The sequence below is a fragment of the Felis catus genome, chromosome D1 (assembly GCF_018350175.1).
Source record: "Felis catus isolate Fca126 chromosome D1, F.catus_Fca126_mat1.0, whole genome shotgun sequence".
Taxonomy (NCBI): domain Eukaryota; kingdom Metazoa; phylum Chordata; class Mammalia; order Carnivora; family Felidae; genus Felis; species Felis catus.
This window is the reverse complement of record NC_058377.1, coordinates 81,736,488-81,808,576: the sequence shown is the minus strand read 5'-3', so window position 1 is coordinate 81,808,576 and position 72,089 is coordinate 81,736,488. Positions and strand designations below refer to the sequence as shown.

The following is a 72,089-nucleotide window of genomic DNA, read 5'->3' as shown; positions in this document are numbered from 1 at the left end:
AACATAAGAGAATCTTAAATATGGAGAACAAACAGAGGGTTACCAGAGGGGTTCTGGGAGGGGGGATGGGCTAAATGGGTAAGGGACATTAAGGACTCTACTCCTGAAATCATTGTTGCACTATATGCTAACTAACTTGGATGTAAATTAAGAAAAAAAAAAAAGATTTGTAGATCTAGCCCACTGGAACCAAATGGAAGTATATCAGGAGTCAGCATTTTAATTAAACAAGGTTCCAGATTGTTTCCCACCCGCACTCCATAATTTGAGAGCTCTTATACCGATTTAGATTCTCATGTTTATTAAATCCTCAAATGACCTTTGTGTCTTTTCACTTTTGTTTCTGAATCAATTCTAGGATAACTTCCCTTGAAGTGTAAAGTAAAGCCATTGGTCAAACATTTGGAAATAGCAAGTAGCCAACCTAATTCCGCTTGAAATTGAAATATTCATAGCATAGAAAAGTGGGAAGAAAACTGAACTAGAAACCCAAACTTGTGTTTGACTTCTGGCTCTGTCACTCACTATATATGGTCATGGAAAGTAATTTCTCTTCTCCATTCTGTTTGCTTGTTCATAAAATGATCAGCATTTTCCAAACTTTGGTCAATGGAGTATCACCTTAAAAACAGTATCACCTACACTATTAGGAATATTTTTCTCTTAGGTTAAGGTTTATTTTTTAAAAAGTTTTATACCATTACCATAAATGGAAAACCAATCATCACTTATTATAATTAGAAAGTTCTGGGGCGCCTGGGTGGCGCAGTCAGTTAAGCGTCCGACTTCAGCCAGGTTACGATCTCGCAGTCCGTGAGTTCGAGCTCCGCGTCAGGCTCTGGGCTGATGGCTCAGAGCCTGGAGCCTGTTTCCGATTCTGTGTCTCCCTCTCTCTCTGCCCCTCCCCCGTCATGCTCTGTCTCTCTCTGTCCCAAAAATAAATAAACGTTGAAAAAAAAATTAAAAAAAAAAAAGTCCTAACTATAAAACATATAACAATTAAAAAATTTAAAAGTCTATTCCTGAAGCTCCAAAATAATTGCGCCCACTATTAATGGTATTGTCATGATCCTTTGGGAAACAGTTAATTAAATACTATTTAAGACCATTTTCTCTGGGTGCCTGGGTGGCTCAGTGGGTTAAGTGTCCAACTCTTGATTTTGGCTCTGGTCATAATCCCAGCATCTGACTCTTGATTTTGGCTCAGGTCACGATCTCACACTTTTGTGGGTTCGAGCCCTGCATCAGGCTCTGCGCTGAACATGGAATCTGCTTAAGATTCTCTCTCTCTCCTTCTGCCCCTCTCCCTTGCTCGCAAGCTCTCTCTCTCTCTCTTTCTCTTTCCTTCTCTCTCTCTCTCTCTCAAACTCAATAAATAAAAGACTTCTCTGTCTTATAAATCGAAGTGTTTATTGTAATATCATGCAAATGGTTATTTTCATTATTTCTGGGAGAAAAAAAGTTCAAACTTATAAAGCAATTTCTGAAAAATCAACCATCAGTGATTATCAGGCAAAAATTCTATAATAAAAGCTAGGGAAAAAAATGATCCTTTTTCCTCAAAAGAAATGACATTTAATGTTACTCAAATATTTAATTAAATGCTTGCAACAAGCACATAGAATTTAAGCAAGAAATATCTTCCTTAATAACATCTTCTAACTCCATCTGTTTTTTTTTCAAATAATTAAAACTAGAACGGAATTAGAAAAAAATATGACAGTTTTAACAGAAATGAAATTCCAAATCTGTTCACAGTATACTTATTGTACATTGTTTTTTCTCAGCTTTATTGAGATATAATTGACATATACTATTGTATAAATTTAAGATATACAGTATTTTGATTTGATGGATTTATGTATTGCAAGATGATTACTATCATAGTGTTAACTAACACTTTTATTATGTCACATAATTACCATTTCTTTTTGTGGTAAGAATATTTAAGATAGGATCTCCCAGTAAATTGCAAGTACATCATACAATATTGTTATGTATAGTCATAGTATAGTCATGAGATCCCCAGAACTTATTCATCTTCTACCTGGAAGTTTGTACCCTTTGACCAATGTCTCCCCATTTCCTCCATCCTCTGGCCCCTGGTAACCACTTTCTATTTCTATGAATTTGGTCTTTTTAGATTCCACATATAAATGAGATCACACAGTATTTGTCTTTCTTTTCTGACTTATTTCAAGTCATGGCCCTCAAGATCCATTCATGCTATCACAAGTGGCAGGATTTCCTTCTTTCTCATGGCTACATAATATTGTGTTGTGCATATAATATATATATATATATATATATATATATATATATATACACACACACACACACACATGTTTATACATACTATATAAATGCAACAGAATATTATACATTATAGCTTTTAAAACAATTTTTTAATATTTATTTTTGAAAGAAAGAGAGTGTGAGTGGGGAAAGGGCAGAGAAAGAGGGAGACACAGAATCTGAAGCAGGCTCCAGGCTCTGAGCTGTCAGCACAGAGCCCAACACTGGGCTTAGACTCAGGAATGGTGAGATCATGACCTGAGCTGAAGTCGGATGCTCAACTGACTGAGCCATCCAGGTGCCCCATATACAGTATAGGTTAAAAAAAATTTTTTTAAGCTTATTTATTTATTTTGAGAGAGAAAGGCAGAGTGCCAGTAGGGGAGGGGCAGAGAGAGGGGGAGAATCTCTGAGTTGTCAGCTCAGAGCCCTACATGGGGCTCAAACCCATGAAACTGTGAGATCATGACATGAGCCAAAATCAAGAGTCAGACACTCAGCTGACTGAGCCACTCAGACACCCCTGTATGATAGTTTTTATACATTATTATATATTATGATATATGTGGATATATATGATATATGTGGATCATCCTTATCTGTTCATCCATTCATGGACTCTTATGTTGTTTCCATACTTTGGCTATTGTAAATAGTGCTGCAGTGACCATGGGAGTGCAGATGTCTTTGATATACTGTTTTTATTTTCTTTGCATAGATACCCAGAAGTGGAATTATTGAATCCTATGGTAGTTCTATTTTTAAATTTTGAGGAACATTGACACTGTTTTCTATAGTGATGGTGCCAATTTACATTCCCACTTAAAAATAAAAGAATAGTTGTTTTCTTTTTAGGGGATACATATTACTTATGAAAATCTGTTGGGATTCTGACACTTTGACTCAGGAAAATGTGCACACACATATCACACACACACACAAATACGCATGTACTTTTACATATAATTTCAGGGTGTTTATGAAATCCCTAAAGTCCAAACCCTTGACCTAGGAGCCCATGAAAGAGAGCAGAAGACCCCTTGCATTTATAATGACTGGCATATGATATCAGCAGGTTAATACTGAAAAACATGGGAAAAAAAACCATGAAAAACAGTGCTACCTACTTGTATTACATTCAAGTTCTAGCTGTCTCATGGTCCTTAGGTATTCTGTTCTATTTTTTTTTCAGTCTTTTTTCTCTTTGCTTTTCATTTTTGGAAATTTCTATTTTCATATTCTCAAGGTCAGATAGTCTTTCCTCAGGTGTATCCACTCTACTTATAAGCCCATCAATGACATTCTTCATTTCTGTTACGGCTGTTTTTGATCTCTAGCATTTCTTTTTGATTCTTGCTTAGAATTTCCCCCTTCCTTCTTATATTATCCATTTGTTGTTGCATGCTATCTACTTTTCTATTAAAGATCTTAGCATGTTAATCATAGTTCTTTAGAATTCCTGGTCTGATAATTCCAACACACCTGCCATCTCTGACTCTAGTTCTGAGACTTGTTCAGTCTCTTCAAACTCTGTCTTTCTTTCTTTCTTTCTTTCTTTCTTTCTTTCTTTCTTTCTTTTAGTAAGTCTTGTAATTTTTTGTTGAAAGGTGAACATGATTTATGAGGTAAAAAGAACTGTGGTAAATTGGCCTTTAATAAGGTAGTGATAAAGTATAAGCAGGAGGGTAAGTGATCTATAATCCCATGATTAGGTCTCAGTTGTTTGGTGAGCTTGTGCCCATGGACTGTGAACTTCACTGCTTCCCAATTTGTTCTCCTCTTTAGGTGGTCCAGGATGACTGAGAAGGTCTAGAGTAGTATATTTATATCTTCCAAGTAGGTTTAGGCTTTCACATAGTCCCAGCAGATTAAGCACTGGTAAAATAATTTATCTAGAAGGTGGTTCTTTTTCAGAAGAACAGAATACATTGGCACATTTCAGTACAGTTCACTTTCCTTCACCCTGTGGGGACAACAGGAATTTATTTATTTTTTCTGGTGTTCACTCTGTGGACCAGGCAGGGCTCCTGGAGGTAAAACTCACAAAAGTAACAGGTCATTCCTATGACTGGGTGTCCCTGGTGGTTTTATCTCTTAGGCTTGTCCATCTTGAGCCTTCAGCAGTTTGCCAGTTATAGTTCAGGTCTTCCTATCTTGGTACTGGTTCCTGTGGAAGTTTCTACTCTGGCAAGTTGTGATTCTCTGTATTTGTCTTCTGTCTGTACATTTTTCAGGGAGGTGGTTTCCTCTATGACATCACTTGTCTGATGGATCTAAAAAGAGGTGTTGAGTTTTCAGTTTATTTACCTTTTTTACTTGCTGTGAGGATGGAGCAAGGACTTCGAAGTTTCCAGTCCATGTTGGACTAGAAACTGGAAGTTCCCTGTCAGAGTATTTTAAATGGTGAACAGACTGATTCTGGTAGAGGCTGGGAAAGCTTTTGAGGCTAAAATTTGGTATGTACCTAGATAAAATGTGTTACACAGTAGAGGAGGGGAAAGCAATGAGGTCCTGCCTCACACAAAAAATTGAGACTTTTTTGGGTGACTGAGATCTTGAGGATGTGACCTGATTTCATCGAGGATGTGAAGAAGAGTACTCAAAGAAGCAACTACCATAGTTCCCCTCATTTATTCCACAAACATTTAGGCACTGGGGAGACACAAATGAAAATGTCTCTGCTTAAAGAGTTTACAATATATTGGACACTGTTGGTTGGCTACCTAGCTTCTAGACTCATGGCTCTTTATTTCTTCAAGGGCACCATGCTGCCTTCCATGTGAGAGTTCTTACTCTATTTGCTCTGAGAGGCATACTCTCCCTTACCCCTTCACCTAGACAAGTCTCTACTCTCTACTGTAGACACTGGTGGTTGCCCACACACCATTTAACCTTCATCTCCATTCCGAGGTTTTAGTTATTCACTCCTTCTCTACGCAGCCATGTGCACCAGTGATAGAAACCACTTCTCCAGCCCAAGGGAAGGTCCATTGTCATGGATATACCATTTTCTTTTGCCAATAGTTAGTTTAGGAGAGTGTATTTGACCTAATTCTGGTTGAGAAGGCATGAGGAGAAGCCTGTCAGAGGGGTTCTAGGAAAGGTTTCTATTCTTCCAAGAAAGACGTAAGAAAAGTCATGTCTGAACACAAGGCCTGGAACTTCCGTAGTCATTCCACCAGCTTTCCCAGTGGATGAAGCACACATATGAAGGAAGACAGAGCCAAGATAACTACACAGAGGTGGGACTAGAGGTATAAAATGTGAGAGGGCTTCTGGACTTCATGTTTTGTGAGATAAAAAATGTCCTTATTGCTGGATTTAGAGTTTCTGTTAATTGAGGCCAAAGTACCATCATTGCATATCATTTTTCATCAAACAGCTCAAAAGCTGCTTCCTCAGTGAAGCCTTCCCTGAGTCCCACTTTCTTCATATTAGCCCTGTTCTTTTATTTTATGCTCCTGTAGCTTCTTGGACTTCCCCCCTCTAGCATTTGCTATAATTCAAAATTATTTATTTCTGTGATTATTTGATCAATGCCTGATATTCCCACTAGACCATTAACTCTAAGAGAGCCCTTATGTCCATCTTGCTCACCCCTGTCTTACCAGTGCACTGACTAGTGTCTGGTGCATAATCATGCTCATGAATATCACTAGAATGAGTGGGTAAATATACAAACCTGTATGTAAGCCTCAGTGGGAGCCAGGAGGAAAAGGGTGCTTAAGCAGGAAATCAGGAAAGATTTCACAAGGAAGGTGAAATTTAACCTGAATTTTGAAGGAGGAGGAGGAATTTTCTAGACTTAAAAGGCAGTGGGGAAGAGTATTCCAGGCAGCTGTAGAGATAGAGAGGTATGCTCCAAGCCATTCAGTCCAACCAAATCACATTTTCATTGCAAGAGATTTCAGCTCAAATGTGTCCTCAAAATAATATTTATCATAAAGGGATATTTTTTTGCCTATAAAATATCTATTATTTCTTAGTTTAAATTCTTGAACAGTGAAATTACCCTCAGCGTCCATCAGTTTCTCCATAGAACACCTTCTTTTGCATAAATTCCCTGTACCAATATTCTCTTGCTCACCTTTTAGTGGTTGGCTAGAGGGAGCAATAAGAGACCAGTGAAGATACTTTGTGACCTGTCATTCTAGTGATCTGTGAACTTATTCCGATTAACCAGCCAAGCAGCTAATATTCTCCAAGTCAAATCAGAGCAATGGAACAGAAAGTAAGAATCCCCACTGCCAAATACGTGTAAATTCCAATCCAAGTTACCTCAGATCTATTATGAGTTTGGGGGAAAGTCAAATCTTTAGACTATTATATCCAGGAAACCCAATCATCCTTAGTCGGCACCAGCTGCCGTAGCCCATAATATGTCATGTCCTATATAACACTTCAGAAATTGTTGCAACCGCATCCAATCCTTCTGTCCTTCCTTTCCAGGGCAGAAATGATTTTTGACAGAGAAGGAAACATCTAGGCCATGGGGTGCTGCCTTGGAATGCTGTCTTCTAGCAACAAAATATGATATGTAAGAGGTCTAGCTGAGTTTGAATATAAGCCACTGCAGATTCTTTATGTTTGGAGTGTAACTGATTCCACAAACTAGGCCAGTATCATTAGCTTATCATTCTACCATGAGGCTTGTGACCTTGGTCACAATCGCTAAATGTCTCCGGGAAAACAAGTGATGATTTCATCCACCATCTATATACTTTCCAAGTGGAGCGCTCCAATCCCAGGGTCTATCCTGAGCTGTGTGTGTATATATACATTCAGCTGCCAAGTGGACTAACTCAGGGGCAATTCAAATTCAGTCCGTTCAAAACTGGATTTGTTTTCTTGCCCACAAGCTTGCTTCTGCTGTTGTGGTTTTTCTCTCCTTGTACTTGGAATCACTGTTAATGTATCTCTCCCAAGTAGCAACCCAGGAGACATCCTAGACATCTCCCTCCTTGATGCATCCCACGGCACATAAAGTTCCTCAGTCTTCTAGATTTGGCTTCTTAATATCTCTCCTCTCCTTGTCCCTCTTCCAAGAATTCTCATTCAATCCTTTCTAATTTCTCATCCGGCTTCTTGCAGTAAGTAGATTTACAACCTCATAAGTGGATTTATGGCCTCTAGTCTTGCTCATTTACAATTCCCTCCACAATGTAGCCAAATGGATCTTTAACTAATCAATATTTGATAAAGGCACTTTATTGCTTAAAAACCTTTAAATGGCTCCTCACTGGTTTCAAGATAAAATATCAGATCTTTATTGCAACATACACTTCAACATTTCATGACTTGGTCCTGTCCCTGCATCCAGCTTCATATATCTCTTCTTACCCTAACCTATGCTCTTCTTCTACAGCCTCTGTTATTTTAACTAATAATAGTTACCATCTGTTGAATACTTACTTTCAGTTAGAAACTATGCTAAATGCTTTACATCAGTATTTCTCAAACTTCTCTGATGAGGCATATCACCCGGGATCCTTGATAAAACTAACAGTTCCTGGGCCTTATCCAAGACCCGCTGAATTATGATATTTAAGGAATGAGTCTAGGAAGTTATATTAAAACACACACACACACATTCACAGAACTAGAACAAACAACTCTAAAATTTGTATGGAATCACTAAAGGCCAAAGGGCCAAAGCAACCCTGAAAAAGAAAAACAAAGCTGGAGGCATCGCAATTCCAGACTGCAAGTTATATTACAAGGCTGTAGTGATCAAGACAGTATGGTACTGGCACAAAAATAGACACATAGATAAATGGAACAGAATAGAAGACCCAGAAATAATCCCACAACTATATGGTCAATTAATCTTTGACAAAGCAGGAAAGACTATGCAATGGGAAAAAGACAGTCTCTTCAACAATGGTGTTGGAAAAACTGGATAGCAACATGCAAAAGAAATAAACTGGATAATTTTTGTACACCATACACAAAAATAAATTAAAAATGAATTAAAGGGCTAAATGTGAGACCTGAAACCATAAAAATCCTAACAGAAGACATAGATAGTAACTCCTTTGACATCAGCCATAGCAACTTCTTTCTAGATATGTTCCCTGAGGCAAAAGAAACAAAAGCAAAAATAAACTATTGGGCCTACACCAAAATAAAAAGCTTTTTCATAGAGAAGGAAACAATTAGCAAAACTAAAAGGCAACCTACTGGATGGGAAAAAGTATTTACAAATGACATATCTGATAAAGGGCTAGTATTCAAAATATATGAAGAACTCAAAACTCAACACCCAAAAGCCAAATAATGCAATTTTTAAAAAAAGGCAAAAGACACGAACAGACATTTCTCCAAAGAAGACATACAGATGGCTAACAGACACATGAAAAGATGCTCAACATCACTTACCATCAGGGAAATGCAAATCAAAACCTCAATGAGATATCACCTCACATCTGCCAGAATGGCTAAAATCAAAAACACAAGAAATAGCAGGTGTCAGCAAGGTTGTGGAGGAAAAGGAACCCTTGTGCACTGTTGGTGGGAATGTAAACTAATACAGCCACTGCAGAAAACAGTATGGGGGGGTCCTCAAAAAGTTAAAAATAGAACCACTCTATGATCCACCAATCGCACTATTGGGTATTTACCTAAATAATACAAGAATACTAATTCAGAGGGATATGTGCACCTCTATGTTTATAATGGCATTATTTACAATAGCCAAGGTATGGAAGCAGCCTAAGTATACAAAGTAGTGTAAGTATACAAAGAAGATGTGATATATATATATACATATGTACATATATATGTGTATATATATGTGTATATATGTATATATGTACATATATATGTGTATATATATGTGTATATATGTATATATGTACATATATATGTATATATATGTATATATATGTATATATGTGTGTGTGTATATATATATGTACATATATATATATTCAGCCCCTCCTCATATATATATAATATATAACATATATATTATATATATTATATATATTATATATATGTACATATATATATATTCAGCCATAAAAAAGAGTGAAATCTTGCCAGTTGCAATGACATGGATAGAGCTAGAGAGTATAATGCTAAGCAAAATACATCAGTCAGAGAAAGACAAACACCATATCATTTCATTCATATGTGGAATTTAAGAAATAAAACAAATGATCAAAGGAAAAAAGAGAGAGACACAAATCAAGAAACAGACCCTTAACCATAGAGAACAAACTATACCATAGGGGAAGTGGGCAGGCGGATGGGTTGAATAGGTGATGGGGATTAAAGAGGGTACTTGTTGTGATGAGCAGTGAGTGATGTATTGAAGTGCTGAATCACTGTATTGTACACCTGAAACTAATATAACTAATATGTTAACTGAAATTACAATAAAAACTTAAAAAGCCAGAGAAGATGTGGTAAACACACACACACACACACACACACACACACACACACACACAAACACACACACACATCATGCTGACTTATCATTTGAGAAGTTTGGGAAAATACTTTACATGAATTTTTATTTAATCCTCATAAAAAGTTAATGGGACAAGAACCGTTACTAGTGTCATTTGTAGATAGAAAAACTGGGGTTTAAGGGAAGATATTATTTGTTCACATACACATAGTTAACTGATTGTCATCATTATAGTTTGAATTTTAGGCATCCAATCCCAGAATTTACACCACTGCTATTCCATGATTTTTCACTTTTAGTCAATACATGCGCTCTGTTCACTCTCAGTTCTTTGTGCCTCTTCTGCCCTTTGACTTGGAGAGTTATGCTCCCTTTTTTGCCTGAAAAACTATGATTAATACCCATTTAACTCAGACTGAAGCTTTGATTAATCAACCCAGTCTGGCTCTGTCGCCTTCCTATGAACCATTTTGTTAATATAGCACTTCATCATCTATATCCTTATCTGTTTCCCTACCAGACTATAAACAGTCACATCTCAAGTCCTTCTGTGTCCTAACTCTAGCAGAGTGCATGATATATAGCAGGTATGTGATAAATATCAGCTGAATGAATTAAAGTATAATAAGTCATGTTAGGGGCTCCTGGGTGGCTCAGTAGGTTAAACGTCTGACTCTTGATTTCCGCTCAGGTCATGATCTCACAGTTCGTGAGATAAAGCCCTGCGTCTGGTTCTGCACTGACAGCATGGAGTCTGTTTGGGATTCTCTCTCTCCCTTCTCTCTTTCTCTCTCAAAATAAATAAACAAGCAAGCAAACAAACAAACATTTAAAAAAATCACATTAGCCTGGCAGTACCTGGGGTTTAGATGCTGTAAATGAATGAAGCCAGGGTCACTCCAGAAAATTATTTTTAGAATAATTTAGAATTATTCATAGAATCAGGCCATGGCTCTATTGAGCTCGACTGTTTTCATTCTAGGAGTGTCTTAAGAGAGATGGGATTGAAAACCCAACCCATTTCTTTTGAAGTTCAAAGACATTAATCATATGTGATATATTACTGTAGTCCTGATCAAGACCACATGATAGGAAAGGACAATGAAGGCCCCAGAAAAAGGCAGTGTTGTCAGGGAAAGCAGAGTCTAGGCTGTTGATGTGGACTCAAAACCAGAGTTTGGAGAACCAGTGGGGAGTTGTGACAAGGGCTCACAGCACCTGTGATCTAGCCTCCCAGTGCCGTGGACACCCTGTGAGTGTGAAATAGAAGAAACACATGGATGGAAGTAGTACTTTCACTTGTTCTTTTTTTTTTTCTAATGTTTATTCATTTTGGAGAGACGGGGGGGGGGGAGAGTATGTGCATGTGAGTGGAGGAGGGGCAGAGAGAGAGAGAGAGAGAGGGAGACGGAGGATCTGAAGCAGGCTCTCACTGACAGCAATGAGCCCGATGTGGGGCTCAAACTCATGAACCGTGAGATCATGACCTGATCTGAAGTCCAATGCTCAACCAACTGAGCTACCCAGGTATCCTCTTTCACTTGGTCTTAATGCAACAGATGGAGTTCCATGGTGTTGACAGTCATTAACACTTTCCAAATAGGAAGGCTGGTTAGGTCCCCAACAATATAGACTAAAAATCTATGTATTACCAGGATTTCAGCAAATGGTAGTGCTGAGGCTCCCCTTTCAGCAGCAGTAGGGAAAGGACTGGTCTCAACATAAGTGGCATTTCCATGGCTAGCCATGACATCTGTGTTCCACCACTGGGGACAAGGAGTGACCATACAGGAAGGCAAGACCATCAGGGGAAGCTGTCCCGAGATTAGCAGACACTGTATCTGTGTATGAGTGTTGCATGCACTTTAGTCAGACCTTTCCTAGTTATTAGTTGAAGGCAAGGAATGAGAACTGATTCACAGACAGGTGTAAGCTATACTGGCAATCCTTAGGAGTGCTGACTCAGGGCAAGAGAAACATAGGCAGACTAGATTTCCCCTTCATTTGACATGTTTGGGTTTGGTGTCATAATTTAGTTGTTAAAGAAAATGTTTGGATCAGAGGTTGTTGAGGTCTGAAAACCTGGATAACAGAAATCTATAATAAAAGTGAATAAAACAGATCTTCAAAAATATGAAGCCTTACCCCAATCATGCTAAGGACAGTCACATGCAGTCATGAAAATTGAGACTGTACAGAAAACAGAGCAGGAACATGTTTTATTTGAGACAAGTTTTATTTGAAACACAAGCTTTATTTGAAACAAAAGCTTTATTTAAAAAGGGATTTATTTGAAAATGTTTTATTTGATACAAAACTATTTGTAGGCATTCTGGAGCCTCTCATATACAAGCAAAAGAAATTAGATCATATATGCAATAGAGCAGAAGAAATGCTTTATTTGGAAAGGAAAAAACACTGCTAAAACATCTAAAATGTTGGCATTGTATATGATTATGAGAAAAGGAAAACCCTTCTGATAAAGAGGGCATGTTCATGAAAGAAATTAATATGTAAATGACATAGATCATAGTCTGTGAAGACAACCTTGCCATATCTTACAAAATACACTCATTGGAATCTTACTGAAATTGTAGACAGGAGATTCAGTTTGTGTTCTGGATACACTGCCTTAAGATACGAAGCCTTGACATTACTACATCCCAGTCGGCATAAGCTCCTTCCAGATGGCGGGATATCTCAGTTCCTGCTTCATAGCTACGTCGGCCATGAAGTAAGCGCCAGTTATCAAAAGTAATCACATCACCTAGACAAAACATTTTTTCAATATGAATAATCATGTGTTTCAATGATTTGCAGAGCTAGAAAATATAAAATGCAAAATAACATGGATACTTTGTTCACATCAAGAAATAGTCTGTTTCTTTTTTTCCTGTTGTTTTTGATGTTTGTTTTATTTGTTTCAAGTTTTTATTTAAATAAAAATGAAAAAGTTAACATATATTATAATATTGGTTTCAGGAATAGAATTTAGTGATTCATCACTTCCATATAATACCTGGTGCTCATCACAAGTGCCCTCCTTAATCCGCATCACCTACTTAACCTGGCGCCCCACCCACCTCCCCTCCAGCAACACTCATTTTGTGCTCTCTAGTTGAGAGTCTGCTTCTCTCTTTCCCCCTATGCTCTTCTGTTTTGTCTCTTCAATTCCACATACAAGTGAAATCATATGGTATTTGTCTTTCTCTGACTGAAAATTGTACATTCATTTTTTCACACAATCAGATCATTGAATGCAAACTGCTTTAGACATTTTGACATTTATAGTCCAGGCTTCTGTAGACACTTTTATAATTTTTACCTAAAATATTATCTTTAAAAAATGTTTATTTATTTATTTTGAGAGAGAGAGAGTGCACACGCACATGCACACATGAGCGGGGGAGGGGCAGAGACAAAGAATCCCAAGCAGGGTCTGCACTGTCAGCACAGAGCCAGATGAGGGGCTCCATCAATCCCACGACCCTGAGATCATGAACCTGAGCCCAAATCAAGAGTCAGACACTCAACTGACTGAGCCACACAGATGCCCCTAAAATATTATCTTTGTGTAAAACTTTGAATTGCTCTTTGTGGTTGTTATTTAGCTCTTACTTAGAAATATTTCTTTCCAAACCAATTTCACAATAAATTTCATATATTGGAAAAAAAAAGAGAAATATTTCTTTCCAGTTTAACAGCTTCAGATAATTATAAGGATAGTGACTTGGTCTGTCTTCTATGTTCCTAGTATTTTGTGTACATTATTTCTAAGCCTCATAAAAATACTGAAAAGGGTGTTAGTTCCATCTTTTCATTTGAGAAAACCGAGGCTCCAGGAGGTTGAGGGATTTGCCTAAAACCACACAGCCATTAAATGGTAGAGCTTCAATTCCAACTTCTATTTTTTGGTATTTTTCTCTCATGATATTTCCATTTTATATGTTACTGCCCTTTTTTTTTTTTTTTTAAATTTTTTTTTTTCAACGTTTATTTATTTTTGGGACAGAGAGAGACAGAGCATGAACGGGGGAGGGGCAGAGAGAGAGGGAGACACAGAATTGGAAACAGCCTCCAGGCTCTGAGCCATCAGCCCAGAACCTGACGTGGGGCTCGAACTCACGGACCGTGAGATCGTGACCTGGCTGAAGTCGGACGCTTAACCGACTGCGCCACCCAGGCGCCCCTGTTACTGCTCTTAAAATCAACCTGTTGTGACTGCCTATCAGTGGATTTATAGAGGTTTCCAATATTACTTTATTATTCCAAAGATCAATTAAAAAGCTAATTATGATTAGAATCTTCCCCTCAGCCAAATCAACAGCAGAGAGAAATTCTGTTTTTTATGATAGATATCAAAAGCCTCAAGTTTGAGATCACTTCACTGAGTCAAGGTGGTCCAGAACAAACACCATGCTCTCTATTCCTTTATTTCAAGTAGCTGGACTACTTCAAAAAAATTGTTTTAAAGTTTATTTATTTTTGAGAGACAGAGAGAGACAGATCATGAGCAGGGGAGGGGCAGAGAGAGAGGGAGACACAGAATCCAAAGCAGGCTCCAGGCTCTGAGCTGTCAGCACAGAGCTCTAACCCAGGAGCTGTGAGATCCTGACCTGAGCCGAAGTCAGATGCTTAACTGACTGAGCCACCCAGGTGTCCGTGGCTGGACTACTTCAAGTACACTTCATTTCAGGTAGCACTATCTCTGCCAGAGCAAATAAGCTAAATGAGTAAACATTAATCCTCTACTTTAGAGAGAATCATAGGGATAATTTTATTTGTTTTCCAGGATAGAAGAATTAAGACTCAGTTTGTATTGACGGGCTATCAGGATAGAAAACCTAAGTCATCAGTCTTGACATCAGAAGTGAGATTTCATTTGGTTTATAGCTTCTCTCTCATGTATTTATTCTTTAGGTTGGAGGTTATTAAATTTTGGTGTGATTAAAGGTTACCTATGAGTCTGCTAGAAATGAATATTTTTAGGGGCGCCTGGGTGGCTCAGGCAGTTGAATGTCTGACTTCGGCCTAGGTCATGGTCTCGTGCTTCGTGAGTTTGAGCCCCACATCCAGCTTGCTGCTGTCAGCCTGTCAGCGCAAAGCCAGCTTGGGATCCTCTGTCCCCCTCTCTCTGCCCCTCCCCCGCTTGCACTCTCCCAAAAATACATAAATATTTTGAAAAAGAAAAGAATAGGGGCGCCTGGGTGGCGCAGTCGGTTAAGCGTCCGACTTCAGCCAGGTCACCATCTCACGGTCCGTGAGTTCGAGCCCCGCGTCGGGCTCTGGGCTGATGGCTCAGAGCCTGGAGCCTGTTTCCGATTCTGTGTCTCCCTCTCTCTCTGCCCCTCCCCTGTTCATGCTCTGTCTCTCTCTGTCCCAAAAATAAATAAACGTTGAAAAAAAATTTAAAAAAAAGAAAAGAATATTTTTTAGTCTGAAGAGGCAATAGAGCAGTGGTTGGGGCCAGGAGTCTGCTATTTAATCTAGCTGGCTGCTCGCAAAAATTGTTATAAGTGTTCCACATGCCATATATGAGAGAAACTGCTCTAGATCTTGCTCTAAATGGTTAAGGTTGAAGAAAATCCCTGTGTTGAGTTTGAGAAAATGTGTTCACTGACCTGGATTCATCTTGAAAGTAACCTTGTATTCTTTACAGTTCATGAGGTCAACAAACTCCTTCAGAGCAGCATAAAAAGGCTGAACTCTTTCAACAGGTACATCAAATACAGTGTCTCTGGTTGCATTATTGAAGTTGATGCGGATCACTTGGTCTTTATCATCTAATCTATTTTTTAAAGAGAAAAAAGTTAAAATATATAAGCCATGAAGTATTTATTTACATTTCTGAGGGTCAATTTGTCTTGGGAGATGTGTCTGAAATACAGTATTAATGAATCCAGAAACATGTACAGAAGGTATTGAGGTTGTCTGTGGTACAGTATAGTCATTTGCTGTTTATTCATTCATTTAAGTTTTTTTCTTTTAATTTTTTTCTTTTCTTTTTTTTTTTTTTTAAATCGTATTTGATAGAAACAGAGAGCAGAAGGGTGGTTGTGGGGGATGAGGTGAAGTGGAAATGCGCCACTGGTCAAAGGCCACAGATTTTTAGTTCCAAGGAGTTCCCAGGATCTAATGTACCGCTTGGTGACAGTAGGTGCCCCAGGGATACAACATTTTTTTTTTCAACGTTTATTTATTTTTGGGACAGAGAGAGACAGAGCATGAACGGGGGAGGGGCAGAGAGAGAGGGAGACACAGAATCGGAAATAGGCTCCAGGCTCTGAGCCATCAGCCCAGAGCCCGACGCGGGGCTCGAACTCACGGACCGCGAGATCGTGACCTGGCTGAAGTCGGACGCTTAACCGACTGCGCCACCCAGGTGCCCCTTTCTTTTAATTTTAAATCCAGTATAGTTATACAGTGTTCTATTAATTTCAGGTGTATGATATAGTGATTCAACACTTCTGTACATAGTGCTCATCAAGATACGTGTATTCTTTTTTTTTTAAGTTTACTTATTCACTCTGAGAGAGAGAGAGAGAGAGAGAGAGAGAGAGGGAGAGAAAGAGAGAGGGAGAGTGTGCACAAGCAGGGGAGGGCAGGGGAGGGTCAGAGAGAGAGGGAGAGAGAATCCCATGTAGGCTCTGCACGTTAGTACAAAGCCCAATGTGGGACTTACACTCATGAACTGTGAGATCATGACCCGATACAAAGTCAGACGCTTAACCAACTGAGCCACTCAGGTGCCTCAAAATATGTACGCTCTTAAACCCCCTCACTTATTTCACCCCTCCTCTGGTAATAGCAATTTGTTCTTTATAGCCAAGAGTCTGTTTCTTGGTTTGTCTTTCTTTTTTTTTCCCCTTTGTTTTGTTTCTTAAATTCTACATAGGAGTGAAATCAGATAGTATTTGTCTTTCTCTGACTTATTTTGCTTAGCATTGTGCTCTCTCTAGCTCTATCTATGTTGCAAATGGCAAGATAGCATTCTTTTTTATGGCTGAGAAATACTCCATTATATATACACACATATATCACCTCTTTATCACACCTGGGCTGCTTCCATATTTTGGCTATTTTAAGTAATGCTGCAATAAACACTGGGATGCAGTGTATTAATGTTTTTGTATTTCTTTGGGTAAATAGTCAGTAGTGGAATTACTGGATCATATGTTAGTTCTATTTTTAATTTTTTGAGGAAGCTCCACGGTGTTTTCCACAGTGGCTGCACCAGTTTGCATTCCCACCAACAGTGCATGAGGGTTCCCTTTTCTCCACATCCTCACCAACACTTATTGTATCTTATGCTTTTGATTTTAGCCATTCTGACAGGTGTGATGTAACATCTCACTGTGGTTCTGGTTTGCATTTCCCTGAATATTAGTGATGTTGAGCATCTGTTCATTTTGGAGATCCATTTAACAGGTGTTTTTTGAAATCTTACTACATAAGTGCCTGAATGTTTCAAATTAATTTAAAATAAATGTTACTGAAAGATTCCAGTTAAAAAGTTGTTTTTTTTTATGTTTAGGAAAATGAATTCATTCTTCATTCTTTAAAATAGTAGCTTTTATGTATTAGAATATTTTTATGTTACAAGTTCATGGGTCAACCACTTTAAGGTTTTTAAGTATGATTTTATTGAAGCATGACTGGGAAGAAAAATCAATTTTCTAAAAGTTTGAAATGCACTGTTCTAATTCCATCCTTAGTTTATTTTTTTATTTAAAAAAATTTTTTTTAATGTTTATTTATTTTTGAGACAGAGAGAGACAGAGCATGAACAGGGGAGGGGCAGAGAGAGGGAGACACAGAATCTGAAACAAGCTCCATGCTCTGAGCTGTCAGCACAGAGCCCGATGCGGGGCTCGAACTTGCGGACTGTGAGATCATGACCTGAGCCGAAGTCGGACGCTTAACCGACCAAGCCACGCAGGCGCCCCTCCATCCTTAGTTTATAGATAGGGAAACTAAGACACAGTGAAAAGAAGAATCTAGCCTAAGATATGTTCTTTGTATCTCTCTGTACACTATTTATCTTAGTATATAGGCTTCTAGAAGACCAATACTCTAACTCATTTAGTGTTGTATTCTCAGCGAGCCTGGACATAATAGGCAGTTAATAAATACTCACTGCATATGCCACTCTCTATATTTTTTCAGTGTCTTGGGACAGTACCAAGGTCTTTTTAGTATTTTGGAGATAGTATATTGTGGTCACTCTATCCTTCCTTAGAATATGGATCATGATCATGACAATGTAAGATAATACTACTTTTGATATAAGAATAGATACCATTATTTCTGCATTTAAGCTATTCTGGTTAGAATTGGCACAACATGAGCATTGTCTAGACACAGAAGCAAAAGGAAGAGATTTTTTTTTTAAGTTTTTTGGGAAGGTGAACTTTCAGCTAGTCCTAAAGCATTGACCAACTCTCTCATTTGTTTATATAGAAATAGGAAGGATGGATGAAAAATGAAGGTGGGCAAGGAAGGTGGCCAAGTATGGAGGGGTGTTCCTGGGCCAGCCCGGGAGGTGGTACTATGAGCCTATATGTGACTGGGACCCAGACCTGATGGGTCAAACCAAAACGACTAGCATGTGTGCCAGGGCTTGGTGACACTGCTTTGGGGTCTAGATCACACTTAGCTGACCAATCACACAGAGTGAACTGTTAACAACAAATCAGGGTACAGGAGGAAAATGTGACTGCCTATAGTATCCAAATTGTAGCTCTCTGGGTCCCTGTGCTTTGTGACTCAGATTAATATTTAATCCTTTTAGCCAAAGGCAATTGTAATGGTAAACTCTAAGAATGGGTCATTAGCTGCAACTCTTTGCTTTTTGATAGTGATAGAAAACTACCTATTGGACCCACACTGGGGAAAAAAGTGAAAGAAAGGAATTGGTTTTCAGTAAGCCTCTTGGGCTCTTAAAATGAGAATTTACATATACTGATTAAAACACAGGAGTGCTGCGTGGGTCAGTCAGTTGGGCATCCTACTACAGCTCAGGTCATGATCTCACAGTTCAGTTCATGAGATCGAGCCCCGCGTTGGGCTATGTGCTGACAGCTCAGAGCCTGGAGCCTGCTTCGGATTCTGTGTCTCCCTCCCTCTCTGCCCCTCCCCTGCTAATGTGCTCTCTCTGTCTCTCAAAAATGAATAAACATTAAAAAACTTTTTTTTAATAAATAAATTAAAAAAAAAACCAAATATGACTGAATAGGCAAGGAGAGACCTTCTTCCTTCCCCCATCCTCTCCACAAAGGTAAAGAATATTCTGTGGCTTGCAGGTTTCAGCTTTATGAACAGAGAATCAAGGAAAAGGTCCATCAGCAGAAGACTGTAGACCTCCAGGTTTGAGTGGCACAAAGGGCAGTTCTTGACCTTTCAATTGCCCTGTTCGAGTTTACATTGCGGGTTTCAGACCCTTTCAAAGTTTCTGAGAACATTTTGTCTTTTATTCTTATCTTTGAGAATTGCCCCTGATCCTCTTTCCCTCCTCTCTCCCAGTTTTATTCTTGGTACATACAATGATATCACCCTTTGTGCCATCCTCTGTGTCACTGACAAGGATGTCACAACTTTGAACCTTCTTGGACGTCTTCCACCCAAGCCAGTCTGGTGATCTGTTTCTTTTTCACTAACACTGTAGTTCCTTGATGGAAATGGTTGTGCTAGCAATGAGCTCTCCCTTTTAGAGTCCATGTGTGTATCCTCACCTATCAGTGAAAGGAATTTTGTGACTCATTAATTTAAGAAAAATCAGAACTGTATGCCCCATGGACCATTGTATTACACTTTCATTTCTTTATTTCACATATATAGATAATAATAATCAATATTGTCTCTTTCTCTCTGTCTCTTTTCATTCGCCTGGTATTTACTCTGTCTAAAAAAAGACACAAATTCTGGGGCGCCTGGGTGGTGCAGTCGGTTAAGCGTCCGCCTTCAGCCAGGTCACGATGTCGCGGTCCGTGAGTTCGAGCCCCGCGTCAGGCTCTGGGCTGATGGCTCCGAGCCTGGAGCCTGTTTCCGATTCTGTGTCTCCCTCTCTCTCTGCCCCTCCCCCGTTCATGCTCTGTCTCTCTCTGTCCCCAAAATAAATAAAAACGTTGAAAAAAAAAAAGACACAAATTCATTATTTAGCATTTTTAGCAATGACATGAGGGGAAACAGAAAGCAAACTTAATTATGAGTCTAGAGAAGACATTATTCTAACGATTGAACAATGTTAGAGGAGATGATTGGTTGACATCTTGAAGATCAACCTAAAATGTCACAGTAAGCAGGAAATTCTGCATGCCACCACAGAATGAAAGGGAGGTCCCAATTGAGGGTTACATGCTGAGGAAGTTTAAAAGGCCCCCATCGATGAGGAGTAACTGGCTATAGACTAGCGATATGTAAAAGGTAAACATTTAAACGTAAACCAGCATCATGGCGACTACAGATCAGCAAAAGCAAAATGTCATCAGTGATGCCAATAAAAGAGCCCAGTGAAAGGACTCAGAGAATCATCTCCTGCACTCAGAGGTGGTGCCATGAATACTCCTCATTAGTTACAATAGTCAGTCTCATTGAGAGATGTGATATTTGATGGGATTTTTTGAATTTGTTGTGGATAAGTCATTGTGGTATTGCCCACCACATCACATTTTATTAGGATCTGCAAGAACAATTTATTTCTCACTTAGAACTATGTTGAATCTTGGGAATTGTTTATGTTCCCTCCTTACTTTGGTCTATAGAAACTCACAGCTGAAACTGAAATCTATCACGAGTATCTACTCATGTGTTGGACTTTCTAGAATTTTGGCTAGCTAAAATTTATTCTGCCCTTTTCAGAGCCAGGCACTGTGATAAAGCAGTCTATCCATTGTCTCTATAATTCCCACTTCGATTATGTGTGGTAGGCATTAAAATTACTCCCTTTTTACCAGAAAAGAGACAGCTTAGCAAGTCTAAGTTACTAGAGCATGATGACCGCACTAACAAGCCAAGGAGTGGGAATGGTGTTCATGCGACTGAACTTGTAATCACTAGGATGCACTGGTGTAGCTTAATCTGATCCTTATGATTTGTTTCCTAGTTTATTTGCTTATTTGTTATTATACTGCCTTGCACCTAACTCTGCCAGCAGCCTCCGAGATCTTTTTGTACTAGATAGAACATATACATCTCGAAAGAGTTAAAAATTTAACCGTGAGGAAAATTAAATTAATCCAAACACTCCATAGACAAAGTTCCTCAATTAATTGAAAACCCTATTTGTTTCACCTCCTGTTGTTAAAAATACATTTTTAAGTGGATTAATGTTATTCACTTGATATTCCCAAGGAATATCCGCAAGACCTTGAAAATGGCCAAATTCTGGAATTTTACTATAAAAAACAACAAAGCCAAATTGCGATTCAGATGACATACACTCAACTAATGTCACTTACTTACTAAGGGTTATTTGTTCTTTTGTTTGTTTTGCCTCCATTCTCTAGCCTGCAATTATATTCACAACAAAACTGAAATCTGTTATGGGTTTTTAAGGCAATTTTTGAATAGTTAAAACCGACCTGTTAAAACTAAGACTCCAACAGTCATTTCTTCTCTTTCCCACTGTGATGACCAGACCACTCAGAGAACGTTATTCTGAACTACAATTTATTTTTGATGGCTGTCTTTCTCTGAAACCCTTCATCCAATCTGTCAGGAAAATATGCTGTTTCAACCTGCAAAATACATCCATAAGCACACACTTCTCCACACTGCCACTACCACCATATGGTCACTCATGTTCAAGTTACCCTCACCTCCAGCCTGCTGTCCTGCAGCAGCTTCCTGACTGGTCTTCCTGTTCCTGCCTTTGCCCTTCTCCACTGTATTCAGCACAGCAGCAGGGTGATCCATTCAAAATATACATAAATTTATCTAAGTATAAGTGTCTCTCTTCTGGTCAAAATCTTGCAGCAGCTCCCTATTTCACTAAGAGGGAAAGGCAATATGTTTTTAAACAATGGATAACAAGGCTTTACATGAGCTTAGCTCCCATCTGACCTCCTCTCTTAACATTGATCCACGCGGGCCTCCTTGCTGTCCCTTGAACACATCAGATGTGTTCTTAAGGTCTTTAGGACATTTGCTCTAGCTGTTTCTGGAAACTGCTCCTCTTCTGAGCAAACTCCTTCACTCCTCTAAGTTTTTGCTCAACTATCACCTACTCAGTAAAGCTTTTCCTCACCACATACTAAATGCAAGTTCCATCATCCCTAAGTCTTTGGTTCTGCAGATTCCCCTTATTCTACCCTACTACACCTGTTTTCTTAAGTACTTAAAAAATGTTTTAATGATCATTGCAATTCACTCGTTTGTTTTCAAATCTCTAATTTTCTCTTCCCCCATTAGACTTGAAACTACATGAGGGCAGGAATCTTTGTTTTGTCCACGGATGTATCCCAACTACCAAGAAGAGTGGCTGCCTTTAATAAAAACTTGTTGGATGAATAAATGAAGGTCACGTGTTTATACAAGAAAGATGAGTTAGGATATTGGGGATTTGATTATTCAGTGACTTAATTGTCATATTATTTGTCTGTTTCTCCTAAAAGAACACAGACTCAACTCTAAAATTGGAAACACCCCCAAATTCATGAACTGAGATTTGATTAAATAAATCCTATCTTAAAACACAAGGTAAGATAATTCTTAAATAAAAGGATAAATTTGTGGCCTTTGTAAGTAAATCCTTGGAAAAATTATGAGGAAATAATGTTAAATGAAAAAATAACAAAATCTTCTATATAGGGAAATATGATTTTGGTTGGCATTGATTTAGGCAGACATTTCTGTTTTTTTTTTTAATCAGCTCGTGAGGTTCAGGTGAGACTGACTCTGCTCCAGAGATGAACACGTAATCCAGAATGGCCAGTTGGAATTTTCTGATTTCCTGGCCATGGCGATTGCTTCAAGGATGGACTTAATTACAAATTGGGCAGTGGGTTGTCTAGTTTTGTTACAGCTATTGGGAAATGAGGACTTTCTGTGTGTGTGATTACCAGTTCTAAAAACAATGAAAATGTAGGGCTTCTATTGACATCTTTGAAAATTAGGCCAACACAGAGGACGGCATAGCTATAAGATGAAGAAAAAAGAGATCAATATCAGATGATGTTGTTTAACATCAGATGATGTTGGGTCTACCTAATTTGAGTTATATTCTTTCCCTTCTGGCTGAAAGGATTTTGACTAGTACAATCCTAACTGATTATAATTCTGTAGAACTTGTATTTAAAATAAAAAAATCAAGTGTAGGGGCGCCTGTGTGGCTCAGTCAGTTAAGCATCTGACTTGGTTTCAGCTCAGGTCATGGTCTCGCATTTCATGCATTTGAGCCCCGCATCAGACTCTGTGCTGACAGTGCAGAGCCTGCTTGGGATTCTCTTTCTCAATCTCTCTCTCTCTCTGCCCCTCCCCCACTTGCTCTCTCTCAAAATGAATAAATGTAAAAAAGTTTTTAAAAATCAAGTGTATATAGTCTTAGTTATTTCTCTTATATAATCAGCAAGAGACTTCATGGAATTTGATCAAGATTTTTTTATGATGAGAATATTCTTTTTTCTTCTTTTTCCCTCTAAAATTGGATTAAACTGTTAATAAAAAGTAAAGCTCTGGAGTTAATCAAAGCTCTTCTGTTTAAGCTTTACATTTAGGTTAATGAAGTTTTTGCAGTCAGCTGTTTAACTGCTATGAGAAATGTATAAATAGTACTTACTCTATAATCTTGTGTTTGGATTGTACAGAGAAATCACAGTAATCCACTCCAATGTCTGTAAAGTCCACGAAAGTGGAAGACAAAATCTGGAATGCTCGAGGATTTTTTTCCTTGAGCTTTCGGCATACATTAAACCCATCTACAATTTCTGAATCACCCCCCGTGACTGTTTGCTTTATGCAGTGCAGAAGCTGAACCTGTGAAAAGAAATAGAGAAATGTCTTTTAAAATGATAAACACACTTTTTGACACTGTTAAAGATTCAGACATATGAATGCACTAAAGTCAACAAAACTTTTAAATCTCTTTTGTATCAGCAGGCAAAGGGATTGGCGAGAAAAAGTTGCTTTTAATCAACACCCTATAGTTCAAACATTGTTTCAGCTTGAGACATGAACACAGGCATAATAATTTTCGTTTGTAAACAAAAGGCACAGATCATAATGGCTACAGGGAGTGAACACTTCATATTGGAATATTTATGTACTTCATATTGGCTTTACAGAGGTGGTGGGATTTAAACTGGGAAAAGGAGGCTGGATAAGATTTTGGACAGTTAGAGGGGCACCTGGGTGGCTCAGTCGGTTGGGCTCCTGACTTCCGCTCAGCTCATATCTCACAGTTTGTGGGTTCAAGCCCCATGTTGGGCTCTATGCTGACAGCTCAGAGCCTGGAGCTTGCTTCAGACTGTTTCTCCCTCTCTCTCTGCTCCTCCCCTGCTTGCGCTCTGTCTCTCTCTCTCTCAAAAATAAACATTAAAGAAAATTTTGAAAAGATTTTGGATAGCTAGAGCAGAATGGAGAAAGCAAATCACATGCAGTGATCATGGATATGCAAAAATGCATGCTGCACAGGATATCAAAATGTTTGGCTGCAATAGGGGGTCATGACTGAAAAGAATGTCACGACTGAAAAGAATAGACCCAGTTGAAAAGGTAACTGCAGCCCTCATCATGGCGTCTTGAATGTCAGATGAAGAATATTGGGCTTTCTCTTGGGTACAGAGGGGAATTGTTAAAGGCTTGTGAATATGGATGTAAGGTAGCCAAGACTGAGTTGAAGAATATTAGTCTGGGGGTGCACGTAGGATAAATTTTTTTAAAGGGGGGAGTTAGTGAGAAAGTTACTCCTTAAGAATTTAATGAGACAGTTCAGGTATAAGGATACAAAGAGAATGGAGGTTAGGTGGGGCTATGAGAATGAATAACCCCAAGAAACACTGGGAATAAGAAACCAAAACGATAGTTATTTTTACTAAGATTTAGGGAGAAATGTTTGACATTATTTATTTTGAAAAGCAAAAAATAGTAAAATTTTAAAATATCATTTTTTGAATGGAGTTTATATGACTCCTTTTGGTAAGTTAGCATGTGTGAGTGATTTTGAATACCTAATTTAGACTCCGCTTTTCTGCTAAAAGAAACGAACACTATTTAGCTGTGAAAACTTCATTCTAATTTAAATAAAAGTAAAAATCAAGTCTGACAGTTCTTGTAGAAAGAAAGAGGCAAATATGATCAAACATCAAGACCAGGAGAAGCATGAGTGGGAAGAATATCCATTTGGCTTGGTTATTTCCATAGATGGTCTAGAACGGGGCTATCCATTCAAACTTTCTGCAGTGATGGAAATGTTCTTTCTGCACTGCCCAATACAGTAGACTCCAGTCCCATATGGCTGTTGTGCACTTGAAATGTGGTCAGTGTGACTCAGGAAACTGCATTTTAAATTTTATTTCATCTTAATATAAATTAAAATTTAAATGATCACATATGGCTGGTGACTACTGTATGGGATAGTGCAGATCCAGAGCACAAATCCTGCTTTCTTTCCCCAAAAGGCACAGATCTTCTCACTATTTTAAATCTTATACATACTTGTTCTCAAATTATAGTTGTGCGTTTATCAATTCCTTACAACAGTCTTTAGAATTTGATACTTTCATCTCCATTTTATGGTTGAAGAAACTGACACCCAGAAGTGAAAAAGCTGGACAGCTAGTAAGAACGTAGCTACTACCTGATAACACTGACATTCAAACCTTGATCTATTTGCTTCAAAATCTTCATAAAGCAAGTCCTTTCCTATAAAAGAGGAAATCCCTTTACAGGACTCTTAATAATTCAGTATTGTGTGGTGTGTGTATATATGTGCTTTGTAAACTTAAATTCCCATTTCAGGTTGACAATGCCCTTTTTTTCTGATGTTAGGGGAGCACTAGTCTAAATTAATAATGGTTCTGCCTTTAAATTGATGCCAATTTGTAGGCTTGAAAAAGTATGTACATAAGCTGACCAAGTCATCTTAGAAAACCATTTCATCACCAGGGCTACAAAGGGTCAAGCAGCATGATTAACGAGGGAGAAATGAAGACACCAACCTCAAGTCTACCAAACTCTAAAAAGGCAAAATAATGACAGACCTCTCTCTTTGAGAGAATCAGTGTTCTTTCAATCCTCTTAGGTTTTGCCATATGAAGTCACAGAATATTTCAAATATAAATCTTTAAAACAGATCAACCGATGTCTTTTACATAGATGCAATCTTAAGAAAGAAAAAAGATGACTGATGCTGCCAGACAACACTTCCACGGCTAATTCAAAAGGTAAATAGGTGCCTGATGTGTATAAAATCCAATTTTATTTCATGTAAGTCACTCAGGACCAAAAACATTTTCTTTCTAAATGTTACTTTATGGCAGCATGTGACTTTTGGCCAAAGACAGTGAGCAAAGGAACATCCGTTTCATTAAAGATGTGTCTCCTTATCTCTGCCCCACATGATCCAAATTGATGAAACTCCACTTTCAACAGGTAACTTACTATTCAGATCATTTCATCTGCACTGAAAAGAAAAGCGACTTATTCTATATGTCATAAAAAACCTCAAACTTTAGTACAAAGACCCCTGAATGATTCAAAATGGAAACTTGAACAATAGCACAAACAGGTGCCTACAATCTAATTGTTCCCGTACTACAATCTAGACATTTTAGGAATCATCTTTCATTTGAAAATCTTCTGTCAGGTCTTTTATCCTTGGATGTTTCACTTGCTGACAGAGACAGGTACAACTCTGCGGTGTTTCTCTGCCTCTTTATAGCATGTCTATGAAGTCTCTGTTACATGAAAGGTGCTGAGTTAATCTCAAGATACAGAAAAGTGTAAGATTCAGTTCCTGAATTTGACGAGTTTTTAATGTATGACAAAGCCTATGCTCATCACATTATACCAATTATGGTAATTAGAAAGTCCAACTCAAGACCAGCATGGTGTGGTGAAAAACTATACAGAGGCCTGGATTAAGTTTCAAGTGTTCTATTAGTCAGATGTCACCCTGTGAAAGCATTTAACCTTGCTGTGTGTCATTTCACCCTCATTTCATTATTCCAACATAAAAAGGCATAATCATCTCCCTTATAGAATGTTAGGAGGGATCAAAATAATATAAGTAAAAATACTTTGAAAAAGTATAAAATGCTATGAAAATGTCAAGCATTATATTATACTTCAAGAATATTTGTAAATCACTTAAAAATGTGATTATGTAATGACTTTCCTTAGGCTTTCAATTGTAACCCAGCAATAAAACCTGAACTCATAAAAACTAGCAGATAATTTAAAAATTAAAATAGAATCTTTAGTTTTCTAGTGTAATCTTTTTTATTGCATCCAACTTCTCCAACCTGTCTTTGGTTGATGAACTGAGCTGATTAGTTTGGCTTTTAATCCCAAGTTTTAGCGAATCTCTGGGAAACATTTAGAACAAATCACATTGTGTGTCTTCACGGGCCCCTCATCTCCACCCAAAAGGTGACTATAGGACTCCTGGCACTGTCATCATTTTGTCCAAAAAAATCATGTGGTGTTTTACAGTCAAAAAAATAATTTAAAACATGTGAAATTAAATACTAAAACTAGCGGGGTGTCTGGGTTGCTCAGTCGGTTGGGCGTCTGACTTCATCTCAGGTCATGATCTCATCGTCCGTGGGTTCGAGCCCCGCGTCGGGCTCTGTGCTGACAGCTCAGAGCCTGGAGCCTGTTTCAGATTCTGTGTCTCCGTCTCTCTCTGACCCTCCCCCGCTCAAGCTCTGTCTCTGTCTCTCTCAAAAATAAATAAACATTAAAGAGAAATTGAAAAAAAAATACTAAAACTAGCTTAGTTAACACTGGCGAGGAAAATGGGTTAACTAGGGCATGGAGAAAACTTGTTCAGTTAACATGATGAAGAAAAACAGATTAATTTTGATTTTGGCCCATTTTGCCTTCACTGGCTAGAGAATTGCTCAAAATGTCCAGTTCTGCTTACCTTTGAAGATACAGATTTCTGTGTGGATATTTCATTTAATCTCATTTAGCTATAAAAATAGGAAAAAGATATCTTTCAAAGGTATCGTTCTGGCCATTTATTTCTTGGTTTAACAAAATGATGCTTTTGTAAATATGTTGCTGGTTTAGTAGAATGGCAATTTTGTAAAAATGCAGTGGCAGAGCATCCTTCCAGAAATTGTCCTGGAGGGTTTGTGGCTCCATGCTAAGCATCTCCCTCCTTGAGGAGCAATCCGATACATGGGAGAGTAGATGGTTTCCAAATACAGTAAAACCTTGGTTTGCGAGCATAATTCATTCCAGAAACATGCTTGTAATCCAACGCACTTGTATATCAAAGCGAATTTTAAGAACCATTGGCTCACTTGTGGTCATGTGACATTTGGCATCACGTACTACTCATATTGCAAGACATGCTTGTTTATCAAGTTAAAATTTATTAGAAATCTTTGCTCATCTTGCAGAACAGTTGCAGAACAAGTTACTTGCGATCCAAGGTTTTACTGTACAGCCATGGTTATTCTGCTCCTTGCATTCCCACCCCTTTGTAGTGAGTATTTGCAGCTCATAAAAGGTGGGGTTTACTTTCTCACCTTTTGAAGGTAGGCTAAACTTATGATTTCTTTAGATTAATAAAACATGGCAGAGGTGACATTGCACTGATGACTAATGTAGATCTCAGGAGGCCTTCATGTTTTGGCTTGCTCTCTGAAAATTTGCATAAGCCTGGGCTAGCCTGCTGGTGGATAGCAGATTAAGTAGAGCAGAGGCAAGACACCTTAGGTTTTCCACACAGGTCAACCAGTTCTTAGCCAGCCCAACAGCAGAACTGTCCAGCTGGACATAGCCTGAATTATAAAAACATGTGCTAAGTAAATGGCTATTCTTTTAAGCCATTAAATTATGAAGTGGTTTTTATGCAGCAATCGTTAACTGATACAAATGATGGCCATGTGACTTTATGGGAAAACCCTCAATTTTATTCCCTGGTTTTATTTTCTCTTTTAAGTCTCTTGGGAGCAGTAAATATGCAAAAAGACCTCAAGATGCACTGCTATCATAAAATTTGTCTAAGCAAAGCAAAATGTGCCAATAATTATTTCCAGAAAGAAACAAAGAAATTTTTTTTAAATACATGAAAATCTTCTCTCCCTTGGGAATGTTAGGCTATTCAAGATTTAGGTATAGACATTTTGTTTGGATTGTGCTTGAAGATCTACATAAGACAGATTACTTAGTGAAATATATGGACTTGTAGACTCAAAATATAGAAGGATATTGGTCCTTGGCCTGCCTTGTGGAAAATATGTTGAGGCTCACCTTACCCCAGGTGGATGATGGAGGGCTGGATAATCAGTGTGAAAGCTTAGCTTCCCGGTTGTGTAAGCCACATTGTTTGCGTCAATTTTGTCTTGCACTTGCCAAGTATGTCTGTAAAATACAAGAAACATATGTTTAAACAGGCTGTCACCAAGCCAGAGGAAATGTGTTAGAATGAACTGGATACATAGGGGAAATGGAAACTTTTCATTTTATGAAATAATTACCATAATGATATGAGCCAGGAAGAGAGCTCGACCTTTCCTTGTCCAAAGTAACCATTTCAGAATATGCATCTCCTCCCTTCTTTTCCCTTCTCCGAAGAAAAATACATTTACACATTAGTCTGTCCCACAGAGTTTATTGTAGGTTATGTTTTTTAATAGCTAAATGCATTTAAAAAGCATTTATTAAAGTGAAATTCACAGAACATAAAATGAACCATTTTATGTGTTTTTTTTAAGTTTATTTTGAGAGATTGAGTGAGCAGGGGAGGGGGCAGAGAGAGATGGAGAGAGAGAATGTCAAGCAGCTCCATGCTGTCATCACAGAGCCTGGAGTGGGGCTTAATACCATAAACTGTGAGATCATGACCTGAGCCGAAATCAAGAGTCAGATCCTCAACTGAGTCATGCAGCTACCCCAAAATAAACTATTAAAGTGGACAATTCAGTGGCCCTTAGGACATTTCACAATATTGGTAACCATTACTTTTGTTTATCTAGTTTCAAAACATTTCCATAACTCCACATTGAAACCTCTTACCCGTTACAAATTTTCTTTCCATTCTGCCCTTCTCTCAGTCACTGGCAAACACCATATCATAAATCTATCTTTAAGTTTTTGGGGAGCTGCCAAACTATTTTCCATAGTGGTTGGACCACTTTACTTTCCCACTAGCAGTATGTGAGGGTTCCAATTTCTTCACATCCTCATCAACACTTGTCATTTTCTAGTTTTTGTTGTTGTTCTTGCTGCTTCTGTTGTTATTTTTAACCATCTCAGTGGGTGTAAAATGGTATTTCATAGTTTTGATGTGTATTTTCTAATGGTTAATGATGTTGAGCATCTTTTCATGTGCTTGTTGGCTGTTTGTATATTTACTTTGGAGAAATGCTTGTTCAAGTCCTTTGCCCATTTTTAAATTGAGTGTTGTGTTTTGTTTTTGTTTTTTTTTTTAATTTGTATGAGTACTTTATATAGCCTGGATACTAGAGACCCTTAACAGACATGATTTACAACTATTTTTACCCCTTCTATAGATTGTCTTTTTATTTTCTTAGAAATGATATTTGATGCTCAAAAGTTTTAAATTTTGATGAAGACCAATTCATCTATTTTTGTTGTTGTGTTTTTGGTGTTGTTTCTAAGAATCCATTTCCCAATCCAAGGTCATGAAGATTTATCCGAAGTTTTCTTCAATGAATTTTATGGTTTTATATCTAGGTCCTTGATCTCTTTGAGTTAATTTTTGTATGGTGTGTGAGGAAAGGGGCCAACTTCATTCTTCTGCATGTGCATATACTGTTGTCTCAGCACCATTTTTTGAAGGGACTGTTCTTTCCTCATTAAAAGGGTTCAGCATCTTTGTTAAAAATCAATTAGCCATGGATGTGTGGGCTTACTTCTGGACTCTCAGTTCTGTTCCATTAGTCTATATGTCTATTCTTATTTCAGCACCACAATATTTTGATTACTGTAGGTTTGTAGTAAGTTTTGTTTGTTTGTTTGTTTTTTATTGTTTTTTTTTTATTGGTAGTAAGTTTTGAAATCAGGAAGTATGAATCCTCCATCATTGTTCTTGTTTTTTTAGGATTGTTTTGGCTATTCAGAGCTCCTTGCAATTTCATATGAATTTGAACATTGCTTTTCCATTTCTACAAGAAGGCTACTGGAATTTTGGTAAGCATTACATTGAACCTGTAGATTACCTTGGTAATAATCACATCTTAATATTTTGTCTTCCAATCCATGAATGTGGGATGTCTTTCAATTTATTAGGTCTTTTTAAATTTCCTTCAGTGTTTTGTAGCTTTCATTTTACAAGTCTTCCACCTCCTTGGTTAAAATAATTCCTAGGTATTTTATTCTGGATGTTATTGTAAATGAAATTTTTTTTAATTTCTTTCTCAGATTGTTCACTGCTAGTGTATATAAACACAACTGATTTCTGTGTATTGGTCTTATATTCTGAAACCTTGCTGAATTCATTAAATACCTCTAATAGCTGTGTGTGTGTGTGTGTGTGTGTGTGTGTGTGTGTGTGCACATATGCATGCATATTCTATGGGGTTTTCTATATATCGGATCATGCTATCTGTGAAGAGAGATAAATATACTTATTCCTTTCTCATTTGTATACCTTTATTTCTATTTCTTGCCTAACTGTCCTGCCCCAAACTTCCAGTACAATATTGAATAGCAGTGGTGAAAAACAGCACTCTTCTCTTGTTCCTGATCTACAGGGAACATAATTAATTTTTATTTTATTTTATTTTATTTTATTTTATTTTATAAATTTTTAATTACACTCGGATAACTATTACTCAGATCAGGAAATCTTTAAGCTTATATGTCCTATCCCAACCAGAATCTCTCCTCTCTCTTCTTCAAAGTAACTACATCCATAACTTCTGTATTTATCATTTCTTTGCATTTCTGTATATTTTTACCCTTGCATATGCACCCTCAGACACTATGTTTAATATTTCCCATTAACAACAATTGTTAAGTCTTTCAAGTCTCTTAATCAGGTTTCCCCTCCAGCCTGTTCTTAAAATTTATTGTTTGAAGAACTTGGGAACTTGACCTATAGAGTTCCTCACAGTCTTGTCTTTGCTGATTGCATATCATGGTGTAGTTCAACATGTTTCCCTGTCCTCTGTGTTTCTAGAAAATTGGCAATTAAGTGCAGAGGCTTGGGCAAACTCTACTTTCTTTCTTTTGCAAAACTACAGATGACATTGTGCTCTTTTATTCCAAGATACAGAATTTTGAGATGTCTTTCTTTTTGTGATGTTTGTACACACTTATGCTCAGTAGCTAGATCCACTAAAGTTATTGGGGGTCTCAAATAGTGAAATACCAAATTAATAATTTCTTTTTTATTTATCAGTTGGAATACTCTTAAAAAGATCTATCTACTTTCCTTCATCTAGTATTTGGTTACTCTATGTAATAGCTTACTTAGCGATAATGAGATAAATACTTGATTCCTTCACTTTATTTACCATTTTATAATGTGAGGGATTAGTTTTCTCTCACTCCAAGATGAATAATTAGTTTTTTTTGAAAATAATACTATTGATGAAAATATATTAAAACTAGATAGAGGTAATGGCTTCACAACATTGTCAATGTACTAAATGACACAGGACTGTGTCAATTAACTTTAAAATTGTTAATTTTATGTTATGTCAATTTTACCTCCAGTACAAAAAAATAGCTTGGCTTAAAAGTTAAAAAGAAAGTTAGTAAAAGAACTAAGGATTACTTGCAACTCTGTGGCCAGAAAATAAACCAATATTCAGATTTTGTAAGGCTTTTCCTTTGGAAGATTGAGGCCATAATTAGAAGCAAGCTGTATTTTAAAATAAGCCAAAGCTGGTGTGAAAATTGTGTCACTATATATGCACATCATTTTATTGCTGTTATAATGTCTATTTATTAATTTATGTTCACATTTATCAAATCATTTTTCAATAAATATATGTTGAACAACTACTCTATTCCAGGCATAGTTTTAGCATTAGAGATATAGCAGGAAACAGGGAGTAAGAGAGACAAATAAACAAGTAATTACCAAATGCAGTAACAGAGATGAGTGCTATGAAGGAAATAAAGCAAGGTAAAGAGGTAAGGATATTGGGGGCCAGGAGAATATCATGGCAGGGATAATGCTTTGGGGGGTGCTCCAGAAGACCTAGAAGAAAAGAAGAAATGTGAATTTCTGGGAGATGTGTTTTAGAAAGAGGAATCTGAAGTGAAAGGTAGGATTTCTTCCCCAAGTTCTGGGATTGAGGATGAAACTAGCTATTTGGCTCCATGTTTTTTTTTAAATTTTTTCCATTAAAATTTAAAATGGAAAGGCTGGTAAATCTTTCAGCAAAGTTTAAAGTACCATCTATATGTGGCCATAAGTTGGAAAGAGACCCAGTGAAAGAAGAGGAGTATATATAGCCTGCTGCAATTCATTTCAAATATGAGTCAGACAATCCATTATACTGTAGTGACTACAGCCAGGAAATACATGTTCTCTATGAATTCATGTCACTCTATGACCCATACCTAATATAGATTCTGGCTCTTGTCACCATCAGCATTCCAAGAATAATCAACATGTAGTAAAGGACTTGAGGATGCTAAAAAAGGAGTTTTATCAAATTGTAGAATATATAATGTCTTCTAAGAAGATGATGCTTTTGACATAGTGAGTAGGAAATGACTATATTTAGATTTTCTTTTCAAGAGTGTTGATGGTTTTGCATTGATTCACCTACATTCCCTTTTCTGTTTTCTCCTATGATCAGGGGTAAACTAACTGAAATTCATGCAGCCAAGAGCTGGCTGAGATTCAAGGTGAACGCATTAGCCAGGGAACAGATCTTTTCTTTGTTTGACATTAACTGGCTGTAGAACAGGGATGGGGCCTGTGACTTGGCATCATCAAAGCAGTTCTCCAGCCTTCTGTGCTAACTGGCAGAGGATGATAAACATTTTTCAGTCTTAAAGTGTCTTAGGCACGGTATGGGATGTGTAGCCTAAAAGTCTATACGCGCACGTAATGATAAATCCCAGGAAAGGAGCTTGCCAATTCCAATCATAAAACATTCTCATAATAGTTATAGCATAAGTCTGGAAAAATCCTAGAAATGTCATTTGGTCTACCTTTCTACCTCTGTATAGAAATGAATCAGGCCAAGAAGGCTGCTGCTGATTGTTTATGATCCTAAGTTTTCACGTATCCTTCTCAAATCCAAAGGAAAACACAGCAGAAATAAATGCAAATGTGACCCATTGGCCTGTGGAGAAACTGTTTTAAAAGCTCACTTGTGGGACCTTAGTGAGATGAGGGTGTATTTACATGCATCTTTCATTAGAAATAGATTCCAGTGTTCTTCCAAGTAAAACAACTCGAGCAGATTATCAGGAACCATCATGACTGAGGCAGAGATGAAGCACCAGGTTTCTCTAAAACTAGAGGTAGGCTCAGCATAGCATCTTAATCCATTGAGATAGACTTGCCTGGTGTTGTGCAAGGACAGGTCATTGAAACTGTGCACGCAATCCTGCTTTTGCCAGAGATGCTATTTTAAACAAATCTATGTATTTCCACTGAGCTACTTGTGTTATTCTCAGAATTGGACAAACCAAACACAGACTCTTAACTACAGAGAACAAACTGGGGGTTACCAGTGGGGGAGGGTGAAAGAGGTGAAGGGGATTAAGGACACAGTTATCAGGATGAGCACAGAATGATGTATAGAACTGTTGAATCACTATATTGTATACCTGAAACTCATATAGCACTGCATGTTAACTATACTGGAATTTAGTTCCAGATAAAAGAAATTTCTTTTATATTTTCCATTTAAGGATTTTGTCAAAAGCTTCTGAACATTAAAATTGTGACTTTTCGAGACTATTTTGTGGGCTTGGTTTGAATACTAATTCACTAGATCCATCCAAGTTAGATGGCCAGTCATAGATGTTCATGATATTTCATCATGTTTTATGACAAATTTGAATCTTTTTGTGTGTATAGAATGCTTACATATTGTTTTTGCTAGATTTGTTCTTTATAGCATTGGTGACAGATTTTATAATCTTTTGGTTCGTGGCACACTCTTGGAATATCATGCTGGATTTATTAGTAATCTTTCTCTTTTTTAAAGTTCTACTTATATGAAAAGATGCTCTACCAGTGCGACCTGGACTTATTATCACCAACAGCTACAATCTCTAGTCTCAACCCACTGCAAGCTGGTCTCCTCAGGCAATAGAAGAATGCCTTCTTTTGATTATTATTACTTGTCCTGTTGGATCTAAAACATAATGCTCATATATGTTAATTTTTTTACATTTTTTAAATGTTTATTTTTGAGAGAGAGAGACAGAGACAGAGACAGAGCATGAGCAGGGGAGGGGCAGAGAGAGAGGGAGACACAGAATCCAAAGCAGGCTCCATGCTCTGAGCTGTCAGCACAGAGCCTGATGTGGTGGGGCTTGAACCCACCACAAACCATGAGATCATGACTTGAGCCAAAGTCAGTGTCTTAACCAAGTGAGCCACCCAGGTGCCCCATGTTAATTTTTTTTGAAGTTTTAACATAGAAAATTAAATTTCTAATTTATAGTCATCCAAATAAAGATTATATACTGTGTAATATTTCTAATTGTAGTTGTGACACATGCACAGATGACTTCCCAGATGCAGTCACTCTGCAGAGCTTCAGATATTTATTTTTCCACGATCACTTGTTAGATACACACAACGGCCAGGAATTGAGGGAGTGAAAAGGACAGACATGGTACTTGCTGCACCTCATGGAATATGCAGTCTGTGGGGAAGGAAATTATTGTGATTTATCTTTCAAAGCTAAAGTACAAGGTCTTATGAGAATAAAGAAGGGAAGATTAAGTGGAGACCTGAAGATTGAGTAGGATTTACCCAGAAGGGCAAAGATCATTGTGGGGAGGGGGGGGAGAAATAGTATGTGAAAAGGCCCAGTGGAGGGAGAGAACATGGCCTATCAGAGGAAGTGAGAGAAGTCCAATATGGGCTGGAATGGAGTTTGCTCTGTGGCTGTTGTTGGCTTTGCTTCAAATTTCTGCTTCCCTTGTTGTCCTGTAAAGTCTTACAAAAAGTCTCATTACATTAGGGAACTGAGTTGAAACATACCCTTTATCTCATAGCATTTAACCCACTGCCAAAAATATTTGTTGAATGAAGGCATGGACTGTAAAACAGTAAATTGTGTTACTTTCCTGGTTGTCTGGCTATTAACTTTAATCTTGACCTAAGTCATATGTTTTAGGTATATTTAAATTATGAATAATTTGGCCACCAATCATAAAGCTTTCTTCTGAGAAAAAGACTCCAAATTAAACAGTACAGGGACAGTAAGGACAAAGGAAAATGAAGTTCCAGATAAAAGTAAAGGAGAGAAACCAGGGAATCTTAGAATGTTATTAGCCATAGTTTGGAAACACAGCTTAAAACCATAACAAAAGGTTTCTGAATCATAGCTCCTTTTAATAATTAAGGAAAATTCACATAAAAATTAGCAGCATCAAATGATTAAGGTTTAATGTCATAAAGTTATTTTAAGAAAAAGAATGCATAAGGGTGCCTGGGTGGTTCAGTCGGTTAAGTGTCCGACTTCAGTTCAGGTCATGATCTCCCTGCTCGTGAGTTCAAGCCCTGCATCAGGCTCTGTGGTGACAGCTCATAGCCTGGAGCCTGCTTTGGATTCTGTGTCTCCCTCTCTCTCCGCCCCTCCTCTGCTTGCACTCTGTCTCTCTCTGTCTCTCTCTCTCTCTCAAAAATAAACATTAAGAAATTTTTTAAATAAAGGAAAAGAATGAGTAGCAAAATAACATACCTACAGATAATACATACCAGAAGGACATGCCCTCCAAAGATAAAAAATATTCTAGTTTTTCCATTTCTAATTTCTATTTTCTATTTACAGCTACTTCTGTTGAGTCCAGAACACATTGATGAAATGATACAATGTATGAAAAAGTAACCTAATCAGATATAGAAACTCAAGTATGGGATGATATATTCAGAAAGGAAAAGTCTTAAAAATCATTAAAAATGAGGGGCGCCTGGGTGGCGCAGTCGGTTAAGCGTCCGACTTCAGCCAGGTCACGATCTCGCGGTCTGTGAGTTCGAGCCCCGCGTGGGGCTCTGGGCTGATGGCTCAGAGCCTGGAGCCTGTTTCCGATTCTGTGTCTCCCTCTCTCTCTGTCCCTCCCCCGTTCATGCTCTGTCTCTCTCTGTCCCAAAAATAAATCAACGTTGAAAAAAAAATTAAAAAAAAAAAATGAAAACTAAGTTAGAAGAAATGCCCTATTGAATAAGCACAACAGATAACACCTTTGGATAATTGGAATATAAAAAGGAGAAAAACATAAATATCAAAAAAGACAAGAGATAAAGATTTGAGAGAAAGTAATACATTAAAAGGAACAGGCACAGAAGGTTTAATATATACATAATAAGAGTCCTCAAAAGAAGAAACGCAAAGTAGAGAACAAATATTAAGAGCTATGATTTTAAAAAATCTTGAAATAAAAAAAAAGTTTTTTTTTTTTTTGAGAGACCAAACCAGACATTGCCTGGAAGAGTTGTCCCAGAACAACCAACACTAAAAGAGTCTGTAAAATCACTGGTCTTTAAAGGGAAAAATCTTTTGGGCATCCAAGTAAAAATATCAAATTATTCATAAGAAAAAGAAAATGAGATTACCAATAAAACCGTAGTGACATATTAAAGATTCTGTGAGCCAAGAACTTTATATTTAGCCAAACTGATTTTCAAGTATAAAGACCTTAAATTGCTGTCAACATGCAAGAATTTAGAGAATATTGTTCTCATGGGTCCTTCCTGAGGAATTTACAAGAGAATGGGATTCAGACAACCCAAATGAACAGAGATATGTTCACATGGCCCTGGTGCTAAGTAGTAAATTTTATTTACTAATAGAACTAATAGGGAATTTAAAAAAAGATATAAAAAATCTAAAAAATTGGGAAACTATTGTTAACTACTGCACATTTTGGTGATAATACTCTATCAGGAAAACAAGATAGTGAATACCATAGAATTCAGGAGAGCTTTTGGGGAAAGAATTTTTCTTTCAGGAAAGATTTTTCAGGATAGAATTTGGGGAGAAAGAGGGGCTTGTGATCCTTTGGGGTATGTGGATGGGTTCTGGAGTGACTGGTAATATTCTATTTCTTGACCTGTATGGTGTTTCAAGAGTGTTTGGCTTATAAAATTTTATTAAGCTATACATTTGTTTTGTGTGATTTTTCTATGTCTGTATTATATTTCACCATGAGAAATGAAATTTATTTTTAATTTATTTTGAAAGGTTAATACTCCCAATAATAAAAATAAAGACAGATAGTGATAGAAAGGTAACAAGTACCTCTATAAACATAGAGAAAAATGTTATAGCAATTTCCTCCAAGGTTCTGAAGGCTTTCATCATGAAAAACTAAGAATGCAATGCATTGCAAAAAAAAAAAAGTTTATGAGAATTCCACCTTAAGCACATTTAGTGGTTTTCTGGGGGGGGGGGGGCGGTGTTAGGTCAAATTGTGCTTAATTTATTTCATCAGAACAAGATCTAGATGCTAGTTTAAATTTTTGATGTGAAAGATTAAAATATAAACTTTATCTTTTCTTGCCACAAGTTCTCTGATTCCTTGTTAACTGTCACTTTTCCTTTGCATAAACAGTTGGCTATAATTTGACTTTAATAGAGGGGATGGGAATAAATATTCCGGTGCTGTCGTCATGACTTAGTTTGACAAATTTCTATATACCCCCATTAAATTATTCCCTTGCATCTGAGCTGTAAATGAGTAGAAGCCACATTTGATAGTTAGTAATTAGTTAATCATTATTACGGCCTTGGGAATTATGGGGGGATGCTGGGTAAACTGCCATAGGAGTACAGTGCAAAGGAAAGACTCCAGAGTGTTGAATCAGGTAAACCTGGGTTTGAAGCCTGATTCTTCTGCCTCAGTTTCCTTATCTCTAAAATGGGGGTAATGGTTCTTACTGGAATTGCAAAGATTCAAGACAATGACTCTAAAGCATTGAGTTCAATACTTAGCATGTAAAAGGTGCTTCATAGACAATTATTTTCCCCCGTTCCATTACTAGCTGCCTGTCCTGGATACTCAGGGGATAACCAAGGAGGTAAGGGATGTGGCGGGGGGGGGGGGGGGGTGGTCAGGGCTTGTGGAGAAGCAAGTGGCTTGTTAGGGTCTCAAAATTTCCTCAAGTGATTTCAAGGGGAGCATGAGACACAGAAATTATTTTTCCTTTCATTCATGAGATGACCTCATACTCAAGTGGTTTTGTTGGCAGCAACTTTAATTACTGCAAAATTGAATATTACAAAGGGAACCCCAGGGACTGTCTCTTGGCTGATAACGTAAGCTGGGGTTCACAATGGCCCAGAGAACAGAGACTGTTACTTTGCTTGGGAAACCCTAATGCTCACAAGAATACATATTTTAAAGGTTCTCTCCCCTCTACTTAAACACGATGATGGTCAGTACTAAATCTAAACAACTCACGAAGAAATCCCAGTGTGAATTTTTTACGAAGTAGGATGGAGTTACTACAACTAGTTTCAGAACTAAGGCAGGTTTCCTTTGTTTTCTTCCCAAGTCTAAATTACTTTTTAGGTTGATTTTTCATAACTCAGAAGCCATTTTTATTCAAGAAGGGCTATGTGGTTTTCTCCAGCAATTTCTTGGCTAGAAACTTCACCAAAATGGGTAAACTTGTTTCATTTTGTTTTGTTTTCTTTCCCTGTTTAGTCCCCACACTTCACAAATGTTTTCTGGTAACATGTGTATCAAGTAAGTAGCTATTTCAAAGTCAGGTTTGGAGGGAGTGCTAATGGTAGGAGCGATTTCTAAGGGGCCAGCTGCCAAGGAATAATCATATTTTTCACTCATACACCCTCAATCTTTAATACAACCGAATGTGTGAAATGCTGCTGGGCTGGCTTACAGAAATGCTAGCAGAAATCCAGTGAATGCTGGAAAGGATATATTCTTGTACTCCCCAGAGGCCATTTCAATATTGTTAATTCTTAACTGGCCTGGCTGGTGTATTTGACAAACATCCCACTAGAAACATTTTAGGCTTGACATTATGTTATTCATCTGATGAAGCCTGTATGCAAGAACTGGGCAGCAGTTGTAGCCTCTTACATTTTTCCAGCAAACTTTCATCTAAAGGTTTCAAAGGGCATGCCAGGTATTAAAATAGTCCTGTAGAAAGAGAGAAGCAAGTCCTCAGGAGAGGAGAATCATAGAGCTCCAGGAAATTACATGAAAAGCTTAGATCACCTTCTCCCCTACAAATAGCCGGTGATGGAGCCATGATTCAATTCTGATTCTCTACTGGTCCTATGGGCAGCTCTCTGGGCAGTAATGTAATACAGATGCTGTGGGGTGTTGAGTCTTCAGTTCTCCCCTTAATTTTTGGAATGAAGTGTTCCAAAGTATTTATTTAAATATTTCCACTACAACATGTGACTGTATAAGTTTTATTCAATAATTATGCAGCTTCCATGCTGGTCTCCACAAGATAAAATTTGACTACCACCAAGATCCTTAAGTTTCTTTTATCCCTTTTCTTCATTGTCTCTGCCTATGTTATTCCTTATGTTGGTGTTCCAGAAAAACATATTTTTCATTTTCACCTCATTATTCTTATTTGTCTAATCCCTGCTACATGTGTTAATGCAACTTGCTTATGCCAGCAAATAAAGCATTCTTAGAAAGAAGAAAAGCTGAAACTTCTGGACTGTATTCTGGAAAGAAGGCAGTCTTGTTAGCTAAGGTTGAAATTTGTATTCTCTTCTGCTTAACTTCCTGATGAAGAAGGGTCACTCAGAATTGCTCACAAGGTTAATTTTCTAACTAAATACCGACAATGCTAAGAAAGAACTTTTGTCATCTTGGCCAAATGAATTGCTCAATATCTTAGCATACATTCCCTTTTATTAAAATTTCCTGGGTGATCACTGTATGTCAGGCACTGAGCTAGTACTGAAGATATAACCGTGATTAGGCCACCATTTTAGCCTTCAAGGAGCTCAAAATGACAGAGACAATGGCCGTGAGCTATGCAAGCCTTATTTTCAAAGATTATCCTGGCTGCTAGTTACAAGCAGAATACCTACTTAATGCCCAAAAGTGGTCGTAAATATTTTTAAAAAATGGACACTGAATCCCTTCCTTCTTTGTGTGTGTCACACACACACACACACACACACACACACACACACACACACCATTACATGTAAATATGATGTGAATAATAAAACCCTGACCTAGCCAATTTATTTCGTTGTTCCACCAATTGGAAAAGGAATATTTTTGGAGTATGATTTTGCCCTTTCAGGGAAAACTGGTGGTTGCCAGAGGGGAGGTGAGTGGGGAAGCGTGAAATAGATAAGGGGGATTAAGAGTACACTTATTGTGATGAACATTGAGTAATGTATAGAATTGCTTATATTGTACACCTGAAATGAATATAACACTGTATATTAATTATACATAATTTTTTAAATGATTAAATAAAAATTTAGAAAAAAAAATTCAGGAAGGTATTTTTATTGATTTGGGGAGAAAGTTCAGGTACATGAGATGAGGCTTTTGGCCCCACTCTAGAAAACTATATTGATCCAAATTAAAGGTTTAAAAACAGGATTTGGATTTGACCTAACAAAATAATGACAAGCATCTGAGAAAATATAGATGTGGAAATGACATATACTTTTGTCCTCAAAGCTATTACCATTTTGATTTAGTATTTGAACATAATTTTAGGATTATGAAGTGCTGAATAATTATTGCATTTATCTGCTGCTATATGTATTTTTCAAAACATCCAGGTGTTCATCAATCATTAAGCATTTATTCCTTACCTCCCATATGCTAAAACTGTGCAAAATGCTGGAATCTACTGTTTTTTTATGTACCCCACTAACGCTTTAACAATTGAGAGAAGAGCTAAGAACGAAAGATAGATTTTATAATTCTTACTTTAGACCCATGCAATTCAAGTTCTCTAAACTATTTGGATGGAATCCTATTTGAATGGCAAAGTGCTAGGTGGATATTTGTTTCCCAAGCGGGGCATGTCTAAAGTAGCACCACCCTATTATTATTTTTGGCATCCAAGCAAGAGTAGAAACCAGGATCTTTGAGAAATCTACACGGAATGCAAAGTTGCCCTTTAACCTTCCTCTCCCTGCTTTCCTTTCTCTATCCTTCTCCTATTTCTGGCAGTCCCCTCTCTCCATTATTTATTGCCTTCATTTATTCATTCCATTCACTCACTCACCTGCCAGTTACTTTTTCAAACAAGAGTAAGGCACTTTGCCAGTGGAGAAACAAAGCTATGAAAAAGAGAGACCATGTTTCAGGCAACTACTGATTGTTATAAAGAGAAGTCATGTCCAGGCACTACCACAGTACAAAGAAGAACATGAAAAATGCCACTTCATGTACATAATTGTGAGAGTTGGGAGGATATGAAAGCACCCAAGCTCTATTCCAACAGAGACCTGCCTTCTCTTAAAGTACCCCTGCTCTCAACCAAAGGTTTTCACCTTTGCTACACATGAGAATCGCCTGTAAAGTTTTAAAAAGTCCTGGTACTCAGATCACATCCAAATCCTGTTGTGAAAAATCTCTGGAGACTGGACCCAAATGTCAGCATTTTTTAAATTGGTTATTCCAATGTGCAGCCTCAGTGGAGAATTATTGCTCTAAATATCCCTTCTTTTAAATCCCATGTTACAGAAACTTTAATATCGCTTTCCACATGATTGTGGGAAGGAGCAGAAAAGGAAAATAACTTGAGGAAAACACTTGCTTTTCTCATCCTCTTAATAAAAAGCAAACAAGCAAACAAATACAAACAAAGCAACAATAGCAAAACTGTCCTCTTCTGTAAGTTCTTGAGGTAAAGAATCAAAAATTACCACCACCACCACCACCACCAACAATAGAGATCTTGGTAATCAGTTGTAGATGTAGCAGTGAGGTGGGCAGAAAGGCATTTCTTAGCATGTGGTACAGCTTGAGAGCTTCAGGAGACAGATGTGACCTCTGCACAGAGGATGAGGTGGAATAGGGCTAACCCTGCCTGGTTAGATGCAAAGGTCTTGGACAAACAAACAAAGTGTAACGGTAGCAGAAGGTCTGATCTGTTTTTGACAACCAACTTTGAATATTTATTTCAATAAATTTCACAATGTTAGATCAGGGGCCAAATTATCAAGCCGTTTTAGGATTTGTAACAACAAAACAAAACGAAATGTAAGTTATGAATCAGGACAAAGAATCTGACCCTAAATGTGAGGGATGGGGGTGAGTATTAGAAAACTATAACAAAGACCGCCCCCCCCCCAATTTGGCTGCAGTTGTGCAATTATGAAATGGGTTGCATAGATACAAAAAGTGTCTTGTCACTAAATAAAAATTGAGTAAAAGAACATAGAAGAGATCTAGTTTGAAGTGTTCTGTTTATGTCTGGTACCTAAAAACATCCTTTGCATGTTCTAGCTTTATATCATCAATAGTGAGGTGGATTAGGAAGCCTGTGGATAAAACAGACCCCAGTTATAACTCTGGTTTTTTTGGTTTTGTTTTGTTTTTTTTTACTACCTGTGAAAACTTGGGTTATAGTTGAATTCTCTGAGCTTCAGTTTCCTTATCGGTGTACAGGTGGATAATATCTGTGTCAGAAAATTATCAACATTAAAAAAAGAACAAATATTGGGTTGAGGCTCTTAATAATTTCAAGGCTTTTCCACCTCTTTCCTTTGTCTTTTGTTACTGATATAATCTCTAGAACAGCTTAAATTCTTGTAGATGTAGGGGAGAGAACAATCTTGACGTAATTTTGCTAATGGTGGAAATAAATTCTTGGGGTGGGGGTGGAGGCTGGGTCTTCTAAGCCTAAACATGATAGAGTCTTCTGCCATGATTCAACCTTTTTTTTTAAGTTTATTTATTTATTTTGAGAGAGAGAGAGGGAGGGAGAGAGAGAGCGAGAGCGAGCGAGCAGGGAAGGGACAGAGAGAGAGGGAGAGAGAATCCCAAGCAGGCTCCACACTGTCAGCACAGAGCCCAACATGGGGCTCAAACTCGTGAACCTGTGAATTCATGACCTAAGCCAAAATCAAGAGTCAGACGTTTGACCAGCTGAGCAACCCAGGTTCCCCTGCTGTGAATCAACTTGATCAAATCAGTGGGGGCAAGTGGTGGGATATTTTCGAATCCTCTGTTTATCTATGTCTGTAGAGTCTTGCAAGAGGATCTTACTCTAGATTAGGGATGGCAAACTCAAGGGCAGGCAGGGCCCTTGTAGGTCTGAGGTGGGGGTGGGGTTGGGGGGGCGGAATTTGTGCAACTGGAGAGTGAGAACATGCTCCCTTCAAGCAGATGATTGCCATGTAGGGATTTAGCCTCAGTTGTTGACAGATTTGATTTTTCAAGAAAAGTCAGATCCATATTTAATGTAAAATCTCCCAGTTTTTAAGTGTTGACAACGAATTCTATTTTCTTTCAACATCCTGTGGGCCAAATAAAACATATCTGAATACAGCCTGTGTGCTACCAGTTTTGCAACCTTTGGATTTTGAAGGTTCTTTTCATTCCCAATGTGCTCTGCTCAAGCAGAGCCCAAGAGCAATTGTACACATCACAGGAAGGGTTCACCCTACAGATTAGAAATACAGTAATATCCCCACTTGTACCTAAGTGTTTCCTGTTGCGAGTATTTCTTATCCATAATTAATGTTACCTCCCAGGTAATTCTTATGCAAACAGCTTCTTGTTTCATAGTTAAAGTCAGTTACATTTCCTGTTACTTGCTGAAGTGCATAGACCTAATTTTCTGCAGGTTACTTTTATCTTTTTTTTTTTTTTTAACACATCTGGTGGGCGGCTTTAAATTCCCCAGGGCCCTACTTTATTTTGCACTGAGTCTTGGGTGGTAAAACTTTAATGAACTTTCAGTATTTATAAAAATCTTGGAGAAACACAGTCTTCCATCCCACCTGCTGTGAACTGAATTGTGCCCTCCCCCAAATCCCATGGTGAAGCCCTAACCACCAATATGAGTGTATTTGGAGAAAGAGCCTTTAAGGAGGTGAATAAAGTTAAATGAAGTTGTAAGGCTGGGGCTCTTCTTTAGGACTGGTGTCCTTATAAGAAGAGGAAGAGACACCAACAATGCAGGTACAGAGAGGAAAGGCCATCTCCAAGTCACAAAGAGAGCTCTCACCGGAAACCAAACCTGCCAGCACCTTGATCTTAGACTTCTGGCTTTCAGAACTGGGAGGAAATAAATTTCTGTTGTTTAAGCGACCCAGTCTATGGTATTCTGTTAGGGCAGCCCTAGCAAACTAACACACCATCCATCACTAGCCTGTCTTTGATGTCTGATGTCTTTGGGCTTTTAGGATCCCTTAAGATTTCAGTTATTCTCAGGGAAATCCCACTTTCAGATTCGTCTTCTCATGTGACTTCCTGTTCATGGCATTATGGAAATTTTGTATCTCCAGTCAAAAGTGTCCCCCTTCTGGGAAATATATCAAACTTTACATATAATGGCAGAATATAGACTATTTGGTGACTCACCCATAAAATGTAAGGTAAAGGAAACCAATCCTTTTCCCAAGTTTTAAAACTTCTCCTCGTTTGTCAGATGCTCCTGTGAGTCGTACTATGCCTACTTTCTTGAGGCTGGAGAGCCACTTGTATGCATGTTCATCATTTTTTAAAACATCTTCAAAATCCAGTGTAGGTAGCTGGAGCTCTGAGCCCCAGTACTGACATTCTGTGAACAAGAAAAGAAAGAAACCAGGTGGGGTTACATTGTGTTTATATAAAATGAGAATCTCTGAGAAGGGGCTAGTTCATTGAAGCTGACCTTTGATTTATCATGGAATTTACAGAATTTCAGTCATATAGGAATACCCAGGCTACCAGATTTTCTTCCCTGGAGACATGCCAATCTACTATATACCTCCTGCCTACCATTGCCTGACCCATGACAGGTATTCACTATACCTCATGTGTTGAGGGAATGTTTAACTTGTGGATAGCTCTTGATTTGTATGTTCTTAGGGCTTCTCTGCCTGGACTCTGCTTGGAAATAATGCTGAAATATTGTGTGTTTTAATCACCAAGTAGCATTGCTCAACTCCAAATAAATGATAAAATCTGAATGATAGACTTAGAACAGCATATGCGTATTTCTGGAGGTGGGAGGAGTGTTTGCCTTGGTAGGTACAACTCCTTCTTCCTCTTACTTCACTTGATAAGAAGCTTTCTCTGAGGCCAAATCATTCTTTGGAGTCAACAAAAACAGTCCATAGGGACGAAAAAGTGAAAGGTGTGGTCATAGGATGTATAAAAGATGCATTTTATGTAGACCCTTTGATGATAATGCTACACCAGATAAAGTCAAATCCCTCATGATCAAATGCTCATAAAAAATGTTTACTTAAGAAACAGAAAGGAAAACAAAGGGAAGAAAATAATTTGCTTGCCAACCAGGCTCTCCTAAAGGAGGCAGAACGCAAAGATGTCATTTTGCCAAGGGAAATAACTCAGATATTAGCAACTACATTCAGGAAATACCCAACTCTAGTTAATCCATTTGATTTCTTCATTTTTGGAAGAAAGTGTTTGCCTTAGGAAGGCAAACCTTCCTAACAAGTGACAGAATGAGATCTTACTATCGCAATTATCATCCTGAGCAATGCCTCAATCTTCTAACTGGGGGAACATATGTCACGTTACAGAAAACAACCCCAAAGCCCCCACTTGAAGAATGAGGAATGGGTCAATGTTCCCGTGCAGTAGTTGTAGACTGGAAATCATTCCCCCTTTGATGTCAACATGGCTGTTTCTGCAGACACAGGGATTTCTTAGGAGTCACATGGTACTTTACAAGTGAAAAGGTCCCAGCAGGTTCAGGAGGTCACTTCCTGAACTTCCACCAGCTAGTTAGCCACCAGCTAAACAGCCACATGCAGCTGGTACTGTGTGAGAGAGGACATGAACAGGGGGAAGAACACAGAGGCAGAGGGGCCTGGGTTTGCATCATTGGGTTGCATCTTGCCAGCTAGTTTCTTAGTGTCTTTTCTGAGCTGCCGCCTCTTGAGTTACAAAATGCTCATGGTTACATCTACCTTGCAGGTCATTTGTTGACCACGCAGTGAGATAATGCAAGTAGCCTCGTTCAGTGCCTGGCACATAGCAGACCAGTGCTGCTACTACCTCCAATGATAATAGCCAACATTTGCTGAGTACTTTCAAGATGGCGGGCACAGTGCTGGATGCTTCCGATATATTATTTCTTTTAATGTCCACAATATAAATATGCAATAGATGCTTTCAGCATTCCGAAACTATAGAAGAGGGAGCAAAGATCCAAGTCATGCAGAGCTAATGATTTGCAGAGCTGGTTAGTCAGATCCAGGCAACGAATTCCAAAGTCTGTAATTTTAACAACTACACATAAAATAAACAAGTGATGCCTTAAAATGCTGTTGTCGCATATGAGAGAACAGATGTGTGAATGTCTATTGCTTATTCTGTCCCTTATAAAGGAAATCTACTAGATAAAAAAGAAAGGAAAGCATGTTACAATTAAGACCACGTTGTCTGAACTTGTTTAAGCACTGGTGTTTAAAGGTAAACCCTGAATGTAACACTGAGTGTTAATTATGCTGGAATTAAAAAAAAAAAAGTTAAAGATAAACTTTGGCTCCTAGTCCCGATTTTTTTTTTTTTTTTAATTTTTTTTTCAACGTTTATTTATTTTTGGGACAGAGAGAGACAGAGCATGAACGGGGGAGGGGCAGAGAGAGAGGGAGACACAGAATCGGAAACAGGCTCCAGGCTCTGAGCCATCAGCCCAGAGCCCGACGCGGGGCTCGAACTCACGGACCGCGAGATCGTGACCTGGCTGAAGTCAGATGCTTAACCGACTGCGCCACCCAGGCGCCCCCCCTAGTCCCGATTTTAAATGCAGCAAAAAACATGATGAGTAGGTTTCATGGCACAACACTACAACATTGCTGTCCATCTTTTGTGAAATGAACCAAGAATTAAAAACCAGCTAGCTTCTCTTCTTTAATGTATGCCAGTGCATTTCAGGGGTCCACGCTGGTTTGCTTTTACTTAAGGCCATTATCACTTTCCAGAGAATGTCAGCGATGGTGTATCAGGGAAATATAATACATAGAGATTGAAAAAGACATTTTCACAAGATGTAAATGTTTTAAAAACTTTGAGTTCGCATTTTGACTACTTTGTGGTTTCAAGGAGGATCCCCTTAGGGCACACACTATGTACATCTCTATACATTTATAGTATGTTTTAATGAGTTTTTGTTTCTACAGGAGTCATTTTCCCACTACAGAATCACCCACACACATGCACAGCTGCACATGCAAACACACACTATTCTTTGTTTTAAAAGCACAGGATGAGTTAGGTTCTTTCAGTAAATATGTTGTTACTCTTTACATGTATAAAATTAACCATATTCACACTGGAACTCCAGTAGGAAGCTGACTATACATAGTGTATCCTCCACAATTTCAGATTTATAAGAGTTGACTATCAGAAGGTGGTTACAATGCCTTTTAAGTTCTGCAAAGTTCACAATTTTCCAATTATAGCTCTCATCCTGGCATGCCCTAGAAAGTGCTTTACAAAAATCAGCAACCAGGGGCTACAGCTCATTATAGAACCTGTGTTCTACTGTGAGCCACTCATACACTCAGTCTGCTAAGTGTGATTTTTCAGAGATAACACGGTGACCAACCAGTTTCTAAATTCATCATAGCATCCACGATATAAAATACTCTACTTTGCAGGGAGAACCACATTTCAATAAACCCACCTAAAATCGTTTCATGATATCTGCACAGAAACTTTAACATTGAAAACCCAGTTTAAAAGTGTTTCCCCAGTCTCTCCCAACTACAAAACATAACTACAGGGGACTCCGGAGAAAATACGTTTGACTAGAGTAAATCATTTGTCAGGTGAATACATTAAAAGCAAATTTAAATTTCACACTTGGATCTGGATACATAAACGGTATGGAAAATGACGGAATATTTAAGGCATGAACCACCCTTTCTAATTTAACTTATGGCCTTACTAATAAATACTTCCTTGAACATGTGCTTCACACATCATAAAATTTATGAACCAAGCTCCATGCTGGCTTTCAAGGAACCATTTGTACAAGGTTTCCTTTTCACAGGGAGGCATCGCATTCCTGGATCCTGAGTTGTATTTCAAAAAAAGGAAAAGACACAAAGAAGCTCTTTAGTTAAAGATTCATGAGTACAGCATGCTGGGTTGCAATGTGTTATTTGGAGTTTAGAACCTTCTGTCCACCTGCACTGACCTGTGCTTTTGGCTCTGAAATAGCTCGTCTAATAGGCTGAAGATCAGTCAAACTCTTACTATCTTTTCCTGTAAAGACTTGGCAGGGGCCCAGCCAAAACCAAAATCTGACCCCAGTGGAGGAAAAGTACCTCAGTGGAACTAGGACTTGGAGTCTCTTTTCTGTGCTAAGGGGATCCTGCGCCTTTAGACATTATTTTACTTCTTGTCGGGTGAACTCAACAGGTCTCAAGAATCTGATCACTTGTCCTCTCAGACTGAGATCTTCCAGAAGCTGACCTGGGATGAGGATTTGAATGCAAGCAATGTATTAAGGAGGTATCCTGTGGAAGAACTAATAGAGGGGGAAGCAAGATAGAGAAGGAAGCCTCTGGAAACCACTAAAAAATTTTTTAAGTGTATTTATTTATTTTGAGAGAGACGGAGACAGAGAGAGAGAGAGTATATGCAGGCGAGAAGCAAAGAGGAAGAGAGAATATCCCAAGCAGGCTCCACATCACCAGTGCAGAACCCGACGTGAGGCTTGGGCTCACAAACCACGAGATCATGACCCGAGCCCAAGTCAAACGCTCAACTGAGGAACCACCCAGGTGCCCCAGAAAACCATTTCAATGAATGGTTAAGGGAACTGCTGGCCCTCATGGCAATACTGTAGATGATACTGCACAGTCTTCCCACCCAGGGGCAAGGAAGCTGGGGCGTGCAGGCCACCCATGGCCACGCCTCATTGGCTGCTTCTCTAGGCATTCACTTCTGGGTCTTTCTGGCCTTCTCTGTGTGTTAGCCAAGCACGTTCCTCAGGCAGAGAAAGGCCTCTAGCAGAGTGTCAGGGTGGCAGTTGTGCACTAGAAGGTGGCAGGCGTGCATAAGAGCACTGAGGGTCTGTGGCGGGGCACTCTGCGATGCCCTCCTTTGGGGTCTGTAAGAATGGGCTCGAAGTCTGTCTTCTGTGGTCCCTTGGCATTAAAACACACCTCAGTCACAGTGCTTACCACATTACGCTGAAATAAGCTTGCACTTATTCAACACATATTTGTTGAAAGCCTAGCTATGCAAAAGAGATCACATTTAGCGAATAAAAATAGATGTGATTGCTGCCCTTGGGAGGGAAAAAGTGACAAAGCAAGGAAGCAAACAAACACCTAAAAGTAAACATTGTCACAAGTGCTATGGAGGTAACAAACGGGGTGAATGTCTTCCGGTAAACAGTTATTGGGAGCAGGATGGGGAGCATTTTTAGACCTGGCAGTTAAGGAAGGTCTCACAGAAGAGATGTTACTTAAGTCAGAGCCCAGGGAATGAAAGAAGGCAGTTATGCAAAGGGCAGGGAGAAAAGAATCCCAGTGGGAGGGACAGTAGGAAGAGGGGGAATCTCTAATCTTGTTGGGGGAGCTCAGAGTTACTGGGCCTAGAACCCATGCAAAGGGGAGGGTAACAGATTAAATGGAAAAGTAAGCAAGGGTCCGTTAGGCAGGACTTCTCTCTCTCTTTCACTAGATTGCAAATTCCTTGCAAGGGACAGAGAGCATGTTCTATATGTTTATTTCCTCACCACTACTGCCCCCTTCTCTCCCCTCCCCCAGCCCCAGCATATAGCCCAAGGCTGGCACCCAGTAGATTTTCAGAAAGCTAACATGTTCTGTGTCCTAAACAAACCTTTGCCTTTTTTCCCCTTTTGCTTGTTTTCTAATGAGGACTAGAGACTGGTAGCAACCCCTGAAAGTTGACTGTGTCTGAGTACTCTTCAGAATTTTAAAAGATGGAGAAATCCACAAAACCTTTTCCCTAGGTGATAATCCCACCAAACTCGAAAAGTCTCCCCAAGGATGTATGAAACATGCTTCTACACAAGTTTATGTTGCTTGAAAGGAGATAAATACGTTTTTGTTTTGGACCGTTAGATACCTGGTACCTGGTATATTCTATATGCTCAGCCCTATGACAACAGTGACCTTCTAGTTGGAGAAACCAAGAACACATAAAACCAGGCAGGGACACTAAAAGGCCGGGTGTGAAGAGTACTTGAAAATAGAGCTAACGTTTATCGAGCCCTTATGATTCCAGACACTCTTGTAAGCACTCTGTATGGATTAATTCATATAATCCTTACAACAACCCCATCACAGAGGTTCTAGTATTATTCCCATTTTATAGATGAGGGGACAGGTCTAAGGATTTTCGATAATTTGTGCAATATCTCACAGCTCATACATGTCAGAGCTGGGAGGCCACACAAATAATTTGATTACGGATATTCCAAAATTCAGTTTTACCCTCTGCTCTTGCTGTGACTGTCCCCTCCAACATGCCTGAAAAGGTTCTGGAAAACCATCTTGATCCCTTTCAATTATGTACACTGCATGCATCTTCCTGTGGAGAAACCCATACTGGTTCCAGACGGCTCCAGCTGTCACAAGCTGCTTCTTTATGCTGAGGCACAGTCTACCTTTGTCGCCTTGCTTTTAGGTGCTAATTCTGGGCTCCATAATCACACAGTATATGACAGTCTTGGAGATGCATACAAAGACAGCTACTGTGCTAAGTTTTTCTAAGCCCAAATAGCTTTTTTATTCCCCAGGTTTTTCAAGTTTTATGGCTTCTGAGCCCTGCCCCTAGGCTCTCTGCTCTCCAATGTATGATGTGTTCTGAGTTTGCTGATGCTCTCCAACAGCACTGGTGTCTTGAATCAGACGCAATACCATAGATGTGGTCTGGCCCATATCTGCATGGTGGGCTCACTACCACATTTGCATTCACGTGACCCAAATCCAATGAATCCTTTTTGGCTGTCTCAACCCTGTTAACTCCAATCAATTTTTCAGTCAGCGCAAATGTGTAAAAATTGTTTGTCAGTTATGTCTTCATTTTCTGAAGCTAGCTCACTGAGAATGTGTGAAGCACATGTAGAGATGAAGATACAGGTCTAATTTGATAGGGACATTGTGTCAGAGTTAATAGCTCGAGGTCTGAAGGTGACAGACCTGGATTCAATTCTGAATTCTGATACTTCCCATCTGCAAGCACTTCAGAAAGTGATACATTCTCAGGGTATTTGGGTGGCTCAGTCAGTTAAGCATCCGACTTCAGCTTGGGTCATGGTCTCACATTTCATGGGTTCAAGCCCCATGTCAGGCTCTGTGCTGATGAGAGCCTGCTTTTGATCCCCTCTCTCCCTCTCTGCTCCCCCCCCCCCACTTGTGCCCTGTCTCTCTCTCTCTCTGTCAAAATAAGTAAATAAACTTAAAAAAACGGAAGTAATATACTCTCTCAGCTCAATTACTTCGTCTGGAAAATACAGGATGAAAATGACCTGCAGGGTTGTTATGAAATTTGAATGATATGCATTCTATGAACAATTTAACATGGTGTACCTGATTAAATCTGCACATGAACCAGAGCAGCCAGATGTGAACGTGGCTGAAGGAACACACACCATGATGACTGATCTTATTGCATGTCCCTAATGTCTGCTTAACTCTCTTACTAGCTGATCATTTCCCACATTCTCTAACCTCAAACCTTCCACTCCCTCCTCCCACTTAGGCTCAGCTGTCAGCTTTGCCTTTTATTTCAGTGGAAAAATAGAACTCCGAAGAGAACTTCTAAATATTTCCACCACCATAGGCACCAACTGGCCAATGTCCATGTTCTTATGGCACATGATGTGTTGTAGATATATTTGTAAATTTACCAATGTGTATTACATATATATATATTACATATATATTTGTAAACTTGTCTTTCTCTACCAGACTGTCAACTCCCTATAGACAGAGTCTTTGTTTTGTTCACCACTTCATCTCCAACACCTAGAACAGTACCTGTTCTAAAACATAGAAGACACATGTTTGCTGAATGAATTCATAGTACATGGCAGGTGTTCAATAAATGACATCTTTATTAATATTAATTATTTCCCAAGATTAGTTATTCCCCAGCCGGCTAGTGGGGAAGAGAGTCAAACACACAGATAATGACCATTCAGTGCAATAACTGCAGTGACACAGAGATAGGAGCCCACATGAATCGCAGCCACCATACATACAGGTGAGAGTGATAGAATGGTATTTCATAGAACAGATACTCTTTAGTCAAATCTTGACTCCGCTATGTATTGTCTCTTTGACTTTGGACTAGCTATTTAATTTCTATCGTTTTCCCCTTGTGTAAAATAGTTATAATGATGCTGCCTTTGTGAGGTTGTTGCTAGGACTAAATAGAGCAATAAATATTAGGTGCTGAGCTCAGTACCTGACACAGAGCAGTGCTTTTAAAAATGTAAAGAAGGAAGATTGGTGAAAGACTAGGAGCAGAGATAGAGCAAGAAGAGGGTGTATGATGTTGGTAGTTTAGACAGAGGGTCGGCGGTGGAGGCAGTGAGATGTGGATGGATTCTAGATTATTTTGATAATAGGGCTAATGGGTTTTCTCGATAGATTGGGTATGTAGTAAAAGAGACAGAGGAGTCAAGGGTGATCCTGCTGCCAGAGAACTGGCGTTGCCTCAACTAAGATGGGAAAGAGTGGAGCAGGATTCTGTAAGACCATCTGCTCCCATCAGGGGGGCTGTCTTTCTGCTGGCTTCCTCATTTTTTCCTTATTGCTCCAAGGAAATCACTTTATAAATTCCCTTTTGGTTGTCCATCGTTTATTTGACCTGATCAATTTATTCTGGGCTAGAAGCTCCTATTATGTCCTATCGAAGATAGAGCTTAGAGATTCTGTGCTTCTTTCCTGTATGAACACATTGTTCTCTTTAGATTCCTTCCCTTTATCTTCATTACTGAGATTATCTACTTTTATTTTTTAAATTTTTTTTAATGTTTATTTATTTTTGAGAGGTAGAGAGACAGAGCACAAATGGGGAAGGGGTAGAGAGAGAAGGAGACACAGAATCTGAAGCAGGCTCCAGGCTCTGAGCTGTCAGCACAGAGCCCGATGTGGGGCTCAAACTCACAAACCACGAGATCATGACCTGAGCCAAAGTCAGATGCTCAACTGACTGAGCCACCCAGGCACCCTGAGATTATCTACTTTTCAATGGTCATGAAATTGTAGCTAGTTTGGATCAGGGATTTTTTTTTTTCATCAAAGGATCTAGTTCGTACATGGAATATAATATATCTGCTAATGGCTGGCATTTTCATCTGTAGCAACCCTTAGCTAATAGATAACAGCCACTTTCTTCCAATTTCGCTGATCACCTCAGCTTCAGTAAACATTTCTACATCCCTGATTGGAATTAAGTTGATAGTTGCTCAGTCTTTTCACTGTCTTCCTTAAATTTATTTAAATGAAACTATCTGCCAGGTAGATGAAATTTTGGCTCAGACTTCAAACCAATGTCTGAGTGATTAAAATCCTTTTCATGGCAACAGTTCACCTCCAAGCCACTCTTATGTGTTTAGTCAGGAATAAGACATGATTATTCTCTATGTAAGGGGAACTCAAGCATAAGACTTTGTCATGCCACTATTGTTTATTTCCCCTTCTGTCCTTACCCAAATACTCTTTGCTACACCTCTGCTCCTATGTTCATGGCTGACTAAATTGGAGAAAAAAGGGAACAAGTACTTACATTTTATCATTTATTCTTCACATTCCAAAACTGAGAGTTATTGCTTTCTTTTTGTTTTGTTTTGTTTTAAATTTTTTAAATGTTTGTTTATATTTTGAGAGAGAGAGAGAGGCAGACTGCAAGTGGGGGAGGGGCAGAGAGAGAGAGGGAGAGACAGACTCGGAAGCAGGCTCCAGGTTCTGAGCTGCCAGCACAGAGCCCCATTCACGGCCTGAACCCACCAACCGTGAGATCATGACCTGAGCTGACGTCAGACGAACAACCAACTGAACCAACCAGGTGCCCATGGTTTTTTGTTTGTTTGTTTGTTTGTTTGTTTGTTTTTTACATATGGAAAAAGTGAAGTTCGGGTCATTTATGAAACTAAGTCAAGTCATACAGCAGAGAGTCAAAGCCAGCTTTGCTGACTCCAAAGCCAGTTCTCATTACGTAACACAGTGTTGTTTCACAGGTGAAGAGTGGTCTCAACATACCACACTTCATTTTCTGTCTCGGCAAATTCTAACAGAACTGTTTTTAAAAAATGTGTAGGTTTCCGTTGTTATGTTACAGGCTTGCGTTTTAGTATTGCCGGGGAAATAAGGTCTATTTTCTGGGCTTTCCTTCTCATCTGTAGTTTGTAATTTGGCTTAGGGATAATATAAACAGAGGGTGGAATTGTTGGCAAAGGGCTTCACTGGGATGTGAGGTGGGTCTTGCAGAATGAATGGGTGAAGTCTCTCCAGACAGGAAGAATGGAATAAGTGATGGAGGAAACAGTCAGAGCTTGGACAAAAGTAGGGATCTACATGGATGTGGAGGGGCACCAGATTGTGGGATGTGGGCTTAAGAGTTTATTGTGCCGCAGTGAGACATCGGAGCAAGGGGGAAGGGAGATGAAGATAGGCATCAGGAAGAACATCTTGCAGGGCTGTGCAAGGTGGGTGTGAATAGAGGCCATGTTGTTTCAGTAAGCAGGCCATGAGATAATAAAAAGCTCCAACTAAGCTGTTGGCAAGAGGGACAACCTATGTAATTCCTTCCCCCATAACCTGTTGAGTATCAGTCTTCTCTGGGCAAGCAGGCAATGTGCATAGAAACCTGATGGCCAGTGGAATAAAAGGAGAAAGAATTTCAATAACAGAATTCTGCATTGTTTTTCTTTTCCTTTTTCTTTCTTTTTGTGAACTGATGTACTGTTCAAGAGGGTCAAGCCCCTCTCAGGGATGTTCTCTAGTTATTTATAGCTGCTTTTGAGAGAACAATGTGAAGATGAAGTGAGTATATATATAAAGTGCAACATTGCTTTTCACCCAACCTGGCACCACTTAAGAAGGTGAGTAGGGGTGCCTGGGTGGCGCAGTCGGTTAAGCATCCGACTTCAGCCAGGTCACGATCTCGCGGTCCGTGAGTTCGAGCCCCGCGTTGGGCTATGGGCTGATGGCTCAGAACCTGGAGCCTGTTTCCGATTCTGTGTCTCCCTCTCTTTCTGCCCCTCCCCCATTCATGCTCTGTCTCTCTCTGTCTCAAAAATAAATAAAATGTTGAAAAAGAAAAAAAATTAAAAAAAAAAAAAGAAGGTGAGTAGGTACCATTTCTATCTACAGATGAAGATTTGGGGCTATGGAAAAGTAAGTGGCTCAAAATCACAGACCTAACAAGGCCTAATAGGGTCAAGAGCACTCATATTTTAGTGCTATGTTGCTCTTTTGATTAAGACCAAAGTTACAGATTGAGAAAAATACAAAATTTTGACAAAATAAATAAAGTTAAAGAATCCACTGAATGGAGTAGAGCTTAAAAATTATTATTTTTTAATTTACTAAGTTAGAAGTTAGACAAATTAACAGAATGTATAAATAGCAACATCATTTTTTGACATCTTTTTTTTCCTATAGGGATAAGACAATTGAAAAAACATCAATCAAATTTTTTTCCACTGACATATTTGAAAGTTTGGGATTGGAATTTCAAAAAAGAAATTTTTTGTGTGTGGTATTTAATTTCTCAAAATATTTTTAAAATTCTGAATGCTAGGTGATTGCTTTCATGTTTATTTAATAGAGAAATTAAATATAATTTAATAGATTTTTAATGTGATGATATTTCAAGGAAGAAATTTAAGTATAATGAAGATATCTATTATCCAAAAACTAATGTTTTGTGTTTCAATGTTCTGTCATCTTGAAGAAGCGAAGTGGAACCAGAAGTGAGAAGTAGTAGTTTTTTAGTCATTTGCCCTATCTTTTTTTTTTGATGGGCAAATCTTCCAATGTGTAGGCACTAGCAAAGAGGACAGGTTAAGTATATAACTTATGTGTAGGTTTGGCAAAAGTGAGCCTGGCATATGAAGCAATCTAATTTCACTTCTTGAAATTATCACCATTTGGAATTTTCTAAATTTATAAATTCAAAATTTGCAGTCCAACTGCCATATGTTATAAAATTCACTCCTGGGCTATAAGAAAAAAACAAGCCTAGTTTGTGAGAAACTGAAGCTGTCACTCATTGAAGAAAGTCCACTCTACTTTTACTGTCTTTGAAAAAAAAAAAAAGAAGAAGAAAAGAAATAAATGTACTTTAGTGTAATAACAGAAAATCCCTTTTCCAAGAGTAAAAAACATTAGTATATTTTCCTTAATTTTGGAGAAAATATGAAAAGGAAATAGACTGTAATCACTCTTCCTTAAGATGCATTTGCTTTAGGCTCTTAAGTATATGCTCAGACCTTTTCAAGGCTTTGAGACACCAGCTTTTTAAGGTCCTGCTCAGCATTAACATTAGCTGATGCAAGGAGGCTTCATTTTACGAAGTGGTTAACTAAAAAATGATTTTTTTAAAAAAGAATATAATTAGTATTTTTTATCTAAGAATTTTTTTTATATTTATCTATTTTCAAGAGAGAGACAGAGGGTGAGTGCGGGGTGTGCAGAGATAGAAGGAGACACAGAATCCGAAGCAGGCTCCAGGCTCTGAGCTGTCAGCACAGAGCCCGACCGGGGGTTCAAACCAACAAACTGTGAGATCATGACCTGAGGCGAAATCGGATGCTTAACTGACTGAGCCACCCAGGCACCCCTTATCTAAGAATTTTTAAAAGTCATAAAAGAACATACAGCCTTTTAAAAAACATTCTGTAACATATCCAGTTGTAAAATAGACTTATCTTGAATATTTATCTCTGAGGATGTGATTATGTGTTTTCTTGCTGGAAGTATGGATGGAGATAAGAAAAGGCGAAAGGAAGGAGACCTTAAAGTTCAGAAGTGAAAACTGACACTGGGCAGAAGGCTGTGGGAACAATGTCCGGACCAGTGGCATTGGCTGCATCTAGGGCACCAGGCTCTTCTCAAGCAGGGAGGCTCCTGTCTTGTACTCACTGACAGGACAAGGACAGCTCCATCCCATGTAGGGACTTTAGACTCTTTAGACATGATGCCCAAATTTATCAGGTACAATGCAGAAATCAAGGGGGATAATAAATGGTATGTAATCCAGAGAACACATTGGAAGACATCAATATGGCACAGAGGACAAATGAAGTAAAGTACACAGACATTCAAGACACCTGTATTCATTTTATAAAAATCCCAAAGACATTTCTCTGAAAGTCAGTAGGTCCATGGGCAAAACAGAATAGAGACTCTTCTTAAACATATGAAGACTTTGAGTGTGTCTCCCACCTGTGTGTCAGAGTGTGAGCCTGGGTAAGGGCAGGAAGGGAATGTTGACTAGGTCTTTCTTTGGGAAGGAAAGGCATTTGGGTACCTGATGTGGTGGGCTGATCATTCTGATGCAGCTGTTTTTTAACAGAGCTGTTCTGAAGCCACTGACCTGGCAGCCCAGATACAGTGGGGACATTCTAAGGCAGCCTGAAGAAACAAGCTCCCAGCCCTTTTTATAATTACCAAGTAATATATGAAGCAAAGACCCTCACTCCATCCCTGACTTGCACTGCAGACTCCTACCCCTGGGGGTTCAGGAATGGCCAAACTATGGGGCAAGATTTAGGGACGGGGTGAATTGTCAGTTGGGAGTTAGACACACTTATTGTGTTCACTACTTGCCGAGTAAAAAAATAGTGATCTTTGCTTTTTTGACAAATCTCTGTAAAAATAGCCTCTGTACCTGACCTACTCTGTTCTTTGTGCCATAATAAAAATCTTCATCTTCAAGGAAACACATGACCTTCTACAAGAAAAGGGGAGCTCTGCTTCCCCCCCCCCCCCCCCCCCCGCCTTGTGAAAGGCATAGAGGTTCTACAGGGTCCTGACAGTTACAGAGAGTTTTGACTCCCTTTTGTGGAATGTTCCTTTTGAAACAAAAGAGGGGCTGATGGCTAGAGACTGATGGCAGATAGCTATGGACTAGTTAAACGGACAGGTAAAGACTTGCTCTGCTGTATCAAATTGAGGGGAAATGTTCTTTTCTGATTGTGCAATGTACTCAGTCCCTGGGCTGCTGAGAAAAGTGAGTGGCCTGCTTCCATTGAAAAAAAGATTTTCTTCAAATTACAATCTTTTAAACCTCAATTTGAAATAACAAATATTATTAAAGTCAGAGAATAGTGTACAAATATTTCAGTACAAATTCAAAGAGGTAGGAAAAGGAGTACTCATTCTGAAACTGAATGTTAATGGAAAGAACAAATATTTAGGTTCATATATGAAAAGTCATGCTATATATAGATTTTTCCCATTTCAGTCTTATCAATTATATTCTGGGAATTTTGCATCTTGAAGTTAAACACAAAAATTAGTGTATAATTATTTCTTTTTCTTATGTTGATTTATTTTTGAGAGAAAGACAGAGCTCAAGCCAAGTAGGGTAGAGAGAGAGGGAGACACAGAATCTGAAGCAGGCTCCAGGCTCTGAGCTGTCAGCACAGAGCCCAATGCAGGGCTCAAACTCACGAGTTGTGAGATGATGACCTGAGCTGAAGTTGGATGCTTACCAACTGAGCCACCCAGGCCCCCTAATGTATAATCATTTCAATTTGACATGGAAGCTAAAATACAATTACATTTTTTTAGTTTATTTATTTATTTTGAGACAGAGGGAGAGACAGAGAGCCTGCTCTTGTGTGTCAGCTGGGGAGGGACAGAGAGAGAGAATCTCAAGCAGGCTTAATACTGTCAGCGCAGAACCTGATGCAGGGCTCCATCTCATGAACTGTGAGATCATGACCTGAACCAAAATCAAGAGTAAGATGCTTAACCAATGGAGCCATCCAAGAGCCCTTAAAATACAATTACCTTAATAAAAATCTTCATATTTCCAATGTTTTATTACAGTTTTCAATGTTCATGCATTTGTCTGGAAACATTTACATGCTAGGCTTCAGCTTTTAAATTGGTGGAGAATTGAGAACAAGTTCAGGAACCTCTTGTCCTACAGGTCAGTATATGTTTCTCTTAAATACAAATTCTTCCCCATCATCTCTGCTACTTCCCTAGGCTAAGTTCTCAGTGCTTTTTGTAGGACTATTTCTAGATTGTGCTATGGTTACCCTCCTCCCTGTCACTCCCCACTCCAGTCTACCCAATACAGATGACCATGACCAAACATTTCTGATAAAGATATAATCATTCCACTCTCTTTTGTAAGATAGATAGAAACCAAAGACCAAAGGGGCTACTGGGGGAGGGGAAAGCAAAACCACAGAAAGAGGAAGATAAGAAGACAGTCACGAGCTTTGTAAGCATTTGAGAAATTATATACATTTGGTCAAAATCAGAATGGATATAACTCTGAATATGTAAAATGCATCTGAAAGAAAATAAAGCAAACTTCTTAAACTTATAAAGATATTAAACTCATTTCTCTGGCCGTATAGGAAGAAAATCAGCCTGGGAAATGAATGGAAAGGAATACACCTGATTTCTATGTTGTGAAAATGTCCTTGCGGAAGGTTTTGGACTGAGCTCCTTAGTAGGGCACTGAGGCCGCTTCATGGTTAGGCACCTTCCCTATTCCCTGTGGCTTTAATGATTTTAACTTCACCAATATTAAACTAACTGGTGTTTCCTAAGGCTACCCTGCTATTTCACACTTCCATGATTTTCTACATGCCCTTTTCTCTGTCAAGAATTTCCTTGCTGTCTTTGCCTCACAAACTGATTCTTTAAAATCCAGCTCACATATTCCTGGCTTCAAGGATTATGTTTTTGTCTCTTCAGATTCCTTCCTCTGTGTTATGATTAACCTTCTTTGCATGCTTTCTTGCACTGAAATAATGGATTGTACTTATTTCTTTTCATGGCTAGGGTCCCCTTCCTAGACATGATAAATCCTCAAGGACAGAATCGGTGTCTTTTTTTTTTTTTTTTTAACTTGGTATTTCCTTAAGGAGCTTCCTGAACAAAATAGATGCCCAATATATGTGCAACCGGATCAAAATTTATTGGAATGACTATTATCCACATCTTCCTTCCAGCTGTGGCTGTCCATTGACAAGAGTCTTTTCTGGCTGATCATCATGTCTTTTCATTTTCGAATTTGACAGCTAATGCCAAGGGAAGATCAAGGAAAAGTGGTTTGCATCTTGATGCCAGATTTTAAAAGTCTTTTCTAACTCTAAGGAAAGAGCAGAAGAGGTAATATGGCCACTGAGGATGAAAAACAAAATCCTTCCACAAGTGTAACAGAGTTTGTTTACATGTTCTGGAGTATAAATGTTTGAAAATAAGTGATGGCAGTTCAATAAGGTGTCAAATTCTACAGGCAAAGAGCCAGAGAAGCAATACTCCAAAAATGGCCCATTGCTTTCTCCTTTACCCCACCAACTGCACAGCTCGGGGATATATTTTAAAAATCTGATCTTGTTTTAAACCATTAAAGTATTTTCCAGTGTCTAAATAGCAGCCAGTTCTCCTTATATTATTCATGACTGCTGCTGTCAGTGTGACTGGGTTTTTCCACAACTTAACTGAGTGTAGTATCATTTCCACTTTGCTACTGCCTGATAGTACTGAGAAATATAAGCTATAAAAATGCATTCATCAAGAAATATTAATGGAGGAGGGTGGCTGTGTCTTTTTACAATGCTTAAAAGCCTAAGTTGTAATAATAAAAAGTTGGCTTTTATTCCCTGAAATAATCAAAAGAAGGACTTGAAGGAAATGAAAGCAAAATCCAACAGGATTACAAAATTAGGGCAGAGTGAAGGAAAAATATTTTGAGTACCAGAAGAAATCTAAAATAAATAAAAAATAATAATACATTTGTGAAACTGCTGTTTGACCCAGACAATTGCTACTCGGTTATGTAACTGGAGACTCCTTGAAGTCTCTGTACTCTCACTGGGGAAAGGCAGGATAAACATCTTTTTCTGGATACCTATCTGGATTCCACCAGCTAGCTGGGCTACATAAAGAAGACAGTGAATTCCTGGTGGTTTAGACAGAAAGCACCAGAGCAAAACCTTGACAGTTGTCTGAATGATGAGATAAGGCCATGGAGGAACCTAGTTCTTTTTTTTTTTTAATGGTTTTATTTATTTTTGAGACAGAGAGAGACAGAGCATGAGCAGGGGAGCGGCAGAGAAAGAGGGAGACACAGAATCTGAAGCAGGCTCCGGGCTCCGAGCTGTCAGCACAGAGCCTGACGCGGGGCTGAACTCACAGACTGTGAGATCATGACCTGAGCCGAAGTTGGATGCTTAACTGACTGAGCCACCCAGGCGCCCCAGAGGAACCTAGTTCTTGACAACACCGGTCTATGCCTGAACAGGAAGGGAACAGTATCATGCCCTATTTTTTTTTTAAGTTCATTTATTTATTTGAGAGAGGCAGAGACAGTGCAAGTGGGGGAGGGGCAGAGAGAGAGAGAGAGAGAGAGAGAGAGAGAGAGAGAGAGAGAGAATCCTAAGCAGCTTCATGCTGCCAGCACAGAGCCTGACACAGAGCTGGAACTCAAGAAACCACAAGACCATGACCTGAAAGGAAACCAAGAGTTGGACACTTAACCAACTGAGCTATTCAGGTGCCCTCATGTACTATTGATAACCATAGAACAAGGTGAAACTGTGTGGTTCAAGCTAATTAATTAGTAACATCTCCACACCCAGTAAACTGTTGCAAATCTCTCATTTAAAACCACCTATTATACATGTTTGAGAATTTCAGATCTGAAAGGAGTCAGGTGAAATCTCTGTTTTGGTGTCACAGATTTCAACAGGGCCAGTCCAATATATCTAGTTAACAGTAGAAAAGAAAGTTCAAGGATAATTGCCTTGTTAGTGTATTTGTAGAAGTCAAGTTCTACTAAATATATAAGAATTATGATATTTTTAGAATCTGCCTTTGACTCACATAGTTTATGATACAAATCTTCAAACCATACAGAGAGCAAATAATTAACTCTCTACCTGAATTAAGTACTTCTTTTGTTCTGTCTCTCAGCTCAAGAATGAAGCCTTTTTTCCACCGAATCCAACTATTGCAGATTTTCGGAACATTTTTGTGGTCACAGATTCTCTTGAGACCCATTGAACTCTCCCCACACAGATTTGCTGTGCACATGCATGCACACACACACATGCTCCCATGCACACTCAACACTGTGCACATAATTTCACTGGGCTCCGGGATCACATAATTTTATCTGTGGATACCAGGTTAGGAGTTCCTGTTGGGTTGGTTTTGTGTTGTTCTGGCTTTAGATAAAATTAAGAAGGGCGAGACTGCCTTTGGTTCATCCCTCTCCTTTGCCGTGGACACTCAGTGTCTCATGTCTCGTGTGCCAGGTTTCACATTAGAGGACAAGGGTACCAGTATGCTGTACTTTGCCGTTTTCCGCCTCTTTTGAATGTCCAGAACTCCTCTATATTTTCTTTCATCTCTACCCAAACGATCTGTGTTTGGTAAATCATTAAACATCCTGCCTAAATTATAATAATGTTTTAACCAAGGCACAAGGGTTTATATTTGCTTCTGAGCAAATATCTTACCATAAGAGTTTTAAAAGACATTGAAGACCATGGCAAGGTTACCTGGCAAAAATAATTCTCTTTGGAGTTTTTCTCTGGCCTGCTGTGAAAAGCATCTTTTCTTCAGCCAGTCAGCTTCAAATTCACTGTAATGCTCATTTGGCCACGTGATATAAACCTTGTAACACAGAAAGCAGATATCACCTATATGTATATTATGCTTCTATGTACTTTGGTTCATTATTGCTCTGTTTTTTAATGTTAATTTAAGATAAGCAGGGGATCCACCTAGCCCTTACTTCTTTTACTTTTTACTTTATTTTTATTTTCACTTATGTACTCACACGCATACAATACTCTTTTGGAAGACAGGAGAACTGAAAGCCATAGTGATACATCTGAGCTCTGAGGCCCCTTAAATATCACAGAAAAAGTAAAATGTGACTCGATCTGAAGTTCTCGTTCTGTATCTCCTAAATCTGTTGTTTCCAAAATTTCTGTGATGACTTAAAGTGAGCTATTACTGAATTTAATATTCCTTCCAAGAGTATCAGAACGAGGAAATGATGAGGAGGAGGCAGATCATAATGATAAATGACAACAGCACTCTGAGTGCATCCTGTGTAACGAACACTACAGGCATAACTCCTCTAGTCCTCATACAACTCTAGAAAGAAGGTACTACTCTTATTCACATTTTCCAAGCGAGGAATGTCTGAGTAAATATTTCTAAGGTCACACAGCTGGCAAGCGGTGAACCCTGGGAGTAAAGTCCTTCAGTTCAGATAAAGACAAGAGGGGGAAGAGCCATGAGCTAGCTGTCACATTTGCTTTTCCGAGAACTATCCTCGTCACTTTGGAAGAGAGAAACACAGGCTGGTGGTCACATCTACTTGGTGGTTTTGAGAGGCTTGTTTTCCAGAGTTCTAGAGCAAGCCTTGCATATCGACTCACTCATTTGACTAAAACTACAGTCGTCGATACAAGTTTTTCAGTGTTCACTGCATGCCGGACACTGTGTTAAACATTTTTACCCATATTACCTCACTGAATTCTCATGTAATCTCTACAAACAAGTTCTGTCAGTTTCCCTATTTTACAGATGAATAAACAGAGGCCCAGAAGCACTCTTGTTATTATAGAGATAGTTTGATTGTGTCTTCAGGGCTGTTCACGAAATTCCTTCACGGAAGGAATAATGAGCAATACTGTAAGTTTTATTAAAAACAGTAGTAGTGATAAAACTACGAACAACAATAACAGAAGCTTCCATCTACTGAGCATGCTTGCTTTGCCCCGAGCACTACACAAACATGGTTCTCTGTGTAGTTATAGACATGATCAAATGAAACATAATCCCTTCTTTAAGTTATTGGACAGTAGCCCCTTCAATGAACTGGGGAGATAAAGGAGAGATAATTTAGAGATAATTACCTTTTTTCTGTCAAACGTCAAGCCTTTAATACCAATGTTCACATCAAGAGCTTCGATGAGAAGTTTCCGTGCTTTTGCAGAATCCAGGTAGCAATCGGGGCACTGGCAATTGTCTCTCAGCCATACAGCAGGGTAGAGAGACTCCGCACCGTCATGCCAGAAGAGCTGCAACAAGTGAGCCCCGTCCACCACTTCTGCCTTTTGGATGGCACAGTGCATGTTTCTGGTTCTTGCAGGTAAATCCTGTCAGCTGCCTGCTGTGACAAATCTGCGTTAAAAGGAACCTCAGGCGGCTCAAGTCTGAACTTGACTTCTAAGAGTGTGAACAATTCAAGTGGACTCTGGCTCCTGCTGTTCAGTCAGCTGCCAGAGTCTGCGGCTTGACTGATCAATGCTGGGACCTTTGTTCTGATGAGAGTATCTCGTATGCTGTAAACAGAAACACAGTGACTAAAAGTACATAAGATAAACATGCTGAATCAGGATCCAGATGAAAAGAATTCCTTGTTTCCTCCAGAAATTTTAGATAATAAGTTCAGAACCAGTGACATAGGCACTTTGATAATTATGTTTGCATGAAAGCTCTGAAAATTTTTTTAAAGGAGAAAAACACTCCACAAATTGGAAGTATAACTAATCATACCTGTGCTATTTTAACTGACATCCAATTACACAAGCCTTTTGCAAAAAAAAAAAAGAAAGTGTTTTTATGATACTAAATTAGTAAACTTGGTCTACTGAGGGAAATTTTAATGCAATTATTGATTTTAACAGATACTATAATCTGGTACATTGTGCCATTTCTATCCTACCATTTACTTTTTGACTAATACAATTCATTTTCTAAGTGCAGTATAAAAGTTCCCAGGCTCTGCAGGCTTCCCATTCTCATCTTGCTTGATTTGTTCTCTGGGATTTTCTGTTTTGATATAATGTGCCTCGATATTTTGGCTCATTTAATCTAAACCTTTACTGGGTATTTTTATGAACCTTCACTTTACTTTGGAATACATGACTTCTTTTTAGTAAGAAACACACCAAATTTGAGGACATGAAGTATGTATAGGAAAGGGAAAGAAGCGAAAAGAGGCACAAGGTATTATGGACTGAGTACATCAGTGTTGATTACGATTCCATCAATGACCACATATTTGGCTTTCAGAAATTGTGTCAGTGCTCTGAATTTCACTTTATTCATACATTATTTTCCAGGACTCTAAACTTACATGGGAGAAATAGAACTTACATGGACAATATAGAATTTATGTGGAAAAAGTAGACCTTCTTAACTTGTTCCATATAACGATTAGCCCATCATTAGTAGAAGGTGACATGTGATGATAGAAAGAAGACTTCATTGCCTTGGGATGAAGGGGAGGCACACACACATACACACGCATACACAGAGTGACTGTGTAACAATTCCCTTCTAAGTACCAGGCACTGCAAGGCACCGGAGGGTTCAATGACAAGCAGAATAAAATATGAAATACAGAAAATAGCTCTCTGTATTCGTTCTTATATATACAGTTAAACTTATTCAAATAATACTAATCTTCTTTTTAAAAACATTTATTTGTTTGTTTGTTTGTTTGTTTAGTGTGTGTGTGAGAGAGAGAGACCATGAGCGGGGGAGAAGGACAGAAAGAGAGAGAGAGAGAGAGAGAGAGAGAGAGAGAGAGAGAGAGAGAGAATCTTAAGCAGGCTCCATGCTCAACACAAGCCTGACTTGGGGCTCAACCTTACAACAGTGAGATCATGACCTGAGCCAAAACCAAAAGTCGGATGCTTAACTGGACTGAGCCACCCAGACACTCCATAAGCATCTTCTTTGTGTCTGATATGCTGCACCAGAAAGTTCAAAGATTACCATGAAGTTCCAGAGTTCAAGAAGAAGTGAGATGATTATGAAAGTAAACAAGAAAATACGGCTTGGTCCAAATGGCACTAAGAGCTGTCTGAGAGGTTCCAGGACACTTGCTTAGAGAAGACGTCTATTTGAGGAAGTCTTACAGGATATGATCAATGCTTCTGAATGCATACTAATTCCTTGTTCCTCTAGACACCCATATGGAGATGTGGCCACGTTTACCAGACATGTGGTTATACCAAGTCTTCTTCTCTTTACAAGGCTATGTTTTATCAGTGGGTGGCAAGCAGATGAGAGATAGAGAAGATTCTGGTTTCAAAGCAAATAAACACCAACCTGGATGATGGAATGTCCACAGGCAAAACAAAGCAGGAAAAAATGCATATAGGTATGCTAATTTGTTTACCTTGTTATTTATTCTTTTTGCTACTTAACCTGATCTATTTATAAACTGATGGATTATTCATTTGCTAAAATTACTTGCTAAGAATCAAAGGCAAAAGGTACCTCAAAATATCAACACACACAAAATAAACATATGTAGCTTTCAGGCTCACCCTCTTTATACTGAGAACATAGCTATCTTTTAAAATACATTTTTCATATTGGTCCTGGCCTGATTTTTCAAAACAGCACAGGATGTATTTATCCCCCTGTAATAGTTCTTCAATTACAATGGACCATAATCAAGTGCCTTTTCATCCCTTCTCTTCTCTAAATCTACTCAACTTTTCAGCCTTTGCTTTATAATATGTGATCTCTAGATTATGTACCTTTCAGGGTGCATGGTCACTTTCCAGTTTACAAATGTCCTTCAAAATGTGTGGCTTCAAATTATACAATATAGAACAGATAGGATATTTCTAGTATAAAAAAGAAAAATTAATACCTTAATGAAGAAAGAAGGTTGTTTTTCTTTTCTTTCTTTCTTTCTTTCTTTCTTTCTTTCTTTCTTTCTTTTCTTCTTTTTTTTTTTTTTGCCTTGAGAGTTTGGAAGCATAGTGGCAATTGTTTACAGGATCTTACAAAAGAATAGCTAGTTTGGTTGTACAATAAGAATATTGGTTTTAATTATATTGATGGTAAGATTACAATATTAGTAAGAGTTTACATTTACCAAATGCCTTCTTCATGCCACTCATATTTGAAGTGCTTTACATACAATGACTCATTGAATATTCATTACAACTCAGTGAAAAATGTACTGCAATTACCTGAATAAGCCACAGACAAAAGAGGTTAGGGGATATCAGCATACCGATGATAGTAGAACCCGTCTTATGTTCTCCAAGGGAGTAAGACAATTAAGAAAAAAATAAATCTGCTTCATTTATGTTTATCATCAAAATTCCATGTATGTTGGTATATACTCGAGACCCAACTCATTTTCCAAAATGTGTTCATTAATGAGTTTGAAAATGTTGTGGTTCAAAGGATTTTTATAAAACTAGAACTTGATACATTGATTCTTAATGGATACATTGTTTGAAGGGCACATTTTCCACCATAATAAACATTGTCCCTGTGCTTAAAGATGGCACTATGCCCATATCCCACTTACTGTTGAAGTGGTAACACCTACAGATTCTGTACCAACAAATATTAATTACATTCCAACCTGCCATTTGAAGCTTTCTACCTCTCTCTTTTTTCTTTCCTTCTACTTAACACATTTGAACTGGAGAGGAAAAAGCACACTTCCAGATATAGGGAAACCTGACTCTTTTCCCCCAGCCTGCTTGGCCAAATGGATATCCTGAGGAGGGTTATTTCAAGAGAGGAGGTGTCATCAGGACCAGGGGCTGATGGGAGTTGCCCGAGGCACATGGGAGAGTGTGGAAGAACTGGAAAAACTTGGGTGTTGCTGAAGGTAAGTTGTTTGGGTATCTGTGAAGGAACCTGTTGGGTCATTTCTACTCTTCACTATCCTTTTCTCAGTTTGTGACACATGTGAAAGATAATCTAAACAAAAGCAGGGAGAAATGGGAAAATGGTTTCCCTCTTTAACTTATCTTGGTTTATTTCAACCTCTATTGCAGCAAATGCAATGAACATTCAAAAAGAAAGAAATATCAAGGATCATCAGTGTTTAAAGGCAAATTCTTTCTGAAACTTAAACGTTTGTACATGAGTGTAATTTGTTGAAATCTGTTTTTCCATTTAGCCCACTTGACCTGTTAAAATTGAGCCCTTTTTAAGTTAAGCATCATGGACATGTAGTTATTTGATAAATAATTGTGTTTCTCTGAAGAAAAAAAAAAAAGGAAAAGTAAATATTCCTAGCCATAGATATAGATATAGATATAGATATATAGGTATACTCTTTGTTAAATTCATGAATATATGCTAAAGTCATGAATATACTTTTTGCTAAATTAAGGAGCACCTATAAAACAAAAATGTTTATTTGTTTTAGGACTAAATTATTACTGAGCTTCTCCTCATTCACAATTATACTTTGGTTTATGAAGTATCAGATTGGTTTTGGCGGGAAGGAGTAGATTTGCTTGTCCTGAAAAAGATTTTGGATAAGGGGGATTTCAGTCTGAAAGAATAGATTTCTTTTAACTTAATCCAATCACTTGGGGTGTGTGTGTGTGTGTGTGTGTGTGTGTGTGTGTGTTCCTTTCTAGCTGACTCACCATATTTTTCCCCTTCAGAGTTATAGAAGTTTATTTGGGACTCCTGTTTGGCACAACTAAACTGTCTGTTTTAGAGATTATCCTACTTCAGCAATGGGTGTGGTTTTTGTCTTTTTCAAATTTTTATAAATTTGAGTTTTGTCAGCTCGTTTTCTCCAGCAATGTTTGGAAACTTGAGAAAGTAGCTCTGAAAGTTATTTTATGCATTGATCTTGGAATTAAAAGAACCTGGAACTAGAACTCTCAGAGCCTGAAAGAAACAACTTGTGATATAGGTGGGCTAAGTGCCCTCATCTGAAATGCAAGGACAATGGAAGCTCAGAGATACTGAGTGTGATTTGTCCAAGCCCGCAAGGCTGGCTAGTGGGAGAGGTTGCTCCAGACCTAGGTTTGCCAGTTCACTGTGCACATATAAACATTTTCTAGTTCTAATAAAAGAGAGTGCAAAAATTCCTTGAACACTAATTATAGCTAATTTGAATCATAGGTTTTGGATAGGATTCTCAGGAAGTTGATGCAGAACCTTCATAGTTACTCTACATAAAATTTAAATTGATAGAAATTAATATGTCTGAGAAGCCAGATTCATCTATTGGATTACTCACCCCTAAAATAAAACACTATAATTTTTTACTATTTTTCATAATAGAAGGAAAGAATAGAGTGGACTTATGTTATCGAATGTCAGTATCTGTTAATTTCCATCTTCCCTTCTTTAGTTAGGTCATCAGACCTGCTATCAGATAGTAGTAGGGTTCTCTCCGGTGTTTGACCTCCTGATTCTAGGTAAGTAAGATCAGAAAATAATCAAAATGCAAGAAATATGCAAATTGCATGACAGAGAGAGAATTTGTGTGTGTGTGTGCGTTGTATGCATAAAACTATTTATTTTGCACTTATTATGTTATAGCCCCTCTGCTGATGCTTTCAATTACATTAACCTTATTTAATTCTTATTTAATTCATGAAACTATGAATTTAGTGCTATCACTTCTATTTTACAGGTGACCTTGAGCTTGGACAAGTGAGGTAACTGACTTGAAAGCAGAGGAAATAGTAACTTGACCACTACTCAGTACTACATCATGGAGAATCTGTGGCTGAATAACTTTCCAGGCAATAATTTTAAGTTACCAAAAATGTGTTATTAAAATAGTAGCCAAATCTCAAGTTTGTTGGTTGTTAGTTGACCTCACCATCCGACATTTCATCACTGCAAGAAGAGGACAGAAAGTTTTCCAGACATTACACCATAAAGGCTTAGAAGGTATTACTATTATTTTCTATATCAACCTTTAAATCACAAAACTAAACTCATTTCCACTTGGTAAGGTAGAGGCTGACCAGACTGTGAGTGTTTGAGTGTCTGAACTTTAGTATCATTTGAATACATGCCCACTCTACTCATTACACTCGCTACCTAAGAGTCTTCAACTTGTTTTTTTATTTGTTTTTAACTTGATTTAGTGAGTGGCTGAGCTGCTTAATAATTCATGAATAGCCTCCTGTGAGTAATGAATTCTATAAAGTCATTAGGAAAAACAGTCCCCATTCTCTTAAGTAGGTTTACCATTCTGCCTGCTATGTTGTTTAAAGTATCAAATTTGTGCAAACACTTCCTTCCTAAGTTATAAAAAGGAAAACTTTTTTATAAAAAGCTTCACTCTGGTAGCATTGCCACATTCAGACTGATACTTGTACATCAAAGTGTTTGTTTGCTGATATAATGTATATTTTTCTGGATCTAGATTTATGACTGCTAAATCTTTGGACCACAACATATATTCATTATGAGAAGTCCTATGTTTTATAATAAAATCAATTCAAGATACCTGTCATATCTCTTCTTGAGCTACATTCAAAAGCAAAACAATTGAAAGCACACACAAAGTTCAGTCTTAATTGATCAGTATTCTAGAAAAGCATGTTACATTCAGCTTTTTGGACTTCACAAAGGCCAAGGTATATAATATGCAGTCCCTGCCTTTGGGTTGGATTGTGGATTATTCAGTGAATATTTCCAAATCCAGCCAGAACGCTCCCTTTCCCACCACCCAGCCTGTTTTTTAGACAGTATGCTCTCTGTCCCCTCTGTGTGCTTTCTGGATCAGCTTAGGGACTGTAAAGTAACTTGACTACTAGACTAAGCCAAACATAATTGGGAAAGGAAAGCTGCCAAGAAGCAATCAGATCCCCTGCATTCCAAAATCAAGCCTATTCCAAATGCCTGATGGACCATCCCCATCGCAGCCCACACGGCTGTAAGACACATGTGCCTGGATTTTCAATTGGATGCCCCCTACCTCCACC

At 38.4% G+C, this 72,089-nt stretch overlaps 1 protein-coding gene and 1 long non-coding RNA gene across 2 annotated transcripts; one reads left to right on the top strand and one right to left on the bottom strand.

Annotated features, from left to right (window-relative positions):
• Positions 1-12,086: 12,086 nt before the first annotated feature.
• BBOX1 (gamma-butyrobetaine hydroxylase 1) lies at positions 12,087-65,685 on the bottom strand. The gene is made up of 7 exons (XM_019812203.3): positions 65,268-65,685; positions 63,897-64,011; positions 45,554-45,752; positions 29,140-29,245; positions 23,487-23,683; positions 15,334-15,500; positions 12,087-12,479 (listed from the first exon to the last, which is right to left on the bottom strand). The coding sequence occupies exons 1-7, from the start codon at positions 65,484-65,486 to the stop codon at positions 12,319-12,321; spliced, it is 1,164 nt and encodes a 387-aa protein (XP_019667762.1). The 5' UTR covers positions 65,487-65,685; the 3' UTR covers positions 12,087-12,318.
• A 1,307-nt stretch (positions 65,686-66,992) lies between these two features.
• On the top strand, positions 66,993-70,949 carry LOC109492066. The gene is made up of 2 exons (XR_002145787.3): positions 66,993-67,525; positions 68,872-70,949. It is a non-coding gene; the product is annotated as an uncharacterized LOC109492066 (long non-coding RNA).
• The last annotated feature ends 1,140 nt before the right edge of the window (positions 70,950-72,089 follow it).

Excerpts from the sequence above, each read along its gene's own strand:
- BBOX1 (XM_019812203.3), bottom strand. The coding sequence starts at position 65,486 with ATGCACTGTGCCATCCAAAAGGCAGAAGTGGTGGACGGGGCTCACTTG. Across the intron at positions 45,753-63,896 it reads AAGAGAATTATTTTTGCCAG|AATGTCAGTACTGGGGCTCA; the intron begins GTAACCTTGCCA and ends TCTTGTTCACAG. Across the intron at positions 12,480-15,333 it reads TACTTTCAAGATGAATCCAG|GTGATGTGATTACTTTTGAT; the intron begins GTCAGTGAACAC and ends TGTTTTGTCTAG.